Source organism: Pseudorasbora parva, chromosome 5 (assembly GCF_024679245.1).
Source record: "Pseudorasbora parva isolate DD20220531a chromosome 5, ASM2467924v1, whole genome shotgun sequence".
NCBI lineage: Eukaryota > Metazoa > Chordata > Actinopteri > Cypriniformes > Gobionidae > Pseudorasbora > Pseudorasbora parva.
In genome coordinates, this window is record NC_090176.1 from 679,355 (window position 1) to 751,443 (window position 72,089).

The 72,089-nt window shown below is 43.2% G+C and overlaps 2 protein-coding genes across 4 annotated transcripts; one reads left to right on the forward strand and one right to left on the reverse strand.

Moving 5' to 3' along the window:
• Nucleotides 1-1,194: 1,194 nt before the first annotated feature.
• On the forward strand, nucleotides 1,195-54,595 carry ranbp2 (RAN binding protein 2). Of its 3 annotated transcripts, XM_067442975.1 has the most exons (29): nucleotides 1,200-1,745; nucleotides 4,248-4,337; nucleotides 4,701-4,768; nucleotides 5,008-5,119; nucleotides 14,875-15,027; nucleotides 15,590-15,820; nucleotides 15,895-16,037; nucleotides 16,813-17,008; nucleotides 17,093-17,393; nucleotides 23,752-23,933; nucleotides 25,650-25,831; nucleotides 25,913-26,036; nucleotides 26,595-26,756; nucleotides 26,846-26,983; nucleotides 27,103-27,234; nucleotides 32,194-32,388; nucleotides 32,475-32,558; nucleotides 32,761-32,902; nucleotides 34,806-34,900; nucleotides 34,998-39,501; nucleotides 39,996-40,073; nucleotides 41,386-41,562; nucleotides 41,815-41,892; nucleotides 43,174-43,449; nucleotides 44,146-44,232; nucleotides 46,734-46,897; nucleotides 47,206-47,479; nucleotides 47,564-47,898; nucleotides 53,894-54,595. In XM_067442975.1, the coding sequence occupies exons 2-29, from the start codon at nucleotides 4,263-4,265 to the stop codon at nucleotides 54,197-54,199; spliced, it is 8,994 nt and encodes a 2,997-aa protein (XP_067299076.1). In that variant the 5' UTR covers nucleotides 1,200-1,745; nucleotides 4,248-4,262; the 3' UTR covers nucleotides 54,200-54,595. The 3 variants fall into 3 exon arrangements, with proteins under 3 accessions (XP_067299078.1, XP_067299076.1, XP_067299077.1); XM_067442977.1 differs by lacking the exon at nucleotides 44,146-44,232 and having other exon boundaries at nucleotides 1,195-1,745; XM_067442976.1 differs by lacking the exon at nucleotides 39,996-40,073 and having other exon boundaries at nucleotides 1,204-1,745.
• Nucleotides 54,596-65,624: 11,029 nt separating this feature from the next.
• Nucleotides 65,625-69,107, reverse strand: LOC137075892 (uncharacterized). Its single transcript, XM_067444843.1, has 2 exons — nucleotides 69,042-69,107; nucleotides 65,625-66,916 (listed from the first exon to the last, which is right to left on the reverse strand). The coding sequence occupies exon 2, from the start codon at nucleotides 66,903-66,905 to the stop codon at nucleotides 65,850-65,852; it is 1,056 nt and encodes a 351-aa protein (XP_067300944.1). The 5' UTR covers nucleotides 66,906-66,916; nucleotides 69,042-69,107; the 3' UTR covers nucleotides 65,625-65,849.
• Nucleotides 69,108-72,089: the final 2,982 nt, after the last annotated feature.

Sequence of the window (72,089 nt, forward strand, 5' to 3'; positions counted from 1 at the left end):
AAAATAAAACTTGATTGAATATAGGTACTTACAGTCTGATCAGTGTCCATCGTCCATCTTAAATTAGTGTTTTGGTGATTCAATTCAGTAGGTGGTGCTGTCACAAACCACTGGGGTCCTGAAACTGCAGCCTCCAGTTGTGCAGGAATACCCATCTCCCTACGGTGGCCGATTTAGTCATGGCTTCAGTTCGACCTCTTCGGTGAGTGTTGCGTCAACTCAAGTGATGAGGTAATTTTTGAAAACTATTATAATCTGCAGTTATTTAATTTGCCAAATGATCTATGATCAAATTAATCTATGTAAAATGAATAATAGTTTTACGTTTTCGTTATTTTTAGCCAGTTCATTGCTAACCTCAGCTATCAGGTTCCCAGACGAATGCGAGCTAATCTTAGTAAAGTAACTTTTATCAGTGCTATCGTTATTCTGTATATTGTACAACACCACTAGCGTAAGGCAAACAAATTATAATGCAATTAAAATATTAATCTCATGTTATCCATCTTAATTCTCTTTTCCGCTTCCTTGGCGACTCTGATACATATCCCGCAATGTTACTAGGTCCCCGACCCGTGTTCAGTTCGGCAATCAATCCCGGGACGTGGTTGCTTTCACACAGAAGGAGACCCGGCAATGCTCCGGGAATATTGCGGGTCCGACGTGCAGTGTGAAAGGGGCTTAAGAGTGATCCTCCATCGTCATATAGCAGCCTCAAGCAATCCCCCTCTTCACATTCGACACGGTGCCATCGAGAGTAAAAACGCGAAAAGCGAAGCTTGAATTTACGGGTATGTCCCTCTTTGGCAAATGTACTTGTAAGATGGAGGAGCAACATGGCGACCGCCATCCGAACCCTCACCCGTATGTGTTTTCAATGGTATATTATAAAATTACGAGAATGCATTATTACTTGAAAGAAGTAAATATACATTAATGAGCACATATATTTTTGAAAGAACTAAGTGATTTTAGCTAAGAATAAACTAAAAAAATTACACAGTGTAGCTTTAATAAAGTTTTGCTTCATATTCTCGAGAAAAGGAGTTTCCCCCATACGCAATACAGGAACCTCTCTCGAAAGGGAACCAGTATATCACAGTTATGGGGACTGAAATGTTGACGTGTCGGAGCGCTAGGTCTTCTGGATGCGCGGAGGACAGTTTATCAGCTTTTGCACAGTCCCTGAGCTCCGTTAGGGATGATTTGGGATACATTATGGTTTAGTACAGTATAACATACAGTAGGTAAACTACTTTAATTCATGAACACACATGAGGAGAGTAAGTTTATCTATCAGCATCAGATGAAACTTAGATCTTCTCAATTACTTTATCAATTAATCAATCAACTTTATTTATATCGCGCTTTTACAATGCCGATTGTTTCAAAGCAGCTTTACAGTGTTAAACAGGACAATATTGGAACAAAACTTGTTTATAGCCTACCTAAGAATCCATACTTCTATGGAACTGAATAATAAATCAGCTATTATATTAGAAATAAGCTTAATACTATTAGAGTCCCGTCTCTGTAATAACTGCTGTAATACTTCATTAATCAGTCGCAGAAGCTATAGTTGTAGTCGCCCCAGGCCTGCGGGTGGCGCAAGCGCAAGCGGAAGAAGACGGCGGAACAGGAAGTTGCGTCATATGTGATCGCCCGTTAGGCAGCCCGCGATCGCAGGCCCTGCGCCGTGTTTAAATGATACACACTTTACCCGCGCCGGAGTGTGTGTGAGAGTGTAGCTGTGTCCCAAAGTGAAGGGTGCGCACTTCCAAGGCCATGCACTTCGAAGGCCAGACCAGACCACGCCTTCAAAGTGCACGAAGTGCACGAAGGGCGAACCGAGGGACAGGGTTGCCAGGTCTGAATAATAAAACCCCTCCAATTGTTATTCAAAAGTATCGGAATCACAGCCAGAATGGGCCAAAATATCCCAAAATGCGGGGCGCGGGCAGTAGAAATATTGCTCAAGTAAAGACAACTTAACCTGTGGACTATAGGCTACAAACACCCCAAAGCAACAGTAGCCTAAATGCAACCCCATTCCAGACTTGGCAACAATGAACCAAGCGTCGTTAATGGACTAGCAGGTTCTGACAACTGACAGCGGACGTTCGTGAGGAGATTTTAAAAAGAGAAATGGAGCATATACTACTACTTATATATATATATATATATATATATATATATATAGATATATATATATATATATATATATATATATATATATATTACAGAGTGCAAGCATACGCAAGAAGCTATATATATATTTATATATATATACTTTTTTTGAGCTTTCTATTGGGTTTTGAGTTTTGACATGCTTCAAAGCCTGCGACGATGGGCTAGACCATAAGCATGTAAATCTGTAGCCGGTTAAATATTGTCAAATTGCAAATATTAGTTAATAGTTTATTTCTTATGTTAAATGTAACTGTTACAATATATTTTAAACATTTAGCCTATATACGTCCAAGTTTTCTTTTTTTTTTTAAGTAGGCCTACTTATTTTTATTCAACTCATCATTTTTTTATGGCATGCCATGCAGCCGTCGACCGATTCGGCCCCGCAGAGCTGCGGACAGTGGAAATATGCACTCATCCCAGAAGATGATGTCCCGCAGGAATTACCAGAGTCTCTATTGTGCATTATTTCCCATCCCGGTCCAGCTCCAGCTTCTCCCGCTCAGCGCAATGAAAGTGTTGAAAAGTGTTTTCTTCTGGTTTGGCTGATAATACAAATTTGTTGTTTCTAATGTTAAACTTAAGTTATTTTATTGGTCTATAAATAGGCTGTAGTTGTAAAAAGCCTACGTAGGCTAATAGACCAATTTATTTTCATTTACACATTTTAAATTACATGACAAGAAAATATATGTATAAATATAAATGTGTTTAATGTAGCTACAAATTATAACGTGCATTAATAAACAATAGCTAGGCTATAGAAAAAACACCTCTTTAATTTAGCCTACGTTTGAAGTTAACGAAAATGAACAATAGAAAGCAGTTCATTTAATTTACAAATAACTTGCATAACAAATAATAAGCTAGCCAGTTAAATTGTTCTGTGTCGGCCACGCATTCAGTCTTTGGAGGATCGATGTTTCGTTGACCGTCGTCAGTGAACATTCATTCATATATATATATATATATATATATATATATATATATATATATATATATATATATATATATATATATATATATATATATATATATATATACTTTATTTTAGTAGATAAGTCAGCAGTTTTCGTTTGTTTGTATTTTTTCTTATAATTCTGAGTGACAGATGTCACATTTGATTTAGCCTATTTTTCTGTGATATTTGTTTTAGTTACGGTGTTGACATAGGCTACAGCAGGCTGTAAGAAAAATAAATGATTGCACGGACAATTCCTATCCAGTGTCTCTCTTTCTGTAAGGGAAATTTAAGATAGACTCTGGAAACAAATCTAAATTTAGCTGGATCAGTCGGGTCGGTAATAGCGGGTGAGCACAGAGTGAATTTTGCGCGAGCGGAATGGTGCGGTGCGGAATAGCGGGAGCAGGACGAAAATACAGCGCCGCTCAGATTATATTTTGAAGGCTATTTAAAGAAAGTTTATGGGAAAAAAAGAAACAGCGAAAAGGGTGATAATGGACTGATTCCTCTTCTTGAGATAATGGTTGAGAAAAAAATAGCATTTAAAAATTGGGGAAATTAAAGTTCATCTTGCTCAGGGCAGGGAACTGGGAACTGTTGAACGTTTTATTTACTTCTAGCGCTTGCGCTGTTGTGTTCAATAGTACCCAGGCTACACTTGAGTTACCGACTGCTACCGTCTTTAACTGGAATCTGATCGAGTGCCGCGGGAATGCGGACCAGTCAAAACCTGTAGTCACCAGTGTGCTATGAATTCTGGGATAGGGAAGGCTGCGAAGTTATATGAAGGTCCCATCTGCTGTACCCTTCCTTTGCCTGAGAACCAAAGGGCGCATTTTGAAGTCGCTCATAAATTGCGGCAGCCTTCGTCGCACCGCTGTGACGCAATCGCACTTCAAATGCGGCCTTCAGAGGTGCAGCTCTCCCTTTGGGACAGCCTACGTAGTGCCGCTGTGACGTAATCGCACTTCAAATGCGGCCTTCAGAGGGTGCAGCCTTCACATTGGGACAGTCTTCGTAGTGCAGGTATGACGTAATCGCACTTCAAATGCGGCCTTCGAAGTGCGTGCACTTCACTTTGGGACACAGCTTCTGTGTGACAGCGGCCATGAGGCGCAGTAAAGCGGACGTGGAGCGGTACATCTCCTCGGTTTACAGCGGGTCGCCCAACCAGAAGGAGAAGGTAAGAACACACACTCACACACCGGGAGCGCGCGCTTCGCGGCTGTCACACACACACACACACACACACACACACACACACACACACACACACACACACACACACACACACACACACACACACACACACACACACACACAATCACACACACACACACACACACACACACACACACACACACACACACACTCTTTTACTGCTCTCTCTGATCTTTAATCATCCCCTGTTCTGACTCTATGTTCTCCAGCACACACACACACACACACACACACACACACACACACACACACACACACACACACACACGTTTAACGGTACTTGTTCACGGTAAGGATAATACCGGGTCTGTTTTGTGTCTTGCAGAAGGCAGTGAAAGGCTTCCTGATTGCCAAACTATACTATGAGGCTAAAGAATATGACCTTGCTATACGGTAGGCTAATTCCTTTGCTCTGTGTGGGTTGAGTAATGTCTGGTTTCTCTCTGAAGTGTGTTTCTCTCTGAAGTGTGTTTTTGTCGATTATAGGCATGTTTCTCTCTGAAGTGTGTTTCTGTCGATTATAGGCATGTTTCTCTCTGAAGTGTGTTTCTGTCGATTATAGGCATGTTTCTCTCTGAAGTGTGTTTCACTCTGAAGTGTGTTTCTCTGAAGTGTGTTTCTGTCGATTATAGGCATGTTTCGGAGTATCTGACCGTACACCCGAAGGATCCTAAAGCACACAAGTTCCTCGGCCAGCTGTTCGAATGTGACGGGGAAGCGGACAAAGCTGTGGGATGCTACAAGGTTCGCTTCCTTTACTCTGACGTGCTCTATAGTGTGTGTGATCACAGAGTCTAGGGCTGATAATGCTGGACACACACACACACACACACACACACACACACACACACACACATGCTCACACACGCACATGCTGTGTGTTTCAGAGTCAAGTGCGGCCCTGTGTTCATTCACACGCTCTATATGTAAGGGCTAATGTCCACCCAGCCGGTTGTTATCGCAGAATAAACCCCTTCAGAGCGATCAGGACCCCGAGGCGAAGCGGAGCGTCACTCTGAAGGGGTTTATTCTGAGATAACAACCGGCTGGGTGGACATTATCCCGCTTATTACACGCCTACTAGTCTCAAATAAATTAGACACTAAATATTGTCTTGAGATTAAATATTTTATTAGCTCTTACGCTTCCGCGAAGAAGAACAGTTCCAGACTGCTTTAAGCCTTTATCTATCGCTGCTAAATGTTGAGAATGATGCTGAAAGGGTTAGTTCAGCCAAAGATGAACCCAAGCCTCTGATTTACTCGCCCTCAGGTCATTATAGGTGTTTATGACATTCTTCTGTCAGACAAATACAATCAGAGTTAGGCGCCAGAGGTTTTTTCCTAAAACGTTCGATTTTGACATCTTATGGGTCAGACTGCACGATAGTGACGGCACTTTAAACCACAGACTGTATAACACCCAACCGCTAGATGGCAGTGTTATCTCAGAACGCATAACGGACGCGGAGCCGGAGAAGCGCACGGTGAAAGTGCTAGTGTTTACATTAGCAAACCCAGCTCTGAAGACGATAGCATTATTCCGCTCCTGCTGTACACAGAGCTGAAGTGTGGACTCATGTTGGCTTCAGCTATAAAGAAGCCACTAAGGAAATCGACAAGAATCATTCTGATTGCAAAATAGGCCAAGTTATAATCTAATACTCGGGAAACACATTGAAACAGAGAGCTCGCTTAACATCCTAACGTCACCCGCGCTGCTGAGAAGCGTTTCGATAGAATAGACTGCACGCTTTCCTCTCAGTAACAAAATAAACACACTCCAAAACTGACAGCGGTGGCAGGAGAACGAAAGATAACAGCGATGTGGATATGATGACCAGCTCTGCAGCTCAGTAGCGTTACCTGAAATAGCACTTTATACAATAGACTGCTTTATAGAAAACAGCTTTAGGCGCACTGCACTCCCTTTTTTGGTCAGCGTTTATTCATTCAAAAATCGAATCACCTGTACTGTCAGTCAAATCAATGTAACGGTCAACACAACGGAAGGCCCGCCTCTTCATTCATTCGATTGGACAACAGAACATAAGCGCGATGATGTTGTGCGCTTTTCCGCTCAGTTGACTTTTTTTCAACTTCACGCGCTCGCAGCGCTCCTTCAGAAACGCGAGGCGCCCAGGGCGCATAAGCAGCGCGCATAACGCTCTCTGCCAAACGAACCCCATTCAGAAAAGGCCTCTCGCTGCAAAACACGTTCTGTGTGATCGGGGCTACTGTGTTAAATATAAAACGGTCATTCAGTCATGAAATGGACTGCACTTCCTGTTGTTAAATAGCCACTGCTATACTGTGAACCTTTAAAACATATACACATAAAGAATCCTGCAGTCACTTTACATTTCCCTCAACTCAGATTGCACATTGCATATGATTAGTGATATAAATTATACTGTATTAATTAATTAAAATACTTTGTCTCGTGTTTTAGGCTTATGGTTGTGTTCTTTATTCTTTTAAATTATAAAAAACAAAAACAAAATATCGCAATATATTGCTTCTCTTACTATATTGCAATATATCGTATCGTAACCCCTGTGTAGTGTTATATGTATTGTATCGCCAGAGTCTTGGCAATACACAGCCCTACTCGTTTTGGTCATAGTTTGTCTGGAAAAACGGAGATATTTGACTCTCGTCGTAGGAGAAGTCACACTGCAGGATTGTGTGCCAAATCTTCTGACACTGCCAGAATTTCGTCTGAGGTAAAATTTGATGACAACGCTCATTAATCGGCTGCCGGTGAACATGTCAAACTAACGACCAAAGACATCAGATCTTAGCCCATGATCAGAGGAATCTTTTAGGATTTGCTAAATTTGTCTCAGACGGCCAAATCGTGGCCAAAATCGCACAGTGTGCACCCGGCTTTAGTTTCAAAAGGCTATATCTTAAAAGTGATAAAAGATAGAAACTTTCTGTAAATTAGAGAAATATTAAGGAGGACCCTAAGTTTATGTAGAGATTACATTTTCCCATCTAATTTGCATATTATGACATCATAACGTGGGGGTAATCTTGGATTATAAAATTTTCATGAAAAGCCACGTGTTTAAACGATAAAATGCAGCACTTCTTTCCCCCCCAAATGTCCCTCACCTTCTGTGTGCTATATTGCACAATACTGAATGTTCAGGTAAATAGTAAACAGTAAACAAACTGTGTAAATCATTACTAATAAATGGAAGAAACAAACCGAATCCATGTAGCAGTTTGCCTTTTGCTGTAGAGATTTTCCATTTACTACATACAGTAAGCACTCTGATTCCTTATATAGAGCACATATATATCATATTATATATTATGCATAATAGCCCCTCTGCCCCGTGTCACAGCGCGTCTGCTCGCGTCCAGATCTGCCTCGCGCAGCCGCCGAGTGTGCACGGTCACTGTTATTGTAATTTTGACTCCCCACCCTGCCTCCACGTTGCCCTCGAACTTGCTTATGAATACTTCGACCTCTTCTAACATACCCAGTGGCATTAGATAAAGTCTGCCCCACAATACTGTCGCGGAGATGCGCGCGGTGAGAAGACGCGCGCTTCACGGTGAGCACGGCAAAAATCTCCCGCGTCCGCCTCGTTCCCAACTCTAATGCTGCGTTCACACCGCACGCGAATGACGCGATTCGCGCGAGTGATTTACATGTTAAGTCAATGCAGAGACGCGAATAGGCATTCTGCGGCGCGATTCGCGCGAATGAGGCGGCGCGAATGGCGCGATTCGCGCGAATGAAGCGGCAATGATCACGCGAATTGAGCGTTTTGAGCGCGTGATTCGCGCGAACCGCGCAAAACACGCGAATCGCTCAAGTTGAAAAATCTGAACTTTGGCGGATATTCGCGCCGCGTTAACCAATGAGGAGCCTGCTTACTGCTGTCACGTGGTGAAGTGACGGATGGGAAACCCATAGGGGAAACCCGAGGCCAGAGTAATTTAAAAATACTACTGTATTGTGTCACAAAATGTACTTTTAATAGTTTTTCAGGCGAGAATGTAGTTGTTTAAAGCTCAAATATGTGATTTATTTATTAAAAGAGCTCCTATTTGAAAACTTGATCTGGTGTTTTCGGAGGTGTGAGACCCAGGTGATCACCGGAGCTCAGCGCTCATCAACCCCGGTGAGAGCAGCCTTAACTCGGATAGTCTTTCTGCCGACTGCCGCTGCCTGGCAGAACCCCCTACCATGACGCGAATTCGCGTCTGTTGTGTAGTGAATGTCACACGCGAATGAGCACTTTTTGTATATAAAAAAACACAGATTTGAGCATTAAACAACAATATTATCGCCTGAAAAAGTCTTCAAACTACGTTGTCACACATTAACAGTAGTATTTTTTACAGAAAAGAAGTCAAGTGACCCAGTCAAAATGACTAGCAGAAACCCCTCCCATGACGCGAATTCGCGTCTGTTGTGTAGGGAATGTCACACGCGAATGAAGCGAATTTGACGCGCGAATGAAGCGAATGGATTCAAAATGTTCACGCGTCCAACTTCGCACGAATAGCGCGATTTATTCGCGTCATTCGCGTGCGGTGTGAACGCAGCATAACACACCTGCTAACTTCGCGATGAACACTCGGACCCCGGGAAACATTATTCCCACCACTGACATTGGGCAAAGGACCATCTGCATTGGGCAAAGGACCATCTGCATTGGGCAAAGGACCATCTACATTGGGCAAAGGACCATCTGCATTGGGCAAAGGACCATCTACATTGGGCAAAGGACCATCTGCATTGGGCAAAGGACCATCTACATTGGGCAAAGGACCATCTGCATTGGGCAAAGGACCATCTACATTGGGCAAAGGACCATCTGCATTGGGCAAAGGACCATCTGCATTGGGCAAAGGACCATCTGCATTGGGCAAAGGACCATCTACATTGGGCAAAGGACCATCTGCATTGGGCAAAGGACCATCTATATTGGGCAAAGGACCATCTGCATTGGGCAAAGGACCATCTACATTGGGCAAAGGACCATCTGCATTGGGCAAAGGACCATCTGCATTGGGCAAAGGACCATCTGCATTGGCCAAAGGACCATCTACATTGGGCACAGGACCATCTACATTGCGCAAAGGACCATCTACATTGGGCAAAGGACCATCTACATTGGGCAAAGGACCATCTACATTGGGCAAAGGACCATCTGCATTGGGCAAAGGACCATCTGCATTGGGCAAAGGACCATCTACATTGGGCAAAGGACCATCTGCATTGGGCACAGGACCATCTACATTGCGCAAAGGACCATCTACATTGGGCAAAGGACCATCTACATTGGGCAAAGGACCATCTGCATTGGGCAAAGGACCATCTGCATTGGGCAAAGGACCATCTACATTGGGCAAAGGACCATCTGCATTGGGCAAAGGACCATCTGCATTGGGCAAAGGACCATCTGCATTGGGCAAAGGACCATCTGCATTGGGCAAAGGACCATCTGCATTGGGCAAAGGACCATCTGCATTGGGCAAAGGACCATCTGCATTGGGCAAAGGACCATCTGCATTGGGCAAAGGACCATCTACATTGGGCAAAGGACCATCTGCATTGGGCAAAGGACCATCTGCATTGGGCAAAGGACCATCTGCATTGGGCAAAGGACCATCTACATTGGGCAAAGGACCATCTGCATTGGGCAAAGGACCATCTGCATTGGGCAAAGGACCATCTGCATTGGGCAAAGGACCATCTACATTGGGCAAAGGACCATCTGCATTGGGCACAGGACCATCTACATTGGGCAAAGGACCATCTGCATTGGGCAAAGGACCATCTGCATTGGGCAAAGGACCATCTGCATTGGGCACAGGACCATCTACATTGCGCAAAGGACCATCTACATTGGGCAAAGGACCATCTACATTGGGCAAAGGACCATCTACATTGGGCAAAGGACCATCTGCATTGGGCAAAGGACCATCTGCATTGGGCAAAGGACCATCTGCATTGGGCAAAGGACCATCTGCATTGGGCAAAGGACCATCTGCATTGGGCAAAGGACCATCTGCATTGGGCAAAGGACCATCTGCATTGGGCAAAAGACCATCTGCATTGGGCAAAGGACCATCTGCATTGGGCAAAGGACCATCTGCATTGGGCAAAGGACCATCTGCATTGGGCAAAGGACCATCTGCATTGGGCAAAGGACCATCTGCATTGGGCAAAGGACCATCTACATTGGGCAAAGGACCATCTGCATTGGGCAAAGGACCATCTGCATTGGGCAAAGGACCATCTGCATTGGGCAAAGGACCATCTGCATTGGGCAAAGGACCATCTGCATTGGGCAAAGGACCATCTGCATTGGGCAAAGGACCATCTGCATTGGGCAAAGGACCATCTGCATTGGGCAAAGGACCATCTGCATTGGGCAAAGGACCATCTGCATTGGGCAAAGGACCATCTGCATTGGGCAAAGGACCATCTGCATTGGGCAAAGGACCATCTGCATTGGGCAAAGGACCATCTGCATTGGGCAAAGGACCATCTGCATTGGGCAAAGGACCATCTGCATTGGGCAAAGGACCATCTGCATTGGGCAAAGGACCATCTACATTGGGCAAAGGACCATCTGCATTGGGCAAAGGACCATCTGCATTGGGCAAAGGACCATCTACTTTGGGCAAAGGACCATCTACATTGGGCAAATGATCCACCGTTTGTGCTTAGTGTAACGTTAGGTTTAGTTTCACTTTCAGAATCACCGTCATCTCATATTTCCCTTCAGAATCAGGGTCCGCGAATAGAAGACCCAACACTTCATTGTGGGTAAGCTTTATTGATGCCATTAGAAAATAATAATAGTAATAATAATCGAATGCAAATACTCGCTAACGATGACAATGCTCTGATAAAACAGCTCACTCGCACGTCAGCTTCGCTTTTGTTTACACTGATTCAATGCGCTCTTGCTCGTATATTTTGTATAGAATCATGATGTTTGTATGAGTCAGGGATGAAGTACGACATGTCTACCATCTAGTGGAGGGGAGGTTGAATGAAATTTGACACCCTATTTGACAAAATCGGCCGTTTTATTCAGTGACGCATCTTATCGAGTAAACTCGACCGTGGCGCCAAGAGGGTTAATGACTCACCCTAAATTCGTTCCACAGATGGGTTTGCTATACGGTCTGACAAGGCCTTAGACTTTCTTTCACGTAACAGAACAGAGATAGAGAAAGAGGCAGGCACACTGGGTTCACACTTGTTTTGTAAACATTTGATAAAGTTACTGTTATCATAGCGGGGACCCAAAACACATCACTGAGCTGGAATCAGCTGTTTTTGGTTCACCTACAACAGGTGGAGGATGGTGTGGGCCCTGGGGTTGTGACCGAAGAAATCTCACAGGGCGAGGGCGAGCTGGGCCCACAGGCTTTGGTGGTTGTGACCAGTCATGACATGTAACTTCACCAGTCTGACCCCCGATAGTGCCCTCTCTTTCCTGCGCCTCCACAGTCCGGGGTAGGGATGTTAACCGATCACCGTTTGACTGATGGTTGACCTTATCAACGTTAACCGATCAAAACCGATCTCTAAATTAGGCTATTATAGACAGTGGACTAAACGCTACTACAGTTAGCCATCTCATTCCAAAAGCTTTTTGTGTGAAGTGAACAAATCCCTCACATTCAGTTTTTAATAACTCGCCTGTTTGTACTTAATAAACCAATAAAAACAAAAGTAAACACTGGAGGTTAGAGCCAGGGCAGACGACAGTATGAAGCGTGCATTCCCCATAAGTTGGGCTTACATTTGGAAATGTATTACATCTACATTTCAGTGGAAACACATAAGGTGTTGATCATCATCTTCCTCTATTATTGTTAGCACTACCTCGAACTAAAGCGGCGTCTCTTCGGAGCGGTCATTTTCTTAAATGAGCCGCGGTAATGCTTCAAATGAGCTTCTAACGCTCGACAAACACCTTTATTTTCAACGCGATCACCTTGCCCAAACCATCTCGAAACTAAGGAGCCATTGTCCTCAGATTACAAACAAGCCCCTCTGCGCCGTGTTTGCGGGATTCTTTCGCGCTGTAGGGGATTTTAAAAAAGTGACGTGAGTGGAAGGGAGGCGCCGGCGCCGGGACAGTGTGTGTGTTAGAGCGGGAGGCAGAGCGGCAGAGAGATCAGAGAGATTGGACAGAGTTGCGAAATTGCAGGCGCGGCTCGCGGCTGTTATTTCAAATAGAGCAATATATTTTAACTAATCGGTTAACCGGTTTCAACTGGCTAATGAAGCTCTGTAGTCGGTCAAGAAAATGTTGAGTTTTCGCCATCCCTAGTCCGGGCTGAGATAGTAAGTAAGTAAAATTTATTTGTATAGCACTTTTCATAGATAAAAATCACAGTTCTAGTCAAAATAAGTAACAGAAACAATAAGTATAAATGAAAATAAACAGAAATACACAAAAGACCAGCCAAACCACGTACGCAGCTGTAACAGGTCAGAGATGTAACAAGGCACATGTCCTTGTAGGGCTCTAAAAGTAAGAACCAAAATTTTAAAATGCATTCTACATTTCACTGGTAACCAATGAAGGGAAGCTAAGATCGGTGTGATGTGTACTCTTTTACTGGTGTGGGTTAAAAGCCTTGCAGCAGAATTCTGGAGAGTCTGGGGGTGACACAAATCTTTCTTATTTAGACTGTTACAATAGTCTAAACGGGATGAAATAAAAACATGAATGATCATCTCCAATTTGGCCTTTGACACCAAGGCTCTTATTTTCGAAATGTTCCTTAATTGAGAGAAACAGTTTTTAATAAGTAGATTCGAGTGTTTCTCCAAGGACATGGCCGAATCAAAAACAACACCTAGGCTCCTAAGACTCTGCTGGACAGACGAGCTTAGGGCACCGATATGTTGTTTAATCTGAGAGATGCTTTGCTCAGGGGCAATGATCAGTGTTTCAGTCTTAGCTGAATTCAGAAGTAAAGAGTTATCATTTAGCCACTGCTTGATACTGGTCAGACAGCTGAATAAAGAAGACTCAGTAGGATTAAAAGAGCAGTACAACTGAATGTCGTCGGCATACAGATGATAGGAAACATCAGTAAACTGGCCAATTATCTGTCCTAGCGGCAGTATGTACAGCAGGAAAAGAATCGGTCCCAGGACAGAACCCTGAGGTACACCACTCAATAAACCTGCAGTATCTGACATGATCTGATTAATAAAGACACTAAAACTTCTACCAGAAAGGTAAGAGGTAAACCATTTTATAGCTGATTCAGATATCCCTATTAGACCTGACGTCTATTAATCAAAATATTATGATCAATAGTGTCAAAGGCAGATGTAAGGTCCAGTAAAACTAATACTGTATGCTTCCCAGCTAACATCAAAATATCACTCGAGACTTAAATTAATGCAGTTTCCGTAGAATGGTTTCCATAAAAACCAGACTGATATTTATCAAAAATATCATTTATCTTTAAGAAAGTCGTAAGCTGCTCTGCTACCACTTTCTCTAGAATCTTAGCCATAAAGGGGAATTTGGAAATAGGCCTATAATTCATTTATGAATTATATTATTATTAGATGTTAATTATTAGATGTTATGGTTCAGTGCCTCGATCTGTGTCACTGAATCTTGGAGCAGTTCTAATCCTTCACAGTCTGTCTGTGGTGAGCTCTGTGGGCAGGGCTCAGCGGGGAGTGTGCCCGTGAGCAATGGTTGTTGTGGCTGCGTGGTCTTATCATTGTCCTTGGGGTATTTGTCGACCGCATGTCCATTCAGGTGCTGACATTAAGTCCTGTTGGTCATCCATACTCTGTACAGGTGTGTGTGTGTGTGTGTGCCATTCAGGTTGAGTAGGTTGGCACAGAGCTGAAGGATGAAATGGGGAAAAAATATTTTCCATTAGCACCAAGTTTGTTTGGGTTGAGGCCATTTGATATAAACAGTTGTGCCTGACTCCAGAAGAGATTAAAGTTGTCGATGAAGTTCACTCGTTTGGGGATTCCTCATCCACATTCATTGATACTTGTAATATGTTTTCAAGATATATAGGTGGTAGTAGGAAACAAGTGTTTGCAGTCCTTGTGTCGGGTAGAGCATGCAACTGCAGCAATATAAGCAAGAGCATCCAAACAGCAGCTAAGCAGGAAGTCAAAACCCTATATCTATATCCCTATACTATATCAAAAAATATAGTAAAACACATCAAAAAGAAATCTTCGTCCATTACAATGTTTTGTCAACGCATGTACCAATGTAGGAGAAATCACCCAACCCTAAGGCTGGTGATCCGGTGTTTCCAGCATCTCGGAGCGTCGCCACAGGGAATGAATGCAGTTAACTCCATCTGTACATGAGCGGCTCGTTATAATCACTGAATGTTTCGTCAGAAATGCTCATTAAACATCCGTTATGCTCCTCTTTGGTGACTGTCTCGAGTCAAACATCAGTTTAAGCATGAGTTCTGTAATAATGATGTTTGTTTCTGGACTCTCAGCGGTCAGTGGATCTGAATCCGGCTCAGTCAGACCTGGTTCTGAAGGTGGCAGAGCTGCTGTGCGGTAAACCGGAGCCTGACAACCGGGCCGAGTTCTGGGTGGAGAAAGCCTCCAGGCTCCTGCCAGGACATCCCACCATCTTCAATCTGAAGGTCAGTGCCCACATCCCATCAGCCTGCTCTGAAAACACCCTGTCATCCGAGTTAATCTCTCTCTCTCTCTCTCTCTCTCTCTCTCTCCCTCTCTCTCTCCCTCTCTCTCTCCCTCTCTCTCTCGGTTGAGTTTGCATATTATAAAATGGTTGGAGATCTTGATACTTTTGAACAAACTTGGGGTTTGAATGATGTTTTATGTAAATTAGAAGATGGAATTTTACAAATGTGTGTGTGAGTATTTTATTGTGATTATTATTATTATCATTTTTTTTTTTTGTTTTTTTTTTGTTTTTTTTTTTTTTTGTTGAATATGAGCATATGTGAATATCTCTGTGTTTTATATATTTATATATTTTGATTAATTGTTAAAATAAAGAAAGACTAAAAGTCAAAAAAAAGTCTCTCTCTCTCTCTCTCTCTCTCTCTCTCTCTCTCTCTCTCTCTCTCTCTCTCTCTCTCTCTCTCTCTCTCTCTCTCTCTCTCTCTCTCTCTCTCTCTCTCTCTCTCTCTCTCTCTCTCTCTCTCTCTCTCTCTCTCTCTCTCTCTCTCTCTCTCTCAGGAGAAGCTTCTGAGCACACAAGGACAGATCGGCTCCAATCAGCTGTACGATCTGCTTCAGTCGGAGCTCCAGCTGCGGCCCGGTGACATCTACATTAATGAGAGGCTGGTGCGTCTGTACAGTGCAGAGGGCCGGCATGAGGAGGCAGTGAAGCACTGTCTGCAGGTGGAGAAGACTGCCGCTCTGAGGGACCGTCTGGAGTGGTACGAGCTCCTGGTCAGCGTCCTTCAGGTCAGTAATCGTCCATCTCCTTTTATGTAAGCGATATAACTGTGTGTGAGTGTGATCAATCTGCTGTGTTTCAGGAGTATCTCCGCCAGCCGAGCGTGCTGTCGAACGAGCAGGCGTCCCGCAAGTTTCACAAAGAGCTTCTGCTGGCGCTTGGCAGCCGCGTCAGACTGAGCCTGAGGGTGAAGGGCTGCGAGGAGAGCACTGAAGCTCTCTGGAGGTACGTCAACACAAGCCTGTCCGGCCTCTGGAACACTGCACACATGAAGCACATCAGTCACGCTCCAGTGCTTCACCAACAGCCCCTTTAATGAGTGTTTGTGTGTCTCTAATGGGGCTGACAGATGATCATCTCTTCCTCTTTACTACTAGTTACAGCAGCAAATAAACATGAGTGAACATCAGAAGGAATCTGTCACGATCAATCAATCAGTGTTTCAATGATGTCAATAATACAGCTTGACAATGTCACATAACGTCACATTTACTTCAGAAAAGCCTGAAGGTGTGCTGTGGTATCTGACACCAAGATGTTTGCAGCAGATCCTTCAAGTCCTGTAAGTTGCGAGGTGGATTGGTCTTGTTTGATTGGTCACATCCCACAGATGCTCGATTGGATTGAGATCTGGGGAACTTGAAGGCCGAGTCAATGCCTCAAACTGGTTGTTGTGCTCCTCAATGAGCCTTGGCCGCCCATGACCCTGTGGCCGGTTCTCCACTGGTCCTTCCTTGGAGCACTTTTGATAGATACTGACCACTGCAGACCGGGAACAGCCCACAAGAGCTGCAGTTTTGGAGATGCTCTGACCCAGTCGTCTGGCCCTTGCCAAACTGGCTCAAATCCTTACGCTTGCCCATTTCTCCTGCTTCACACACATCAACTCTGAGGACTAAATGTTCACTTGCTGCCTAATATATCCCACCCACTAACAGGAGCCGTGATGGAGAGATCATTAGTGTTATTCACCGGTCATAATGTCATGTTTTTTCTGCAGTTTGGACCGTGCGATGCAGTCTCTGAAGAATACGGCCACGAACACACTGGACGGGCTGTCGGAGGTTTTCACGGAGATGAGGGCTCAGCTGTACCTGTACGCTGGGACTCTGCTGCTGAAGATGGCTCAGGATGGGGCGCAGCAGTGGAGGGCCGTGCTGGATTTTGCTGCTCTCTGTTATCTCCTGGCCTATCAGGTATGATGTGTGATTGCTCTTCCTTTTGAGGCTGCAGCTCGTGTGATTGGCCACTGTACAGTGTCACATCCGTGTCTCCCTCAGGCTCCGAGACCCAAAGCCAAGAGTTTGAAAAGTGAGCATGCATTCCATGAGCCTTTGGAGCTGCTGGCCTCGGACCGCCAGAGTCAGGCGGGTCACATGCTGCTGAATCTGAGTCAGGATGTGGAGCAGCTGCTGAAGGACGTGGTGGAGGCGTTCGGGAACCGGATCGGGCCGAGCCATCTGTTCGACGCTCTCTTCGGCACACAGAAGCACGAGCAGCACTCCTTCATCTGCAACGACGAGATGCACATAGTCAACACACACCCGCCCAGAGCCGCAGATCTGGAAAAGTGGGACAGCGGTGAGTGTCAGACTCTAGATCCGGTTCAGATCACACAACTCACTGTTCACTTTATGGTTTGAGTCGCAGATTGGATCATTTTTCAGATCCGTAAAAAAGGGTGGAGATAACCTAACTTACTGTTTATTATGTAAAGAACACATTAATTGCTTTTGACAGCACAGCAAAAACTTATTAAACCAAATGAACAGTCAGTAATAAAGTAAACCAATCAGAGCAACATGTTATTTACATGCTGGTATTTTTGACAGATTAACATTAATTTGTGTTTTTTTAAATAAAAAACAAAACAAAAAAAAACAATTGAAGACACTCAAATAAGGCCAAAAACACACAGTAGATGTGTACACAAGACTTTGGACTAATGTTGCCTACTAATGCAGATAAATATTGATTTAAGTTTTGTAAAACACTTTTTGTTTACGAAGCCTGTGTGCGAAGATGCTTGAACGATCATGAATAATGCTGAGATTCACACCTGAGAGAACAAAAGAACCACATAATGAGTCGCATAATGAATGAGCCCCAGGTGTGTGGCAGAGAGGGAGCTAAGAAACGGGACAAAATACATATATATTTTGTAGATAATTTAGAATATAGTCAACATTATAAAGTGAGAGCCAAAGGCAGAAGGTGAGCTAGTATCAGGTCATATTGATTCTCAAATCTCAAATGTATTCTCACCTCATAAAGGATCTGTGCGGACACTGATAACAGGATTATCTGCTTTATTAAGTTTGCTATAATGTTCACTCGTAGCAGAAAACATGATTTCTAATATTACACAGCAAGTGAACAAAATTTTGTATAGGCCTATTATATTGAAATTATATACAGTAACGGTCATAAGATGGACACGTTACTATTTTAAAGTTTTTGAAAAACCTGATGTTCATCAAGCCTGCATTTATTTGATCAAAAATACAGTAAAAAAATTATATTGTGAAATATTACAATTTAAAATAATAGTTTTCTATATTAAAGCAGCACTCGGTAACTTTTCAACCTTCATAATATATTTTTCAAGACTCTTGTGATGATAAATCGACTTACAATAGGTTGAACGACACGTCTGCCATAGCCTGACGGGGTCTGTATCGTTTTTAATCGTTCTTTTAAACTTCGGGTTTCGGGTAGTAACCCGAGAACAAAAAGAACTACAAAACTCGACTGCTTTACGGCATATACGTCACTTCCACCAACACACACACTTCCTTAAGTTTCGGACGTGCGAGCCCAACTTTGTTCGTCGGATAATATAGTCATGTCCGAAGCAGCACAGACAAATAAGAAAGAAAAGGTTTTGTTGGAGGAAAGCAATAAGAGGAAACGAGAGAGTGCTGTGATTAAAGGCAGGACGAGGATCAACATGTGACCAGCGTTTGCTCGTCGGCGTGAGCTGAAGGAGGCGTGCCCGACCGATGCTGTCCTGCTTGTTACGGTGATTACCGACCACTCAAACACTGAACTGAAGTATCATATAGATTCTGTCAAACGCTAACCAATAGACTACTATAATGACGTTGGCTTGTAAACGTGAGCATCGCGATTATTTGGCGTTTGAAAAAAATAAAACCCATGAAATGAAATTCATATGACATGCTGAAACATATGCCACTGAAGAACACTGCCAGAAGAACACCTGCATGTGAACTCCTCCTGCAGTGTTCAGGGGAACTGTTAGTGCTGCACCGACCCGCGGCGCCACTTTTATGAAGTTATTTGGCCCGCACCGCACCACTGGATATATTTTTACAACCCGCCCCGCACCCGCGACCATTAAATAGACATACGGGGTCCGCGGGTTATGAGACGACCCGCGCATCACTAGTTCAGGGCTATCAGGGCTGTCATGTCAACAAATGCCCCCCGCGATGGCATCCCCTGTTGTAGGATGACAGATCTTACGACAGTAGCTGAGGACATTATTTTTTCCCAACTGTAGGGGGACCCCGAGAGCAAAAGTTACCCAGTGCTGCTTTAAATATTGGCATACTTTTAATATACTTTATTTCGGTGATGTAAAAGATTTCAGCATCATTACTTCAGTCTCACAGTCCTTCAAGAATCATTCTTATATGTTGATGTATTATCAATGTTGGAAACTGCTGTGCTTAATTTAAAAAAAAAAAATGTAATCTGTGATACTTTATTCACCTAAAGAATCCTGTAAAAAAGTAATGGCTGACGAAAATTCAGCTTTGCAACACCGAAATAAATATTTTATAGTATTTGTTATATTATAGAGATTATGCATTTTTATCTGCAGTTAAATACGTCAAACGGACGCAAGCGGGACACAAGTCTTTTTTGCGGTTTAACACAGACACTTACAGAATAAACTTACCTCACAATCATCAGTTACTCTTAGAAATAAACAGCTTTTCTTCTGAGGTAAATTCTCACAGATACCATTTATTTCTCAAAGGAGCATGGTTGTGAAGACACTGCCTTTTCTAGTATTTTTGTAGGATCAAGTTGCGTATTTTTGAAAATCGAATGTTAAGTTTTATCTCTAAAAACAGATTAGCTTATAACGCGAGTGTATGGGGCATATAACAAGTAAAGTTACAGACAGCAGCCATCTTGGAAAACAGCCTCGACCAGTCGAGCCACGAGCGCTGTGCTAAGTGAGCTGATTGATAGGCATTAAGTTTGTGAAATCTAATTACATGGAAATGCATGAATTATATCTGTTTATTAAAATATATGGTTGACTAACTCCAAGGGAAGAAGGCGTCCCATATGAGATTCACAGTCACAGTTCATCTCTTAGCACAGCGCTCGTGGCTCGACTGGTCGAGACTGTTGTCCAAGATGGCTGCCATCTGTAAACACGTAATGTACTGTCTTTATAAAGTATCTTCTTATTAAACTGTTTGTACTCTTATAAAGTTCTCAATGCTTGGGTTTGCATGTAGGGACCCTCATTATGCTGCCGTGTTAGTGTGAGGCTATGTTGAGCCGTGTTAGTGGGATTAACTAGCGGTTTAATTTCACTTACTCTGTGACCCATAGACAAGCGTTATAAGCTAATCTGTGTTTAGAGATGAAACTCCTTACATTTGATTTTCATGAAAACCCATTCCAGAGAACGATCTACTCTGTAAACTTGTGTTAGGACGTTTTCACACCTGAAAGTCCGCACCAAGGTCCGAACCAAAGTTTGTGTTTGGACATTTGGTTCTTTTTGGTTTGCTTTCACATTGCAGTTATGTTACCGCACCAAAGAACTTTACATGAGGCACTGGCGTCCTGTCGTCATCATCTATGTGGGCTGCATCTTAACATTGATTGGTTTGTTAGCGGACGTGCGTCTGACGTCAGTGTGTTGTCAATTCAGCGGCTAACTTTGACAAGAATGAATGAACAGACCCATCGTTGCCAATACTGTTAATATTATGGCATTACTATCTGCAGCACCAACTATACTCGAGGCAAATTCATCAAATGAACGTCCTCGTTGTGCAAACATTTTATCGGCACCGACAGGAAAGGAGGAGCTCCTAGAAGATAGGCTTTTTAGCCAAACAATGTATTTTATTTTATAGTTATGTTTAAATATTATACTGTTATTTTTACATTTCATCTAGGCTATATTGATTATGAAACGTGCACAGATGTGCAAAGACATCGAGTCAGAAATAATTTTGACCACTTCATTAAGATTTGTTTTGTAGAAAGCTTTATTTTGTATCTTAATTTTAATAAATGTTTCATCGTTTGCCTGAATTTAATAAATAAGCTTAAATAAATAATATAACATCCCGTGATGGAGTGATCATTTGCGTTGCACATGATCTGGAGCGGCCTCATAAATAAACCGAAACTCATATAGTCAAGCAGAGCGCGCTGTTCACGTGAGCTGACATGACTACACAAGCGGTTCTGGATAAAATGCTGCGCGCTCCATCACTGCATGTGCTGTGAGTTTAATCTGTGTTTTTTCACTAATCCTACACCAGAACTTCCTGTAAATGGTCTGAAAGTCCGAACTATACAGAAAATGCTTTCACACAAGAAACGAACCAAACCTTTGTTCTGTTTGGTCCGGACCGAGACTACCTCTTTTCGTCGGACCAAATTTCGTCTTTTTGGTCCGGACCATGGTCCGAGGGAGGTTTCACACCTGTAATTTTGGTTCGTACCAAACTGAAAAGTCCGAAAATCCGGACCAAACAAGGTAGGTGTGAAAGCACCCTTAATTACCCCTAGGGGCATTTCTCACCAAAGTTGTCCTTTAAGGGCCCGAGTGTGCTCGTTGTACCACAGCGTTGGATTATTTGCTTTAATCTTCTTTAAGCGCCGGGGAGCAACTATGTCTAAAGTGCTAGTAAAGAGAGAGTCAATAGTTTCTGTTGCAGCATCAAGTTCCTCTTGGCTATCTGTAATGCTGAAGAGATGGAACTGATGAGGAAGATTATGGACAAAGCAATCTTTAGTCGCAGCGGTTATCGTCCTGCCATATTTGAAGCGAGGGGATGGTTTTGCAGATCATTACCTAGTATCATGTACACTTAATTTAGCTGAGATATCATCGCTCTGCTGCAGAATTTAAACAGTATCAACATTTAGTCCATGTGACAGTATTAGATCTAAAGTATTATCTAAAGCTCACGCGAGCACAGCAGCAGGACAAACAGGAAGCAGACCGGAGCAATCGATCAGGAGCAGTCCTGTCATATCCAATGTAATGATACACATCTGATTCCTTTCTCTACTGTTGACATTCATTCAAAACCTACTGTTCAAGGATACTCACCAATGTGGATATTCTGAGAGAATAGGGCTGGGCGATATGGAGCAAAAAATATATCTCTATCTTTACAGGAAAAATAACCCCCTAAAAACTACAGCAAAAACAAATATGCCAAATACCACAAATTCTTTTCTTTGTTTATTGAAGTGCAAAGAGGCAGTCAGTTCATGTAGGAACAAAGTGCTTTTGCGACATTTAAAAAAAAAAAACTCCCTGATTACATAAATAATAATAATTTAACTGTAAAAGAAAATAAATAATATTGCCTTTTCATTTATTTCATGCTTTCAAAAGATGAATCAAAGACTCCCTTTTTTACAGTTAAAGTAAACAGTAAGCATTTTGCAGAAAGATGGGGGCATGACTGAGATATTCATAAACTGATTTTGTCATAACACCATTTCCTGTTAAATTTTATCAAAATTCAAACAGTGATGTTTGTCATGAGTTTGACCAAATTCAAGCTCATCATGCAGATCATGTAGGCTACACATGAGCTGAATTTAACTTCTTTTCCAGTTACAGAACGAAATATGAACATCAGAAGGTAGGCTATATGATAATATGATACAGTACAACTGACAGAAGAGCACCGTGTGTCTCAGGACACCCGGGATGTCGTGTTTTTCCCTCTTGGTCAAAACATGAATAGACCAATTCATCATAATCCCGTGATAAAGCTGACAAAATAATCATAGTAATGATATTGCAATACTTTTAAAATGTTTTCAAATGATATGCGATCATTTTGACATTTTAACCGAAAACCATGCGATCAGTTAGACACAAATCATAAACTGGCATGATTGCGACTGAGAGTGCGTCTCGCACCAATCGTGTCAATCACCGGACTGTGGGTGAAACGTGCGCTTTGAACTATGATGAACATTAATATTTCTTTATAAATTTTAGCAAGCAGTTGTGTTAGAAGGAAAACATGGTCTCTTAACTGAGTCCTGAACAATGTGCGCGCTTGTCAACATGATAACTAATCCTCACCTGGTTGCGGACGCCGCCGTGTGCACTGAGACGACACGCGAGGGGAGGGGGAACAAAAGCAGGAGGCGGGAGGCGCGCTAGGCTCCGCGAGCACAACACAGGGAAGGCAAACAAGCAAAGTGGCGGAATCAGAATTAAATATAAACAATATATCGATATATACGATATGTCCAAATCCATATCGAGCTGAAAAAATATCTCGATATATTTTAAATATCGAGATATCGCCCACCCCTATGAGAGAATACGAGTGTCTTCAAGTGCAAGGGGATGCCGAAGCTAACTGAATTCAGTGTTTGCAAATAGAGAGGCACATATCAGACTGCGAGTAATTCAGTGTTTGGGCACAAAGCGAGTGTTGAATTGAGTTCTTTCGCCTCTCCTTGCGCTTGAATGCTTAAATTGGCAAGACTTACAAGCACATGCAAATGACAAATATTCTAGTTAGACTTTGCAATAATCCATGGGTCATGTGTGCTGAACTGTGTGGCGGGTCCGTACGGATCAGGGATTCGCTGCGGTTCATTATAGCGTGTGTGTGTGTGTGTGTGTGTGTGTGTGTGTGTGTGTGTGTGTGTGTGTGTGTGTGTGTTCACACAGGTGCGGTGCTGCTGCATGCGGGTGATCTTCAGCATCTGGCGTGGCTCGGCCTGCAGTGGGCGCTAATGGAGCAGAGCGTCAGCCTTCAGCTCTGGCTTAAGCAGCTCTTCCCTCGCCTCACGCTCGAGACCTCCAAACTGGACACCAACGCAGCCGAGTCCATCTGCCTGCTCGACCTGGAGGTGCGTCCTCCCCTCTTCTCATCCTCAATGAGAAATACTCACCTGCGTTTGGCTTTCATGAAACATGCATTGAGATATAATATACAGGTGCTGGTCATATCATTAGAATATCATTGAAAAGTTGATTTATTTCACTAATTCCGTTCAAAGAGTGAAACTTGTATATTGTATTCATTCATTACACACAGACTGATATATTTCAAATGTTTATTTCTTTTAAGATGATTATACTTGAAAAGCTAAATTCAGTATCTCAAAAGTTGAATATTACTTAAGACCAGTACAAAAAAAGGATTTTTAGAAATCTTGGCAAACTTGAAAGTATGAACATGAAGAGTAAGAGCATGTCCAGCACTCAACACTTAGTTGTGTCTCCTTTATCCTGAATTACTGCAGCGATGCGGCGTGGAGTCGATCAGTCTGTGGCTCGGCTCAGGTGTTATGAGAGCCCAGGTTGCTCTGATAGGCCTTCAGCTCTTCTGCATTGTTGGGTCTGGCATATCGCATCTTCCTCTTCACAATACCCCATAGATTTTCTATCGGGTTAAGTTCAGGCGAGTTTGCTGGCCAATTAAGAACAGAGATACCATGGTCCTTTGGCACTGTATGCAGCTGCCAAGTCCTGTTGGAAAATGAAATCTGCATCTCCATAAAGTTGGACAACAGCAGGAAGGATGAAGTGCTCTAAAACTTCCTGGTATACGGCTGCATTGACCTTTGACTTCAGAAAACACAGTGGACCAACACCAGCAGATGCCATGGCACCCCAAACCTTCACTGACTGTGGTACCTTTACACTGGACCTCAAGCAGAGTGCATTGTGTGAAGAGATTAGTCTCTTCCTCTAGAATCTGGGACCCTGATTTCCAAAGGAAATGCAAAATTTACTTTAATCAGAGAACATAACGTTTGACCACTCAGCAGCAGTCCAGCCCTTTTGGTCTTTAGCCCAGGCGAGACGCTTCTGACGCTGTCTGTTGATCAAGAGTGGCTTGACTCAAGGAATGTGAAGCTCAAACCCATGTCCTGCAGACGTCTGTGCGCAGCGGTTCTTAAAGCACTGACTCCAGCTGCAGTCCTCTATTTGTGAATCTCCCCCACATTTTTGAATGGGTTTTGTTTCACACTCCAGGGTGCGGTTACCCTTATTGCTTGTACACTTTTTTTTCTACCACATCTTTTCCTTCCCTTCGCCTCTCTATTAATGTGCTTGGACACAGAGCTCTGTGAACAGCCAGCCTCTTTTGCAATGACCTTTTGTCTTGCTCTCCTTGTGCAAGGTGTCAATGGTCATCTTTTGGAGAACTGTCGTTGTCCAAGACCATTTAAAACTCTTTGCATGTGGTTTGAGTTAATTAGCGGATTAGAGTGTGGCACCAGGTGTCTTCAATATTGAACGAATGAAAAGAAATAAACATTTGAAATATATCAGTTTGTGTGAAATGAATGAATATAATATACAAGTTTCACTTTTTAAACGGAATTACTGAAATAAATCAACTTTTTGATAGTATTCTAATTATATGACCAGTAAGTAATAAGTGATAAGTAATCTAAAGAATGTAAGTCAGTAGTTCATAAGCATTGGGTTAGGAGCTGAAGTCCTGGCTGGCATACTGTCGTAAGGACTGTGTAAGTGGCCCAGTCCCAGGATCTCAGCGGCCCTGAAGAAGCGCCTCAGCTGTAACTCTGTGTGTGTGTGTGTGTGTGTTGCAGGTGTTCTTGTGTGGCGTGGTGTTCAGCAGTCAGACCCAGCTGCAGGAGACTGCTCGGATGGCCTCTGGCTCCTCGCCGCCTCAGCCCCGGTGTTTGCCTCTGCACATCATGAAGCTCCTGTCCTCCGCCAAGCAGAGCGAATGGTGGCACGCCGTCTACAGCCTGATCCACAAGAGAGCGCTGTGAGTGATTTATTCTGCTGTGAGTGTGAGCCTGATGCATGGCTCCGAGTCTCACTGCAGTGTTTTCTCTGTGTGTCTCAGGCCGGGGACGTCGGCTAAACTGCGGCTGCTGGTTCAGCACGGTCTCGGCACACTGCGGGCCGGAGAGAAACATGGCCTTCAGCCGGCGCTGCTCATCCACTGGGCTCAGCATCTCACGGACACGGTACGTCTGCTCACAGCCGTCCTCATGATGCTCGTTCTGAGCTGGGAATTAACAATAAATGCCCAATTTCTAAAGTAATTTTGTTGCAAGAGTCTTCAGTTATGAAACAAAGTCGATTCAGCTATAAGTAGCTCTGCAGAAGACAATAGTGTCATCATCATGCATCAGTGAATTAAAGTGACTCTCTCAGTAATAAAGTGCTCTAGTTTCTCAGATATTACGGCTATAAACTTCAGGGAGCAGCTCACGCAGTCAGTTGAGGGATTGAGCAGAGCTGGATAAATTAGATTGTTTATATCAGGAGTGTCCAACCCTGGTCCTGGAGGGCTACCACACTGCAGATTTTAGCTCTAACTCGAATCAAACACACCTGAAACAGCTAATCATGGTGTTCAGGGCTGCTTGATAATTACAGACAGGTGTGTTGGAGCAGGCTTGGAACTGAAATCTGCAGGATGCTAGCTTTCCAGGAGCAGGGTTGGACACCCCTGGTTTATATGAGAGTACTAGTACAGACTGAGCAGGTTTGTCCTGACTCTTGACTCTTGTGTTTGACAGGGTGAACAGGTCAACTCTTACTATGACCAGAAGGAGTATGTAGGCCGCAGTGTGCACTACTGGAAAGTTGTTCTTCCTTTGCTTGAGAAAATCCGAAGAAAACGCAGCATTCCTGAGCCTCTGGAGCCGATGTTCATGCACTTTCACAGTAAAGACATACAAGTATGCACTCTCTTCCTTTTGGGTGATTTGTGACTTCCTGCTTCTGTTTCATATTGCTGTACTGTCTCTAATGGTCTCTTTGTCTTAAGCCTTCTCAAGTGCGAGGATATGAGGAAGAGGCTGCCATAAGCTTTGCCACACTGCTTGACATCGAGGGAAACACAGATGACGCCATTGCAAACCTGGAAAAGCTCAACAGCATCTCGTCTAACTGGCATCTTGCTAAGGTAACAGGGCTTTGACTGGACGACAGTCACACTGGTTCAGCTTCAGAAGTGAAGTGATTAATATCGGTATGAATGACCTTCTCAACTGATGATTTTGTGGATGGTGTGTTGATGGTCAGATCTATCAGAGGCTGTCGGAGGAAGCAGGAAACGGGCTGGAGGAGACGCAGGACAAGTGCACCAACTTTCTCCTGCAGTTCAGGAAATACCTGACAAAGATTTATCAGGCCAGTCCAGAAGACATGGACAAGGTATGTTAAACACCTCTGATTATCCATGTGGTGCTTCCATTACAGCAGGGTTCCTCAAATCTGACACCGGAGAGCCACTGTCCTGCAGAGTTTAGCTCTGACAGCAAATAAACTCACCTGAACAAGTTAATCAAGCTCTTCAAGATTACTAGAAAGCTACAGGCTGGGTTTGAGCTAATCTCTGTAGGGCAGTGGCTATCCAGGGTCAGATTTGAGGGCCTAACCTAACCCTAACCCGCTTTAAAACCAATTTCACATGCATTTACACAAGTGGCCATTGTAGGAAATGCAGTGCATCCAGAAAGTATTCACAGCGCTTCACTTTTCCCACATTTTATGTTACAGCCTTGAAAGGTATATTCCAAAATAGATTACATTTATTATTTTCCTCAGTTCTACTGACAATTACCCCATAATGACAACGTGAAATAAGTTTGTTTGAAATCCACATGTACATTAGTCAAATCAAACCACCTTTATTTATATAGGGCTTTTTACAAGTCCAGTTGTTTCAAAGCAGCTTTACAGTGTTAACAGGAAAATAATGCAACAGAATTTGATTTGGCTGTACAGTTGTTCTGGAGAAAACGGTGATGTTATCAGCTCATTTCAATTATCATGTAGTGTCAATGCGGGCAGATAATATAGTTGAAATTTAGGTGACCCAAACTGAGCAAGCCAAAAGCCAAAGGCAACGGTGGCAAGGAACCAAAACTCCTTCAGGGCCAGAATGGAGAAAAAAAAACTTGGGAGAAACCATGCTCAGTCGGGGTGCCAGTTCTCTTTTGGCTGACAAACAAATAGTTTGAAAAAAAGTTTGGACAGGTAGCAATAAGAGGCCGGAAAAGTTAAATGTACATATAAGGAACATCTGTAAGGACCAATTTGCAGCTTATTAGATCAATTGGCAACATGATTGGGTATAAAAAGAGCCTCTCAGAGTGGCAGTGTCTCTCAGAAGGCAAGATGGGCAGAGGATCACCAATTCCCCCAATGCTGCGGCGGACAATAGTGGAGCAATATCAGAAAGGAGTTTCTCAGAGAAACATCGCAAAGAGTTTGATGTAATCATCGTCTACACTGCATATCATCATCCACAGATTCAGAGAATCTGGAACTATCTCTGTGTGTAAGGGTCAAGGCCGGAAAACCATACTGGATGCCCGTGATCTTCAGGCCTTAGACGGCACTGCATCACATACAGGAATGATACTGTAATGGACATCACAACATGGGCTCAGGAATACTTCCAGAAAACATTGGTGACCACAATCCACCGTGTCATTCGCCGTCGCCGGCTGAAACTATAGGTCAAAAAAGCCATATCTAAACATGATCCAGAAGCTCAGGTGTTTTCTCTGGCCCAAGGCTCATTTAAAATGGACTGTGGCAAAGTGGAAAACTGTTTTGTGGTCAGACGAATCAACATTTGAAGTTCTTTTTGGAAAACTGGACTAAAGAGAACAACAACAACCAAGTTGTTCTCAGCGCTCAGTTCAGAAGCTGCATCTCTGATGGTATGGGGTTCATGAGTGTGTGTGTCATGGGCAGCTTGCACATCTGGAAAGGCCATCAATGCTGAAAGGTCTATCCAAGTTCTAGAACAACATTTGCTCCATCCAGGCGTCGTCTCTTTCAGGGAAGACCTTGCATTCTCCAACATGACAATGCCAGACCACACACTGCATCAATTACATCATGGCTGTGCAGAAGAAAGATCCAGCACTGAAATGGCCAGCCTGCAGTCCAGATCTTTCACCAGTAGAAAACATTTGCCGCATCATAAAGAGGAAGATGCGATAAAGAAGACCTAAGACAGTTGAGCAACTAGAAGCCTGTATTAGACAAGAATGTAACAACATTCCTATTCCTAAACTTGAGCAACTTGTCTCCTCAGTCCCCAGACGTTTGCAGACTGATATAAAAAGAAGAGGGGATGACACACAGGGGGGAACATGGCCACGGCACAACTTGTTTGAGATGTGTTGATGCCATGAAATTCAACTTTTTTCCTTTTAAATGATAACTTCTTTTTCCTTTTAAATGATACATTCTCAGTTTAAACATTTGATATGTCATCTATCTTATATTCTGAATAAAATATTGAATTTCAAAACTTCCACATTCTGTTTTTGTTCAAAATGTGTACATTGTCCCAAATTTTTTGGAATCGGGTTTGTGGGTAAATGGCTATTCGTACGATTATTTGAGAGTTTGGAGTCTTCATGTCGGAGACTGGTTTATGGAGGATGTTTTGTCGATGTGGCATTGACGGGGGGAGTTTATTTGATTAAGTATTGATTAAGTATAAGTATTCAAAGGACCTCTCAAGCTCCATCAGGTTGGAAGGGGAGCGTCAATGCACAGCCATTTTCAGATCTCTCCAGAGATGTTCAATCGGATTCAAGTCTGGGCTCTGGCTGGGTTACTAATGTACATTTCTAGAGTCGTCCCGTAGCTACTCCTTTGTTATCTTGGCTGTGGGCTTAGGGTCGTTGACCTGTTGGATGATGATCCTTCGCCCCAGTCTGAGGTCCAGAGCGTTCTGCAGCAGGTTTTCATCAAGTATATCTCTGTACATCGCTGCATTCATCTTTCCATTTATCTGGATTAATCTCCCAGTTCCTGCCACTGAAAAAAAAACCCAAAGCATGGTGCTGCCACCACCATGCTTTACTGTAGGGATGGGATTGACCAGGGGTAGAGCGGCCCCTGGTTTTCTACAGATATGATGCTTGCCATTCAGGACAAAGAGTTCAGTCTTTCGTCAGAGCAGAGAAGTTTGTTTCTCATGGTCTGAGAGTCCTTCAGGAGCCTTTTGGCAAGCTCCAGGTGGGCTGTCATGTGCCTTTTCCGGAGGAGTGGCTTCCGTCTCTCCCACACAGGCCTGATTGGAGTTGCAGAAACACAGCTACAGAGATGGCTGTCCTTCTGGAAGATTCTCCTCTCTCCACAGAGAAATGCTGGAGCTCTGTCAGAGTGACCATCTGGTTTTTGGTCTCCTCCCTGATTAAGGCCCTTTTCCCCTGATCGCTCAGTTTGGCCGGGTGGCAGCTCTAGGAAGAGTCCTGGTGACTCCAAACTTCTTCCATGTCCAGATAATGGAGGCCACTGTGCTCTTTGGGACCTGTAGCTGCAGAAATGTTTCTGTACCCTTCCACAGGTCTGTGCTTCCTTAAAATCTACAGAGGTCTACAGACAATCCCTTGTACTTCATGGCTTTGTTTGTTCTCTGATGTGCACTGTTAACTGTGGAGCCTTATAAAGACAGGTGTATGCCTTTCCAAATCATGTTCAGCAATCTGTAGAAACCTCTCAAGGATGATCAGTGGAAACAGGAGCACCTGAGCTCAGTGTTGAGTGTCATGGCAAAGTCTGTGAATACTTACTTGTTTGCTGAGCGAAGGCTTCTAGTAGGGGTGTAGACTCTTAGGAGTGATTTGAAGTATGTGGGTGCCGAGCTTGTGGAAGATCCATAAGCAAGAGTCAGAGCTTTGAATTTGATGCGGGCAGCGAGTGGTAGCCAATGTAGAGAGATCAAGAGGGGTGTGACATGAGCCCTTTTGGGTTCATTGAAGATTAGACGAGCCACAGAATTCTGGATCATTTGCAGCGGTTTGATTGCACATGATGGAAGTCCAGTTAGAAGCGCATTGCAATAGTCAAGTCTAGAAATTACCAGGGCTTGGACAAGAAGCTGTGTTGCATGCTTCGTAAGTAACGGTCTGATTTTCCTGATGTTGTGCAATGCAAACCTGCATGAGATGAACCTCAAACGTCTTTGAGATGTGATCTTTGAAGGACAGCTGGTCATCAAAGATTACTTCAAGATTTCTGACCGTCCCTGAAGGGGTAATCAAAGATGAACCTTGCTGGATGGTGAAGACGTGTTGTATGGTCGGATTAGCAGGGAAGACGAGCAGCTCAGTCTTTGCTAAGTTGAGCTGCAGGTTCAGGTTTTTTCATCCATGCCGAGATGTCCGCCAGACAGCTTGATATTCGTGCATGTACTGTGAAATCATCTGGTTGAATTAAGAGGTGGAGCTGTGTGTCATCAAGAAGAGAGGTCCAAGCACTGAGCCCTGAGGAACCCCCGTGGTCAGTTGATGTGCTTTGGATACCTCTCCTCTCCAGGCAACCTTAAAAGACCTACCTGTGAGATAGGACTCAAACCAGTGGAGCGGAGTCCCTGTGATGCCCAGTGATGAGAGGGTGGACAGAAGAATCTGATGATTCACAGTGTCAAAGGCAGCAGACAGATCAAGGAGGATGAGGACTGATGATTTGGAAGCAGCTTTAGCCAGCCGCAGGGCTTCAGTAACTGACAATAATGCCGTCTCAGTTGAGTGGCCCTTTTTGAAACCTGACTGATTTATTTCCAGTTGATTAGCCTGTTAGAGGAAATATGAGACTTGGTTAAAAACGACTCAAGTGTTTTCGCTATGAATGGTAGGAGAGAAACAGGTCTGTAGTTTTCTACAAGTAATGTGTCTAATGTGGGTTTTTTAAGCAGTGGGGTAACCTGAGCCTTCCCTACCACATTCAAGCAGATGCCGGTGCAGAGATGTGTTGATGATGTGGGACGTGATTGTTTTTTATTTTTAATACATTTGCAAAGATTCCAAACAAACTTTTTACTTTGACATCATGGGGTAGTGTTTGTAGAATTTAGGAACATTATTTAATTTAATCCATTTTGTAATTAGTCTGTAACATAACAAAATGTGGAAAAAGTGAAGCGTTGTGAATACTTTCAATATACGCTGTAGTCTGTGTATTGTGCTATTTATTGTAATTAACTATAGTTTTAAGAATATTTTGAGTTCTACTTATCTAGCAAAGTGTCCAAAGTGTGTTCATTTGTGTAGGCCAGAGAAGTGCACATGGGTTTGGACTGATGTGAGGGTGATTAAATGGGAGTTTTGAACGAACTAGTAAATTCTGTCTCTGTGTTTTAAGTTACCTGTATCAATGGAGGACGTGATGGATTTGCTGAACGAGGTCAACCAGCAGCTTCCAGATGATGGTGAGCCGAATGAACATCAGGTGGACTATCCGCTAACGTCCAGCCCCAGTCAGCCCACAGAGATGCATGTGAAATTCTCCACTCCGTCCCCATCCAAAAGTGTCACGTCTCCATCCAAACGATCTGTGGTATGTCATAGCACTGGTGTTTCTCCAGATGCTTTGCTTGATGTTTACAGAGTGTTATGGTTCCTGACTGTTGTTTCCTCCTCCAGTTCTCTCCCAAAACTCCTCCTCACTGGGCCGAGGACCATAAGTCCCTCCTGCAAATGTTGTGCCAGCAGGTCGAGTCCTTGAAGGTCAGCTCTTGTGTTAAAAGCCTAATTATACCAGCTCTAAGCAAGTGTTGTTTTAGAAGTTTATTTTTGAGCAAGCAGTATAATTTATCTTGTGGGTTTAAATTCAACCATGTAAAACTGGTCATCTCTTGGTGAAATTAGATCAGAAACGTTTCAGATTTTATGGTATGTAATATCCTGTTTTGTTTTCTATCTCTTAAAGAATGAGGTTCATGACCTGCGGCATAATAATTCCTCTGATGGTACAGCATCCTCATATAGGATGTATCGAGATAATTATCCTGCAGAAGGTCTTCAGGAAGGATTTCCTGGAGCACAGGCATTCCATGGTGTTCCTCTTACTGGTCAGTTCAATAAATTGCTTTATCCCCCATATCTGGAGTCTTTGAAACTGGTAGTGTATACCAGTGGTTCTCAAAGTGTGCCCCCCAATGCATCTCAAATCTTGTTCACTTTTAACATTTAAACAATACTTTTTAATTACCCACAGAAATCAATACTAGCATGTCGCCCAAAATAAACTGGCAAACAAGTTAGACAACTGTAGCTGACACACAGCTAGTGAGAAAAGGTCCCACTCCTAACTAAAAGATAAGCACAGACAGATAGACAGTTTCCAGTCTAAGGCTGTGAAGTGTTCCTCACCATAGGATCTTCTGAGTGAATGGTTATTAACCCGAGAGAGTGGGGGACAGAAACAAAAGCATAACACAGACCAGATTACAGACCAGGGTTCGAATGCGTTTCTCTATCACCATCCCAACATGCACTTCAGCTAAGCGAGTTTTGTGTTGGATCTTGAGATTTAATATCTTGCAGCTTGAGATCCCACCACAGCAAATGCTGGTTAGAGCAAGACATGTTGGACAGAAAAGTTAGAGGATTATGTTCTTTATACACATTTACAGGTAGAGCACTACTCCCAAAGTATGCTCAAAATGTTGTAGAGCCCATAATAGAGCCAAAGCTTCCTTTTCATATGCGTTATAGGACAGCACTTTGAAAACTTGCGGGAGAAATAAGACTCAATGCACGTTCAATGCCTTGAGCATCTTCTTGAAGGACAGCTCCCGCACAAGTGACTTGCATCCACCTGCAGTTTGAATGGCAGTTTGAAGTTGCGTGCAGCTAACACAGGGGTACTACTCAGCAGGTCTTTAACAGCCTCAAATGCTTGATCAGTCACTGCTCCACCTAAACACTCTGCTTGTGCTTAATAGGTCTGTGAGAGAAACAAATACAGGAAAAGCTTTTCTAAAAACCTCTGTAGTAACCCGCCTTTACCTGAAATCGCAGAAGCTCGCGCTGTTGGGTTTAGGGAACTTAAGAATGGCTTCTACTTTATCCTCAACAGGTTTTACTCAACCATGGCCTACCTATTTCCCCTGTTAGGTTACTGTAGCCTTCCCTATCTCACACTTGGACAGGTTTAGGGTTAGCAAGGCACGTTTGAACCCATTTCCAATGAAGGTATGCATCACAATTTAGTGCGTCACCTAACGCAATATGCCTCAGCCTTTGAAAGGTGGCTGGAACATTTCTAGTCCCAAATGCAAGGATAAGGAGTACTTCAGGAGAGGACATGTTCATGAGCTATTTTAGTTCAGGCCCTCTATACTGTTGAGCTAGAACAGTTTGATGAACATTATTGAGGGAAGAACAGGCAATGGGTCTACATCTCCGCATTATAACTTCCCCTTCCCAAAAGAACTTCACCTTATCGTGAAGTTTTTGTTTGAGGTTTTCAACAAACTCAATACAGCTTGCTAAAAAAGGGTCTGTGCTCTGAGCGGTAGCCAATTGTTTGCTACCTACTCCTAAACAGGCTTTGTTTCTGGTACAGAATCTACCTTGCAGGGTTCCGTAACATTTCCGTAACATTTTCCTCAAATTATATTTGAACACACTGGGACATAACACAGAAAGGGCAATTATGTAGGCCTAGTTACAGAAAGTTCACTCCGTTAACTTCATCAGAATAGCAGAAAAATATAAGGCTGAAAGAAAATGCACAATTGCATCTTGCAGCATTTTTTCAACAAAAACATACTTTTGGCTTCTGTTTTTGGTTAATTTGTGTCAAATTTAAATGTAAACATTATTTCATTGTTAATTTATGAGGGTACCACAAGTGGGTTTTTTTTCTACTTCTAAAGGAGGGCATCACCAAAAAAATGAGAACCACTTGTATAACCACCTATTGTGCATGCAATAGTTAAGATGTGCTTATCCTTTGATTTGTCTCAGTTGCAACTACAGGTCCCTCTGCATACTACAACCAGTCTCCAGCATATAATTCACAGTATCTTCTACGTACTGCTGCAAACGTTACGCCAACAAAGGTAGTGGAGTGATTTTCATATTAATATATTGGATGCAATATATTCTACCTTTTATAGTAACCAAGAATCAATATCAATGTTTTCTTTACCTCTGCAGGGCCCAGTATACGGGATGAATCGTCTTCCTCCACAGCAGCATATGTATGCCTACCAACAATCAACACACACGCCACCTCTTCAGTCAACTCCTGCATGCATATATCCTCAAGAGCAGGTCTTTGGTGGTCCCATTCGGTTTGAGTCCCCAGCTACATCCTTACTCTCCCCATACAGTGAAGAGTATTACGGTCACAATTTTCCTCAACCTACAGTCAATCCTACATTGCCAGAGCCGGGCTATTTCACCAAGCCCAGTGTTATTACATCCACACAGCCATCAAGGAGCAGTGAAAGCAAGGCTGTTGACCCCAAGATGAGTTCCACAGGTGAACCTCCTAAGGTTCCAAACTTTGGGGGCGTTGCCTTTGCCCCATCAACATCGGCAACAACTGCATTCAAATTCAACTCCAATTTCAAGTCCAATGATGGTGATTTCACCTTTTCTTCAGCTCAGATGAAAAATAGTGAAAGCCTGTTGGGACTTCTGACGTCAGATATTCCTCTCAAAGCGGAAGGACCATCAGACCCAAAACATCAGACCCAAGACCAGCCGCCTAGCCAGAGTGGAGTCTTTACTTTTGGGGGTAAAAGTGCTACAGGATTTTCGTTCACTGATGGTTCTCAGAGCAAACTGAATATTTTTGGCAACACTGACCAAAGATTTGGCAACTTTGCAAGTGGAAGCAAACCAGGGTCAGAAAATCCAGAGGCTCGGGAAGAGAAAAGCGGGGAAAGTGATAATGATAGCACACATGTGGAAGAGGAAGAGGATGGACCTCATTTTGAGCCCATTGTGCCACTTCCTGATAAGGTTGATGTGAAAACTGGTGAGGAGGAGGAAGAGGAGATGTTCTGCAGGAGAGCAAAGCTCTTCCGGTTTGACGCTGAGACTAAAGAATGGAAAGAGAGGGGCATTGGCAGTATCAAAATTCTGAAACACAGAACATCTGGTAAAGTTCGTCTGTTGATGAGGAGGGAACAGGTTCTCAAAATCTGTGCTAATCACTATATAACTGCAGATATGGTTCTTAAACCAAATGCTGGATCAGACAAGTCATGGGTGTGGTATGCTATGGACTATGCAGATGAAATGCCGAAGACTGAGCAGTTGGCCATTCGTTTTAAAACCGCTGACGAGGCTGCACTGTTTAAAGTCAAATTTGAGGAGGCTCAAAAATTCATTCTAGAGTCCCCACAAGGCCAAACGTTGGAAAAGAAATGTGAAGCTCCAAAGCCTCCAGCTTCAGATAAAGACATGGATCTTAAAACAATGTTTTCCAAGAAGAAGGGTGAATGGGACTGTGATGTGTGCTGTGTCAGAAACTCTTCCGCATCTGCAGTATGTGTCGCCTGCAACAGTGCAGCTCCTTCTACAGCAAAAGACAAACCTGTAAAGTCCCCACAAGGCCAACAGTTGGAAAAGAAATGTGAAACTCCAAAGCCTCAGGTTTCATCTAAAGACATGGATCTTAAAACGATGTTTTCCAAGAAGGAGGGTGAATGGGACTGTGATGTGTGCTGTGTCAGAAACTCTTCCACATCTGCAGTATGTGTCGCCTGCAACAGTGCAGCTCCTTCTACAGCAAAGATCAAACCTGTACAGGAACTCAAAGGCTCTGTGAATGTGGCTCCTCCTGCCAAATTGTTTTCTTTTGGACTTCCTGGAGATTCTGAAAAGACTGCACTCAGCACCGATGTCAGCTCAAAGGGATTAGCATTTGGATCTCAAAAACCAGTTTCTTTTCAATTTGGATCAAATGATGCTCCAGCAACATCTGTTGGCCTTGGTGGTCAGGCTGATAAGAAAACTATTCAGGCTGATGCACCACAACATGCCAAAGTGTCAGCAGCTCCAGCATTACCCTTTGGCTCTGGATTCGGCTCTAAATTTGTCAAGAAAGAGGGTCAATGGGACTGTGACTCATGCTTAGTTAGGAATCATGCTTCAGCAACTCAATGTGTTTCTTGCAAAGCCCCCTGCACCACTGGGTTAGCTGCCATGTTTGGTAAAAAAGAGGGACAGTGGGATTGTGACGCTTGCCTGGTAAGAAATGAAGGTACAGCTAGCCAGTGTGTCTCATGTCAGGCTGCAAACCCAAATATGAAAGGCAAGAAATCTACTGCACCGTCAAGTTCCTCTTTTACCTTCAGTTTTGGTAGTTCTAGCAAGCAACCTGCTGCCACAGGATTTAAAGCCAATTTCAATCCAGGTTCTGGTTTTCAGTTTGGGACAAGTAAGGATGAAGCGTCCTCAGAGGGTTTTAAGTTTGAGTCCTCTACCCCCCAGGCTGATAAGTCATCAAGCAGCAATTTTTCATTCTCCATGCCAATGCCTGCTGGTGGTTTCAAGTTTGGCATTGCAGAATCGGAGACGAGAGCATCAGACGGACAGTCACAAAAAGGATCTGCATCTGACCTCCTCAAAAATATTGCGGAACTTCACAGAGAGAAGGAAAAAGAGGCAATCCCAAATTTCTCAGATAAAGCATCAGATGGACAGTCACAAAAAGGATCTGCATCTGACCTCCTCAATGTTGCTGAGCTTCACAGAGAGAAGGAAAAAGAGGCAAACCCAAATTCCTCAGATGAACCTGTTGACTCTGGTAGTCACGATAACAATCCCCTCATTACTGGTAAGCCTGACTCTTTTAGTTTTGCAGACTTGGCAAAGTCTTCAGAAGGTAGTTTTAAGTTCGGCCAGGAGGATCCCACTTTCAAAGGCTTTGCAGGGGCTGGCAAGCAGCTGTTTACAGGAATTAATTCCAGCTCTAAAGCAGACACCTCTGCCAATCAAGATGATGATATGTACAAAACAGAAGACAATGATGATATTCAGTTTGAGCCAGTTGTACAGATGCCTGAGAAGGTTGACCTTGTTACAGGGGAAGAGGATGAGAGAACCTTGTATTCGCAGCGTGTCAAACTCTTCAGATTTGATCCGGAAACAAGCCAATGGAAAGAAAGAGGAGTTGGCAACCTTAAACTGCTCAAAAATAGTAAGAATGGAAGACTTCGAGTTCTTATGAGGAGAGAGCAGGTGTTGAAGGTATGTGCTAATCATTGGATCACAACCACAATGAACTTGAAGCCCCTCTCTGGATCAGACCGAGCCTGGATGTGGATGGCCAATGACTTTTCAGATGGAGATGCCAGATTAGAACAGCTTGCCGCAAAATTCAAAACACCAGAGCTTGCAGAAGAGTTCAAGCTAAAATTTGAGGAGTTTCAGCAGCTGCTATTGGATATTCCCTTACAGACCCCTCACAAGCTTGTGAATACTGGCAGAACAGCCCAACTTATACAGAAAGCTGAAGAAATGAAATCTGGTCTTAAAGACCTCAAATCATTCTTGACTTACCAAAGCAAGGATGATGAAAATAGCATTGCAGGTAACAGTACCTCTTCAGTCATAGTCAAGCTCGACTCTGAAAGCACCGCAACTGGTTTAGAATGGGATAATTACGATTTGCAAGAGGAAGCGCTCAAGAACTATGATAATTCTTCTAGGTGCAATGCGCCTTTGCAGCCTGATCCAGTAGCAAAAAGTTTGTTCCGTTTTGGGGAATCGTCCACAGGATTTAGTTTCAGTTTTCAGCCTATTCCAAGTCCCTCTAAGTCTCCATCTAAGCTAAACCAGAGCCAGGCTTCTGTTGGCACCGATGATGAACAAGAAACATCCCAAGAGGAAGAGCGAGATGGTCAGTACTTTGAGCCAGTTGTGCCATTGCCTGATCTTGTCGAGATCTCAACAGGCGAGGAGAATGAGCAAGTACTTTTCAGTCACAGGGCCAAATTATACCGCTATGACAAAGAACTTAGTCAGTGGAAAGAACGAGGTATAGGAGACCTCAAAATACTACAAAACCATGAAACAAAACGAGTCAGACTTGTGATGAGGCGGGACCAGGTCCTCAAACTGTGTGCAAACCATTGGATTGCTTCAAATATGAAACTTGAGCCCATGAAAGGAGCCGAGAAAGCATGGATCTGGAGTGCCTTTGATTTTGCTGAAGGGCAGGGCAAGGTTGAACAGTTGGCTGTACGATTTAAACTGCAGGAAACAGCAAGTACTTTCAAAGAAGTCTTTGAAGAGGCAAAGACTGCCCAGGAAAAAGACATTCTTCTCACCCCGCTTTCTGCAAGAGTACCTACATTCACCCAAGAGGTGCTTTGTGGTAAGGCTGCAGTTGCTGTACTTGAGGAAACCACAAAAGAACGTACTGGTCTTCCTGAGGTTGAGAGTAGTCCTAAACTAGATGGGACGCCTGAGGAAGAGCTTGGCACTCAAATCACCAAGACTGTGGTCTCTCCTCCAAAGTTTGTCTTTGGGTCAGACGCTTTGCAGAAGATCTTTGGGAGCCCTTTGTCATCAAAAGAGAAATCTCCTGTTCTGATTCCCAGTTCAAAAGATGAGGAAACGAGTGCCTCAAGACTGAAAACCTCTGAACAGGCAGTGACCAGTCAGCCATCTGTTGGGAATCCTTTCAGCATCCCAACAACAAGTAAGCTATATTCTGTGGTCCATGGTTTATTAATAACTCTGTTTAGACCTCTTAGTTTACATCAGGGTAATCTTAGTTATCATTACCCTGTTCTCCAAGGGTTGCTGTCTTGCAGTTTTAGATCCAGCCCTGCTTCAAACACACCTGCTAACAATTTGTCAAGCATTTCTAAAGATAATGATTAGCCGGTTTTGGTGTGTTTAATCAAGGTTGGAGTTGATGCATCCACGGTTTAGATTCTAGTTGTTCGGTTTCATGGTTTATTTACACATTCATGGTCTTGTTGTGCACTGTTCATTGGTGTGTTTTCTGACAGAAGAAAAAATGTCCTTGCTATATGTTGCCTCTGAAATGTCTCTTTTTATAGCTCATGTCATTAAGCCCATGTTTCTGTCGTATAGAGGCTGACTTTCACCATCCACCCAATCACTGAGATAAATTCAAGTCCTTCACAAGAATAACACAAACCTTTAACACGTAACTATTTTTTTTAGGTTTGGATTTTAGGCTTTTCAAAAATAATCCAATGGCATTTTGGAGCTGCTCATCAGCCACCCAGTTTGAAGCCCAAGGTATTTCGGGTCACTGTTTACTGTGGCATATAGAGTTCTCACTGACTGGCATGAGCCAGGAGACCTGACCTTGGCTGAATGATGTGATAACTTGAACATTATTTGCCTCAATTAAAACATATGCATGATCTGGAATAATAACCTTTAGCTTTTTGTTTGAAACATTAGTAGAATTTACAATTAAAGTGTACCATTGGCTTTAAAGTCTCTGTTGTTTGTGTAGAACATTTAATTATTTTTTCAAAATAGTTAAATAAAAATAAGAAATAACATTTTGCTGTGGCACGAGAACCGTAACATTTTTATGGTGTTGGTACCGACTACTGTAATTTTGGTATCGTGACATCTCTTATTTTGACAGTGTAGAGTAACTTTGGGTTTCAATGTATTGAAGCTGAGCAGAACAGGCCAGAAGGCCTGTCCCGTACAGTTATTCTGGGGTGTGCTTCAGTTTAAGCTTGCTCTTTGTGCACTGTTGAGGGCTCTAGCCTTTCTGAATACACTCCACTGTCCAGGAGTCTTCTTTTATACTCTTTCAAAATTAAGTTCAGTACAAACGCTGCTTCCTGACTTGTACATTGTGAACCCACTAGTTTGCACACTCAATTCCAAGCACTTGCGCAGATGGGCGAATATATACAGCCCAAATTATCTAGCGTTGAACGTGAGACGTAAGGCAAGTAGACAACTGAAGCATACTTTCAGCTTAAGTTTACTAGTTGGTTGTTGTGAGTCTTTTAACCTGCTAACAAATCGACGTGTGTATCTGCATGCTATGCAGAGTGAGATTTTGATTAAAATAAATGTATCTTCCAGTGAAGCGTCAGTCTTTGCTATGGGGATGAATGCAGGTCTTCTCTAATCATTTAGTGCTCTTAAGCCCTGCCATCCAAGCAAAGAAATGGAACCAACCACTGCCCTACAATTTTTTTCTTCTTCTTCTGATGATCTGTTCAAATTACATGCACATCACAATATGGAAGATCTGATTCTACTTCTGTTACTTTGTGACTTTAAATGGAAGCAGTGGGTTGTTGAGACCTTGATTCGGTTTAGAGCAGTTAAGAATTAAATCACTGTTTTGATCAGGAGCATGAGTGTTTGCATGTGTGTGTCATTATTAATTTAATGTTCGGTGTGAAATGTCGTCACCGCAGATGCTTTATAAGACGCTGTTGGTTTTGTTTTAAATTTGTACAAGACTTTGTTTGCTTCTGTCAAGCTTCAGTCATGTTGTTCCAAAATTTGTGTTGAACTATTCATTTAACATCTGTTGCATTAGTTAAAATTAAGACTGTTTGTTTTGTCTCAGTCTTGCCTCAGTCAGAACAGAAGAGCACTCCGGATGTGTGCGATGAAGACCTTGAGATCATATTTGAGCGCAAGCCAACAAGAGAGCAAGCAGAACTGGCCGTCCGACTGATGCTTCCTCCTACATTCTTCTGCTACAAAAATAACCCAGGATACGTCAGCGATGATGACAATGATGGTACGATATAAACTGTATTTGCGTCTGATTTCTGTCACCTGTAACAGTAAAGCAAATGTCTGAACTCCATTAATAAAGCAGGAGATGCTCTGAGTACAGATCTGTCCAGAGCTACGAGGTTTGTTTATCAGAGCTGCTTCTATCTCCGAGACGGGCTGTAAGGAATGATTGTGGTCAGATCAGTATACAGGTGGCTGAGCCTCCACCGCTGGTTAAATCATGCTTCACCTGTGTTTGTACTCTGTTGTACAGATGAAGATTTTGAAACCGCACTGAGAAATCTGAAAGGAAAGCTGTATCTGGATGGAGTTGATGGGCCGACGGCTCATGGTAGGTGACGTGCATTATTGAGACCAGTATAATAGTGAATGTAATAGTACACTATATTGCCAAAAGTATTGGGCCACCCCTCCAAATCTGAGTTCAGGTGTTCAGTCTCTTCATGGCCACAGGTGTATAACTCCAGCTCTCGGCCTGCAGACGCTTCTACACACATTAGTGAAAGAATGGGTCGCTCTCAGGAGCTCAGTGAACTCAAGCGTGGGGCCGTGATAGGCTGACACCTGTGCAATAAGGCCATTCCTGACATTTCCTCACTACTAAATATTCCACGCTCAACTGTTAGTGGGATTAGAACAAAGCGGAAGCCATTGGGAACAACAGTAACTCAGCCACAAAGTGTTAAATCCCAGAGCGGGGTCAGCGCATGCTGAGGGTCACAGTGCGCAGAAGTCTCCAACTTTCTTCTGAGTCAACAGCTCCAGATCTCCAGACTTTGGCCCCATAGTTTCAGTGAAAGGAATTTTCTCTTAATGCTTCAGCAATACATTTTGGACAATTTCATGCTCCTGTCTTTGTGGGGTCAGTTTGTGGATTGCCCCTTCCTGTCCCAGCATGACTGCGCTCCAGTGCACAGCGTCGCTCCATAAAGACATGGATGAGGAGTTTGGTGTGGAGGAACTTGACTGGCCTGCACAGAGTCCTGAGCTCAACCCGATAGAACAGCTTTGGGATGAATTAGAGCGGAGACTGAGAGCCAGGCCTTCTCGTCCAACATCAGTGCCTGACCTCACAAATGAGCTTCTAGAAGAATGGGCAAAAATCCCCATAAACACACTCCTAAACCTTGAGGAAAGCCTTCCCAGAAGAGCTGGAGCTGTTAGAGAGGGTGGGCGACTCCAGATTAAACCCCACGGGTTAACAATGGGATGGCATTAAAGCTTGTGTGTGTAAAGGCAGGAGTCACAACACTTTTGGCAGTACAGTGCTTCAGACACACAGATGTATTCAGATGTATAAGCCTGCTGAATGTCTCTTGTTCGCGTAGACTCATCACTGGCTTTTGTATAGGCATAAACAAGCCTTTATCTGATGCTGGGCTGTAAATGCATTTTATTGGATCTATTTATAAAACCAAAGTCAAGCATTCCTATTTAAGTTGAACTATTCAAGGCTGCAACAAATTGTTGGTTGTTCTTGATCATGAAAATCAATAAATGCACCTGACAAAGATCCTTAAAACGAACTACTGTCTAACTCCAAAGTGTTGTTGGGGAGCTTGTAAGTAGCTAGTGTGTGTATTATGAGCACTGAGAGATTGTGTGTGTGCAGACTCTGAGTGCACTCTGGTGTGGGAGAAGAAGCCGACTGCAGCTGAGGAGCAGCTAGCCCGACGCCTGCAGCTTCCTCACACCTTCCTCTGCGGGGTCAGCAGCGACTCCGAGGCCGAGGCCGACCGGACGGATGACTTCAGCTCTGAGCTCCAGAAGCTGCAGCTCGAACAGGTCAAGTCGGAGCCTTCCCATGATGCAGAAGAGCCTAAAGCGGACGCAAGCCGCCCCATTGACCTCTCCACGAAGAGGAGCAGTGAGGCCGACTCCACTGCAGGTACAGGCCTGTCCTCCGATGCTCTCACGAAAACTTCACTATCTTATCTATTGCGGAGATTATCTAATTATGGAACATGTTGATTACAGAATAATATTTAGATCTTATCCTGTCAATATATTGCCAATCACAGTTGTGTCGCTGAACTCGACTTATGCACTCACAAATACTGAGAATAGACATGAAAATGCACAATCCAAACTTAAATGACTGAAATTCAAGAATGCATTGGAATATAAACATTTTAAATATAAACTATTGTTTTAAAGAAAACACTCTGCAGATTATTGCTAAAGTGAAAGCAATTCAAAATATGAAAGTATGAAAAAGTTATGGAAGTTTAAATTAACTGTAAATGAAATACTTTACTAAATATTTTTTTAATATAAAATATATATTTTACAAAAAAAGTTTTGCTGTAAAATCAAAGCCATATGTCAAACGAAGTTGAAAAAATGGACGTTTCCATGATATTTTTGCTTTAATTTCACTATCTGTTCAATTTTGACAGCATTTTGACGCCTGGTTGACTGGCATAAGGGATGATCAAACAGAACATTATAGTCATTATCAGAGCTTTTCTGGCGTGGGAATAAAATCAGCCCGGGGTCAGAGAGTTATTTTAAACCGGCTCGAGCTCCATGTCCTCTGAGTGTTTGTTTGCTATTGTCTGACGGCTTTGCTCTTCTCCAACAGGTCTTCCTTTTGCATTTGCATCTGCGAGTGTGTCTTCATTTGCAGACTTGGCAAAGGGTTCAGGAGAATTTGCTTTTGGCAAAAAAGGTGAGTGCTCTGTTTATACCTTAAGTGTTTAGCCAGTGTGTCAGTCTTTCTGTTTAGTGACAATGAGGGGAAAAATGCTGGGGTAGGACAATACCATAGCCAGAATGCCAAATCTAGCATGAAGGTTTACTGACAGCCAGTGCACAGGAGAGAGGCACGTGTACTCTTTGAGGTTTATGGGTGTTTTCTGGGAATGCTGCTCTCATGAACACACTGGAGAGCGAGGGCAGAGGCCAATGTTTGTAGGAGACTTACTTGGAGGTTACTTTCACTGTTCATTCTATTGCTCTATCATGTTTTATCTTTCATTTAATAGCACAGCACATGGCCAATGTTTTCTTTAAGGATGTTTTCTGCTGACCTGTTTGAGTCAGTGTTCAAATGTTTATATATTAGTGACATCACAATTATTTTCCAATGTTGATACTACAGCAAAAACTACTAGCCTAATTCATGTACAGTGCATCCGGAAAGTAAAAATAAAAACTGAAAAACGTCATGATCATTAGTATTCACAACCTTTGCTCAACACTTCGTTGAAGCACCTTTGGCACTCATATTACAGCCTCAAGCCTTTTTGCGTTTGATGCTTACGCTTGGCACGCCTGTTTCTGGGCAGTTTCTCCCATTCTTCTTTGCAGGACCTCTCAAGCTCCATCAGGTTGGATGGGGAGCGTCAATGCTCAGCCATTTTCATTTTTAGATTGAACATCTCTCCAGAGATGTTCTCTCCAGAGCCTGTAGCCGCTCCTTTGTTATCTTGGCTGTGGGCTTAGGGTCGTTGACCTGTTGGAAGATGAACCTTTGCCCCAGTCTGAGGTCCAGAGCGCTCTGGAGCAGGTTTACATCAAGGATATCTCTGTACATTGCTGCATTCATCTTTCCCTTGATCAGGACTAATCTCCCTGCTGCTGAAAAACACCCCCACAGCATTATGCTGCCACCACCATGCTTCACTGTAGGGATGGGATTGGCCAGGTGGTGAGTGGTGCCTGGTTTCCACCATCCAGGCTAAAGAGTTCAATCTTTGTTTCATCAGACCAGAGAGTTTTGTTTCTCATGGTCTGAGAGTCATTTAGGAGCCTTTTGGCAAACTTCAGGTGGGCTGTCATGGGCCTTTTCCAGAGGAGGGGCTTCCGTCTCTCCCACACAGACCTGATTGGTGTAGAGCTGCAGAGATGGCTGTTCTTCAGGAAGGTTCTCCTCTCTCCACAGAGAAATGCTGGAGCTCTTTTAGAGTGACCGTCTGGTTCTTGGTCTCCTCACCTTACTAAGGCCCTTCTCCTGATCGCTTGGTTTTGAGTCCTGGGCTGTGTTCCAGTTGCTTATGACCTTGACTCGCATTGCTTGCTTTGCATGAGTGTCCACTACGGCTCATCCCACAGATGCTCGATTGGATTGAGATCTGGGGAATCTGGAGGCCGAGTCGACGCCTCAAACTGGTTGTTGTGCTCCTCAAACCATTCCTGAAGCATTTGTGCTTTGTGTCAGGAGCATTATCCTGCTGGAAGAGACACAGCCACCAGAATACCGTTTCCATCAAAGGCTGAACATGGTCTCAGCAATGCTTAGGTAGGTGGAGCGTGTCAAAGTAACATCCACATGGATGGAGGACCCAAGGTTTCCCAGCAGAACATTGGCCAAAGCATCACACTGCCTCCGCCGGCTCGCCTTCTTCCCATAGTGCATCCTGGGGCCGTGTGTTCCTCAGGTAAGCCACACACACACACACACACACACCCGGCCATCCACGGGATGTAGAAGAACACGTGATTCCTCAGACCAGGCCACCTTCTTCCATTGCTCCATACGCCTCAAACTGAGCTGCTCTGTGTATTCTGACAGCTTTCTATCAGAACCAGCATTAACTTCTGGAGCAGTTTGAGCTCCAGTAGCTCGTCTGTTTGATCGGACCCCACGGGCCAGCCTTCGCTCCCCACGGTCATCAATGAGCCTTGGCCGCCCATGACCCTGTGGCCGGTTCTCCACTGGTCCTTCCTTGGAGCACTTTTGATAGATACTGACCACTGCAGACCGGGAACAGCCCACAAGAGCTGCAGTTTTGGAGATGCTCTGACCCAGTCGTCTAGCCGTCACAATCTGGCCAAACTCGCTCAAATCCTTACGCTTGTCAACTTTGAGGACAAAATGTTCACTTGCTGCCTAATATATCCCACCCACCAACAGCTGATGAAGAGATCATCAGTGTTATTCACTCACACCGATGAGGCATAACATGAGCACTGAGAGGTGATGTATAAGCACAAGGTATAGGTAAAATTACATCTTGTTCATTTATGTTCCAGACCGTGCAGTTAGTTCTGGTTGTCATCCTAGCCCTAGTGTGTGATTGTGTTGGGCACTAAAGGCTTGTGCCCGAGCTCAAACCTTTCCTCATAGCGCCGCAGCAGGAAATACTGCTGTGAACATTATAATCCATTCATGTTTTGTACATATTGCTGCTGTTGGAAGATGTTTTTATATGCACTTTCTTTCTGTAGACGCTAATTTTTCATGGTCAAACGCCGGAGCCACAGTCTTTGGAAGTGCACCGATGCGAAATGAAGGAGGGGAGAAACCCAATGAAGGCGAAGAGGAGGGCAGCGATGACGAAACGCCCCGTAATGATGAGATACACTTTGAGCCGATCGTGTCCCTGCCAGAGGTGGGTGGTGTTAGTACTGTTCACTTGTGCAATAATAATCATCAGCTATGTTTGTTTTGACTGCACTGACACTATTGGGTAAAACTTGAATTGAATTTATCAGAATAATGGCACTGTAGTCTTGTTAAAGCTGCTTTACAGCTGTCTTGATGGTTGGATTGGTGTTTTGCAGTGTGTTATGGTGAAGCTGCTTTACAGCTGTCTTGATGGTTGGATTGGTGTTTTGCAGTGTGTTATTGTGAAGCTGCTTTGAAGCGGTCTGTGTTGTATAAGGCGCTGTAGAAATAAAGCTGCCCTGACTCCTGCAGGTGGAGGTGAAGTCTGGTGAGGAAGATGAGGAGATCCTGTTTAAAGAGAGGACCAAACTCTTCCGCTGGGACCGCGAGCTCAACCAATGGAAGGAGCGCGGTGTGGGAGACATTAAGATCCTCTTCCACCCCGTGAAGAAGTGCTATCGTGTGCTAATGAGACGCGAGCAGGTGCTGAAGGTCTGTGCCAACCACACCATCAGCCAGAGCATTGAGCTCAAGCCCATGAACACCTCGGCTAATGCGCTGGTGTGGACCGCCACCGACTACGCAGGTACTGACCTCGCTCTGCATCCGCATCCCTGCTGAAGCTGTGCTTGGCAGTGTTATTCACATGTGTGCGTTTTCCCACAAACAGAGGGCGAGGGGAAGGTGGAGCAGCTCGCAGCCAAGTTCAAGACTCCAGAGCTGGCGGAGTCCTTCAGGCGAGCGTTCGTGGACTGCCAGAGCCTCATGTCTCGGGCCGACTGCACTCAGCTCTCCATGGCCGAGGCGCTCTCAAGAGACTCCAACCCTGTGGTGTTCTTCAGCATGGCTGTGGATGGCGAGCCAGCCGGGAGGATCGTCATGGAGCTGTTCGCGCACATCGTGCCCAAAACGGCGGAGAACTTCCGGGCTCTGTGCACGGGCGAGAAGGGCTTCGGTTACAAGAGCTCCGTCTTCCACAGGATCATCCCTGACTTCATGTGTCAGGTGAGGCCACACCCGCTAACACACTGATATATGACAACACACACTGATTTATGACAACACACTGATGATATATGACAACACACTGATTTATGACAACACACTGATGATAGATGCTAACACACGGATTTATGAAAACACACTGATATATGCCAACACACACTGATATATGACAACACACACTGATTTATGCCAACACACACTGATATATGACAACACACACAGCAATAATACTGCTCTTCTTATTTACTATTTAGAGTTTCCAGTCCAAATATCTACATTATTAAATCAATGCTAGATAAGCAATATGACATAATATATTTTTTTGCTTGTTTTCTGGTGAAAAATATCAAGCAGAAGTGAGTTTTTGCTTAAACAAGCAAAATTATCTTCCAATGGGGTGAGAAAAATAATACCTTATTTCAGTCTGGGCCCGAACAAGAAACAAGATCTCAGTCAGGAACAAGATTTTTGCTCACTCCAATGGCAGATAAACAAGGGAAAATATCTGGTGTCGTTTTACTGATCTAGTAAATGCATCAGGATTTAGGAATATTTAGATATCTGGACTAGAAACAAGGCAAAATTACTGAGTAAGAAGAGCATTAGTTTGAATGGATTTCTTAATTAGGGCCCGAGCGCTGACGGTGTGAGGACCGTATTGTGATTGCTCAGCCTATTATTCTTCTTCTCCCTAATTAATCTCATTTTGGGGCCTAAACGCGTTCAAAACTCACTAAACTTTGCACGTGTCAAAAGTGGTGAAAGCTTACGCCTGATATGGGTTTTGGTGTGTTAAAATGGCTCTATAGTGTCACATACATAATTTCAATGAAGCTATTGGTTCTCATACGAGTATGAAATCCGGTAGACATGTAGCAGACCAATACCTACAAAAAGACCCTGGGTGCAGAATCTACAAACACAACAGGAAGTGATATTTAGAATTTTTTTCTGCAAAATTGTTGCAGGGTTTGCCATTTCCAGATGTCGTACTTTAACTAACTCCTCCTAGAGATCTAATCAGATGATCATCATATTTACACAGTCTAATCTAAAGGCCTTGGTGAGGTTGCATTGTGAAGCTCTTGAGTTTTCGCTGGAGGGCGAGTCCAAGGCGGCCTCATGAAGTCTGATGTTCGCCATTACCACGAAGCTGTGTAACTCGGGCATACAATCTCTGATCTAGCCAGATCAGATGAAAAAACAGAAAAGATGAAAAACAGGAATCACAATTTGATTATTAAACTTCAAAAGGCTGATTTGATTAAATAAATGTGAGTGCAAATAAGAGCTGTCCCTGTAATCCGTGGCTCGGGCTGGGTGTCGATACAGGTGTCCTGATTTAATTCTGATTCACAAGACCAATGCGATTCAATGATTCTCCCTGGGCACCCTCACAGAAAAAGGAATGAATAAAATAGTTAGTATTTTTGATCCATGTATCCTTGTATTGTAATAAATATTCTTGTAAAACTTAATTTTAGATACCAATGGAATTTAGCAATTCTTGATTCCAGTTTGGGTAGCACAGCTAAGCCTACTAATATAGATTCCTAAGATGATTAAAGACAAGCAAACGTTCACAATAAGTATAAAAAATGGCAAATATTCCAACTAAAAGCAATAGCACAAATCAAGACAATAAAACAAAGGTACAGATGAAATAATCAGGGCTTTCAGGAAGGTCTCAGTAGTTTTCCGGTGCAGTCACGTTTGGCTGGCGTTCTGAGAAGTCTGTGTGAATTTGTCTGTTTTAATGCAGAGAGACATTAAAACTGTTTTATTTTTTGCACGCTCTTTTGCGCGTAAATGCTTAAATGACAATTGCAATTGACAAACTGTCTTGACCGTTTCACACTGAACACATTTTTGTGTATGCCAGTCAGTTTAATGACCAACAAAAGCACGGTCTTTGTTGTTGTTGTTTTGTTTTCTGTCTTTTTTTAGCACACAATGATTGAACTGAAGAATTAGCACTTATCCAACTGCCGACTTCAGTGTAGCTTTAAGCCTGGTTTATACTCGACCCGTCCGCACAATCACGAGGGTGTGCACGGCAAAAAAAGACGTCAACGTGAAGTGCGCATCAAATTTAGTAAAGCTACTGGCCGTTGCTCAGGCCATTCATGTGGATGTGATGAAACATGAATCGCTTGATGTCGTGCGTGTGGAAGCATTTTAGCCCTTCCCAGAGGAGTAGCGGACGGGCACGCAAGCCATATTCAATTATTATTAGGCTACTTTTATTATTAAATTAATATTGCATTTCATATGCCTCACAATATTTCACAGCACATCAAAGCATTACCGGCGCGCTGCGATGATATAAAGATTAGATTAGCTTACTACTCGTTATAAAAAAACTCACCCAAAGTGTGCTCATTGTGATATGATATCCACTGGCACACCCTCATGGCTTAAGCTCATTATTTTCAATATTGCGATGTGCATTTGTCTTTATGGTCACGCTAAATCTACAAACTATGATTTGAATTTCAAGAGCATCGTTTCCCGTGATAAAGTTAAACAGGATAAATTATTAAATAAAATGATTACTAAATTCATTTAAATAAAAAAGGTAAGTAACAAGCAAAATTAAACTAGTTTGCTTAATTTCTGTGACTACTTTGCTTACACTGGTAGGCCTACAAAATAAAATAACACTCCGCCCTCAACTCGAGACTCAAATGTCACCATGGTTTAGTGTCAGGCATGATTTGATTGTAAAGGTGACCTATCATAGCCTGACAAGCCGGACCCACATCCAGATGTTTGGTCTGGAAACTCTCCACTGGCGGCTCAATCAGAGGGGCGGATAAACGGCTGTCTGTCAAACTCCCTCTGCACGCGATAGGATAGCGCTACACCAACCAGAGCAACGAAGGGGAAGCAGAGCTGATTCGAAAGACCGCCGCCGTTCGCCAGTTTCTGTGTTTACTAGAAGTACGCAAACGCAACTCGGCCGTCGTCATTATGGCCCCGCCCGCCGACTCTTTACACGATGTGATTGGCCCGTTCAGATTGTGAGGAACACAGCTCAGAAGGGTATTGAGAGTTCCTACACGACACTTGCGGGCAGATTAGATTTGCTGCCGCTAGGGTGTGTCTAGATTTCTAGGCTAGACCTATTATGCTCCTTTTTACAAGATGTAATTTGAGTCTAGGGTGTCATTTATTATAGCTGGTCCAATTTGCCCTTAGTTGGGTGTGAGCAAAAACAGTTTTGTGTGTCCCTTTAAATGCAAATGAGTTGGTGCTCCCCGCCCCTTTTCCAGAAGAGGGCGGAGCCTTTAAAGCTCATGCTTCAGACGCTCCTTTTTCTGCCGCCGTCACAATGACTTCACGCCGTTAGCTGGAGGAAAAGCAAACTGGAGGCGGCCGATACAAACAGCTCAGAGTCAGAGCTCAGTGTGTGCTTTGGGCACCAGCATTGATGAGTACAGGCTCCAAAGTGAACTTGTACAGCGTACCTGCTGCTCCTGCTGGACAACAAAACACGACAGCTGTGGATAAACGCAATAAAACGAGCTGAGTGAGCGTGCAGAACTTCACATCGTACCACACAACACTCATCTGTTAAATCTGTGTGTGTTAAGTCTTCTCCGTGTACATTAGCACATCTAACGCTCTAAACTAGGGGTTTTCAAACGGGGGTCCTCCAGAATGTTCTTAGGGGTCTTTAGAAAAGTTCAGGGAATAAAACGAAAAGCAAAGATGGTTAAAGTCTACCCAACACTAACTGAATGTAAGCATTGTATGTTTGCTGGAGAGTTTTTCTCACTATAGTCCCCTTTATCTTACTCTCTGGGGTGGGAAGGCAGTGTCGTAACGCAGTACGTAGGCGGCAAGCTTACAGACATTTGAGAAAGTTACACAAATAATTGTTATTCTTATTCAGGTTTATACATCCAACTTTAAGTATAGCCAATTCAAGTTTGGAAACAATATGTTGTATTTATAATTCCACACTTACTATTTATCTAACAGTCTAAATGTTTTTTCATGCATAAAAACGTGACCCTGGGCCACAAAACCAGTCATGAGGTATATCTGGGGCGATAGCCAAAAATACAGTGCATGGGTCACAATTATAAAGTTTCTTTATGCCAAAAATCATAAGGATATTAAGTAAAGATTGTTCTATAAAGTTATACTTATAAATCTTTATTTTAGAAAATTGAGTTTTTGTGGTCCAGGGTCACACATTGATGGATTTTAGGAAGGGGTCCCTCATATAAGTTTTTCATATGTGGGGTCCGTGGCATCATAACGTTTGCAAACCCCTGATCTAAACTACACATTCACGTGCTGGTGTGGGAACTGTAGAAGGGCATTAGATCAACAAAATGCACACACACAAGACTTTACTTAATTTGTGTCTTTAATGAAAATCATCCACGATGTCCTCAGTGGCTCAGACTATGGAGATGCTTGTGTTCATCTCATAACAGAACCTTTCTGATGTTCATCTGGTGCAGACATTACTCGAACTCAGATTAGATTTAAAGCGATAGTTCACTTTAAAATGAATATTCTGTCATCCTTTACTCGCCCTCAGACCTGTATGAGTTTCTTTCTTCAGCTGAACACAAGGGAAGATATTTTGAAGAATGTCAGTAACCAATCAGTTAACTGGAGCCATTGACTGCCATAGTATTTTTTTCCTACTATGGGAGTTAATGGCTCCAGTCCTGTTAGGTTACTGACAATCTTCAAAATATCTAATATATAAAGGATGACAGAATTTTCATTTTAAAGGGAACTATCCCTTTGGTGGTGGCTGAGGAGATTCCCTCTTCTATATGTAAAGCGCTTTGGGTGTCTAGAAGAGCGCTATATAAATGTAATGAATTATTAATTAATTACGAATAGAATGGCAAAAAACTGATGTGACTAACCCTCGGTGTCCGGTTCGGTTCTGATGGCCAAAGACCGCGGTGTGTATTGGATGTATGTGTGTAAGGTTGCATCCCTATTGTTTACACACATCAGGTTTTACCCCGCAGATACTGTGGACTAACCTGGAGAGTATTGAACATTATATGTGACCCGATCTGGCGAAATGAGTCTGAAGTCACAACGCTCTATTTTAAGATACCGGCCGATAATGTGAAAAAAAAAGCTTTTTCTTTTTTTAGATAACTCCAAAGAACAGACATTCAAAAATAATCTCCTGAAGTTTTGTGGTCCAGATAATTGAGTAAAGGTATTTAAATGACTATTAAAGTTGACAACGTTGACCAAACTCGCTGGAAATGAACATTCTCGACGCCTCTCGTCACTTCTGAGCGTTTCTCTGTATTCCAGGAATCCTCTTAAACAGCGATATCTGCTCTCCAAATATGCTGTTAAACGTTAACTGACCAACAGAGAGACATGAACGCTGACTGCGATTCTTCCTGTCCTCCTCCTTCAGACAGCAGCGCTCTGTAAGCCAGCTGAGCTCCTCAGAGAGAGTTCAGTACGGTGGAGCAGTGGACTGTGTGTAGATCTGCGGATTCATTTCAGAAATCTCACTGTCAGAGGAAAGCAAAGTGACTGCGTGTACATGTGTGTGTACAACAGTCAAGAATGCTCAAGACCACACACACACACACACACCTTTATATACATACACAAATGACTTTGGTCAAATTAAGCTGTAAAATAAATAGTTTAATCCTTTTAAATGCAAAGATGTCAACAAAACCCGGGTAAAACCTTTAAAAGCAATGTTCTCTGGTTTATAATTGGGAAAATAGGACGGAGGACCATCATTCAAATGTGTAGACCTTTTAAACCATTCAAGGTGTGACTTTGATCCTTTATGGTATCATTTTAAAGCTTATGTCCTCCTCTTTCCAGTGATACCAAAGTCTCCATTTGTGAATTTGGGTCACTCATTTATCTGGATCAGGGCATGTATAATAATACTAGACCTCACGCAGCAGCAGTTCTGTGGTGTCTGTCCAGCTGTGGCTTTAGTTTACCCCTGGCTCTCGCTCTCTGTCCCCAGGGCGGAGACATCACCAAAGGGGACGGCAGCGGAGGACGCTCCATCTACGGAGACAAGTTTGAGGACGAGAACTTCGACATCAGGCACACCGGGCCGGGCCTGCTGTCCATGGCCAACCGCGGCAGAGACACCAACAGCTCGCAGTTCTTCATCACGCTGAAGAAAGCGGAGCACCTGGACTTCAAGCACGTGGCCTTCGGCTTCATCAGAGAGGGCATGGATGTGCTGAAGAGGATCGCGGAGCTCGGCACTAAAGACGGAAAGCCCACCAGAACCATAACCGTCTGCGACTGCGGACAGCTGTGATCCTCTCTACCTTTGGCACACACCTGCTCATCATGTTTGAGATGATTCCCTGAACTCCTGTAAATGTGTCAGAGATCTTGTATATGCCATGGTTTTATTTTTGTCCTGTTGTGTTTAATAAAGTGGGCACTAGTTGATAATAAAATGTATGCTTTGCAGAAAAGAAGTTAGTTTTATTATGAAGCGTTTACCCCAGAGTTACCTCGATGTGGATTGCGTTTACAGGGGCTGTGTGGAGGTCGGCTCTCTTTGTTATACGTCTGTATTTTGGCAGGTTTCGCTCCAGCAGTTTTGATAGTATTGCCTCTATCCAACATGAGCTCCCACAGAAACGCCACCGATGATTTATATCTTCAACCCCCGGAACATTAAATAAATCTGGCAACTTGCATTTCACTCTTTGTTTATTCAGAGTCATTATTGTAATTCTGCTGGATAAAGGAAGCCAAGCTGCTAGTTTTCTCCAGTAGTACTGTTCAAATGTTTCTAGAAAGCAGGAACGCAGTCTTCCTCCGCCTGACCGGCCCTCATCAGGAGTCATTATTTGTGCAGTAAACACTCTCTCTCTCGCTCTCTCTCTCTCTCGCTCTCTCGCTCTCTCTCCCTCTCTCTCCCTCTCCCTCTCTCTCCCTCTCCCTCTCCCTCTCCCTCTCCCTCTCCCTCTCCCTCTCCCTCTCCCTCCCCCTCCCCCTCTCCCTCTCCCTCTCCCTCTCCCTCTCCCTCTCCCTCTCCCTCCCCCTCCCCCTCCCCCTCCCCCTCTCCCTCTCCCTCTCCCTCCCCCTCCCCCTCCCCCTCTCTCTCGCTCTCTCTCCCTCTACTCGTAGGTGCGGTGCGTCCAGAAAGGGCTCTTTTCCTCCATTCAGAATCTCTAGATCCTTCAGATCCCAGCTCTTTAATTCAGCTCACCACTCATCTCTGGAGGGTTCAGGACTGGGATGGCCATGGCAGAAGAAATCAAATGTAAAGAGCACGAAGCATTGAGAACTTTGTAAGAGTACAAACAGTTTAATAAGAAGATACTTTATAAAGACAGTCCATTACGTGTTACGGACGGCAGCCATCTTGGACAACAGTCTCGATGACTCTAGCCACGAGGGCTGTGCTAAGTGAGCTGCTCAATAGGAATTAAGTTTGTGAAATCTAATTACATTTTATTTATTTATTTCTCTGTTGCGTTCAGTGCTTGCTTTCCGGAAACAACGGCCCATATGAGATTCAGTCACGGTTCATCAGTTAGCACAGCGCTCGTGGCTCGACTGGTCTTAATGTACTGTCTTTATAAAGTATCTTCTTACTAAACTGTTTGTACTCTTACAAAGTTCTCAATGCTTCGGTCTGCATGCAGGGACCCTCATTATGCTGCCGTGTTAGTGTGAGGCTATGTTGAGCCTTGTTAGTGGTATTAACTAGTGGTTTAATTTCACTTATTCCATGCCCCATAGACAAGCGCTATAAGCTAATCTGTTTTTAGAGATGAAACTCTTTACATTCGATTTCTTCTGCCATGGCCATCCCAGTCCTGACCTGAACCCTATAGCGAATGAGTGATGAGCTGACTTAAAGAGATGTGCAGCATTTCAAACATTAAGATGATGTTCTGCATCTAGGGCGGGTAGTGAAGACTCGTGACAGAAATGTTGACCTCATCAAATATCTCAGACGCAGTGTTGCCACAGTTACTTTGAAAAAGTAATCTGATTACTCCTTTAAAAAGTAACTGTTACTTTACAGATTGCTTTATTTATTTTATTTATTTTTTATTATGCAAACAGACAAGTACAATATTTACAAAAGATAAATTAGATGCAAAATACAAATACAAAGGCCAACAAAACATAACATGCCAGTAGTGTGTGTGTGTGTGTGTATGTGTGTGTAACTGGTGTAGGAGTGTTAATGTATGAATAAAGGATCATGTAGGGAAGTACAACAGACATAACCAAAAAAATATATGTCTAAATAAGGAAAATAAAATGGGGTATGAAGGTGACAACAGCAATAGTAATAGCAATATTAATAATAATAACAAAAATAATGATAAATCCAATTAATTAGAAATGACAAATAGTAATAATAGTGTTTTCAGTAGTAGAAGTAATGACAAACATATTAACAAATATACTCATTTCATCCGGAATGAGGGGAAGGTTAAAGGGTCAGGAAGAGGACAAATAAAAGCAATAGTAGTAATAATATTAATAATGGTAAATATTGATAAAGCCATTAATAGTGATAATAGTAGTAGTAACAATGATGTTAATAATAATAATGGTAATATTGATCAGCTATTAGTAACAAGGTATTATAAAGCTTTGATACCCCTCATGGCCATGGCATAGGATAGACCTCCGCCTGAATCATAATGCAATGGGCCATCAAGGTGAGGTGCTATCAAGGTGAGGCGCTGCCAAGGTGAGGTGCTATCAAGGTGAGGTGCTATCAAGGTGAGGCGCTGCCAAGGTGAGGTGCTATCAAGGTGAGGTGCTGCCAAGGTGAGGTGCTATCAAGGTGAGGTGTTACCAGGGTGAGGTGGTGCTATCAAGGTGAGGCGCTGCCAAGGTGAGGTGCTATCAAGGTGAGGCGCTGCCAAGGTGAGGTGCTATCAAGGTGAGGTGTTACCAGGGTGAGGTGGTGCTATCAAGGTGAGGTGCTGCCAGGGTGAGGTGCTATCAAGGTGAGGTGCTGCCAGGGTGAGGTGCTATCAAGCTGAGGTGCTATCAAGGTGAGGTGCTATCAAGATGAGGAGCTGCCAATGTGAGGTGCTATCAAGGTGAGGTGTTGCCAAGGTGAGGTGCTGCCAAGGTGAGGTGCTGCCAATGTGAGGTGCTATCAAGGTGAGGCGCTGCCAAGGTGAGGTGCTGCCAGGGTGAGGTGCTATCAAGGTGAGGTGCTATCAAGGTGAGGTGCTGCCAAGGTGAGGTGCTATCAAGGTGAGGTGCTGCCAAGGTGAGGTGCTGCCAAGGTGAGGAGCTGCCAATGTGAGGTGCTATCAAGGTGAGGTGCTGCCAAGGTGAGGTGCTGCCAAGGTGAGGTGCTGCCAAGGTGAGGTGCTATCAAGGTGAGGTGCTGCCAAGGTGAGGAGCTGCCAAGGTGAGGTGCTATCAAGGTGAGGTGCTGCCAAGGTGAGGTGCTGCCAAGGTGAGGTGCTATCAAGGTGAGGTGCTGCCAAGGTGAGGTGCTATCAAGGTGAGGTGCTGCCAAGGTGAGGTGCTATCAAGGTGAGGCACTGCCAAGGTGAGGTGCTGCCAAGGTGAGGTGCTATCAAGGTGAGGCGCTGCCAAGGTGAGGTGCTGCCAAGGTGAGGCGCTGACAAGATGAGGCGCTGCCAAGGTGAGGTGCTGCCAAGGTGAGGTGCTATCAAGGTGAGGCACTGCCAAGGTGAGGTGCTATCAAGGTGAGGCGCTGCCAAGGTGAGGTGCTGCCAAGGTGAGGTGCTGCCAAGGTGAGGTGCTATCAAGGTGAGGCGCTGCCAAGGTGAGGTGCTGCCAAGGTGAGGTGCTATCAAGGTGAGGCGCTGCCAAGGTGAGGTGCTGCCAAGGTGAGGTGCTATCAAGGTGAGGTGCTATCAAGGTGAGGCGCTGCCAAGGTGAGGTGCTATCAAGGTGAGGCACTGCCAAGGTGAGGTGCTATCAAGGTGAGGCGCTGCCAAGGTGAGGTGCTATCAAGGTGAGGCACTGCCAAGGTGAGGTGCTGCCAAGGTGAGGTGCTGCCAAGGTGAGGTGCTATCAAGGTGAGGTGCTATCAAGGTGAGGCGCTGCCAAGGTGAGGTGCTATCAAGGTGAGGCACTGCCAAGGTGAGGTGCTATCAAGGTGAGGCGCTGCCAAGGTGAGGTGCTATCAAGGTGAGGCACTGCCAAGGTGAGGTGCTATCAAGGTGAGGCGCTGCCAAGGTGAGGTGCTGCCAAGGTGAGGTGCTGCCAAGGTGAGGTGCTATCAAGGTGAGGCGCTGCCAAGGTGAGGTGCTGCCAAGGTGAGGTGCTGCCAAGGTGAGGTGCTATCAAGGTGAGGCGCTGCCAAGGTGAGGTGCTGCCAAGGTGAGGTGCTATCAAGGTGAGGCACTGCCAAGGTGAGGTGCTATCAAGGTGAGGTGCTGCCAAGGTGAGGTGCTATCAAGGTGAGGTGCTGACAAGATGAGGCGCTGCCAGGGTGAGGCGCTGCCAAGGTGAGGTGCTGCCAAGGTGAGGTGTTATCAAGGTGAGCTGCTGCCAGGGTGAGGTGCTATCAAGGTGAGGCACTGCCAAGGTGAGGTGCTGCCAAGGTGAGGTGCTATCAAGGTGAGGCACTGCCAAGGTGAGGTGCTATCAAGGTGAGGCGCTGCCAGGGTCCTGAAATCCATGCCCATCCCCAGCCGTTCCATAGATGCCACGCTTACCCTATCTTTGTGGGTTTTTTTGTTGTTGTTGTTGTTGTTTTTCTCTTTTTTTTTTCTTTATAAAAATGTCTGCTTTCATTGTTGTACTCCTGATATGTTTGTCAACTAGTGTATAATGCATCAAAACAAACATGGCGTGTAGCATGGAACCTGCCCAGTGCAAAGCCCATGCAGGCCGCCATGTCCACGCCACATTTACCCTATATATGTGTTTTTTTTCTTTTTTTTTTCCTGATTTAAAGTAGTTTTATGCTCCAAATGAATGTGTGTGCACCTCACCTAATATGTAAAGCATTAAAACAGCGAAACAAGTACTAGCTGGAGGGCGAAAGACCAAGGCCCCCAGCCCCACCTCACACCCACCCACGACTAATCAGAACCGCACATGACGGGGAATAGTATGCCACAACCAACCAGGGTCGAGAGAGAGAGAGAGAGAGAGAGATTTAGATATAATCTTATAAGCATTTTATTTATTTAATAATAGTCTGTGTTGCTACCTCTTCCTGAACCCCCCCCCCCCCCCCCCCCCCCCCCTGGCTTCAGACAAAGAAGGTGAGGGGATTCATGACTGTTGGAAGTTAAACAGAGCTGACCAAGAAGGGTGTAATTCTGATGTATCATTTTGAGTAGAGGTAGACAAGTTTTCCATGGACATGTACTCTGTTTGTAAATTTATCCAAGTTGTAATGTGTATGGTGTTTCTTGATTTCCAGTTCATGAGGATAGTTTTCTTGGCGATAGAGCCACTAGGAGTAACTGACTGTTTGTACTGTCTAAACTGATTATGGATATGTCACCTAATATACAGAGAGAGGGAGATAGTGGGATGTGACAACCCATAAGGTTGGATAGTGAGTCAGTAACGTTCTCCCAAAATGTTTTAACTGAGGTGCAATGCCAAATAGCGTGTAAATAGGTGTCTGGGGTGTTTTGTGTGCAATGAGAGCATGTTTCTGAAGAAAAACCCATTTTAAATCATTTCTGTCCAGTTAGGTCCAGTAAATTTGTATTTTTACAAATTTGTGACCAGAAAGCGGCATTGGGAGTAATGGATAAGTCTGATTCCCATTTAGCATTGGGTAGGCTTAATGTGTTGCCTGATTTGGATATTATTTTATATATTTTGGAGAGTAGTTTTTTGGGGGATGTTATATTAATTAGCTCTAAGATTGGAGGAGGAAGATCTAGGTTAATTGTCTGAGTGTCGATTTTTGATTGAATAGATGACTTGATTTGTAAATATTCCAAAAAACAATTACTCCCAATGCCGTACTTCAGAACTAAGTGGGAAAATGGTGCCCAGTGATTATTAAGGAGGATGTGTTGAAGTTGTGTGATGCCCTTATCTACCCATGTGCGTAAGTTGAGTGGCTTCTTGTTAACTATAAAATCGGGGTTATTCCAGATCGGGGTGTATTTAGACGGGGCAAGAGGAGTGTTTGTAATTTGATGAAATTTCCACCAGGCTGTCAAAGCTGCGGCTATTGTTGGTGTTTTAAAACAGTGATGCTTTTTGATTGTCTGAGTATGGAAAGGTAGTTCTGAAATGTTAATGTCTTTGCAAATTGACTGTTCAACATCTAGCCATGTGCTTTCTGATGGGTTAGGATGAATCCATTTGTATATATTTTGGAGTTGATTGGCCAAAAAATAGTGGTAGAAATGTGGTGCTTCCAGTCCTCCTTGAGTTTTTGGTTTCTGTAGAGTAATCAATTTAATTCGTGGGGTCTTATTTTTCCAATAGAATTTAGTGACGATTGAGTCTAGTGATTTAAACCAAGTGAGGGTGGGTAGTGCAGGAGTCATTGTAAATAAATAGTTTAATTTAGGGAGTATAGTCATTTTGATTACTGATATTCTGCCCATAATGGATAGTGGTAGATTCATCCAGCGGTACAGGTCATCATTTATTGTTTTCAGTAATGGTGTAAAGTTGAGTCCAAACAGCTCTGACAGCCTAGGGGAGATATTAATGCCTAAGTATGTGATATAGTTGGTGCACAAAGGAATAGGTGGTGTCTGGGATGTCACATCCAAGCTGTTGGAATGTAATGAGAGTATAGCAGATTTACTCCAGTTAATCGAGTATTCAGAGATATTTGAGAATGAATCAATGAGTTTAATCGTTTCTTGTAGTGATGATGGAGGGTCTTGTAAATATAGTAATATATCATCAGCGTAAAGACTAATTTTGTGGTGCATGTTTATTGTTTGAATTCCTTTAATGTAGCTGTTTTGACGGATAGCTGCTGCTAATGGCTCAATGAAAATGGTAAATAATGAAGGTGAGAGTGGGCATCCTTGTCTAGTCCCCCGTTGTAGTGTGAAGGTGCGTGATGTTAATCCATTAGTGATGACAGTGGCTGAAGGTGATGTATATAGAATTTTGATCCAATTAATGAATGACTCCCCAAAACCAAACCTCTCTAAGGTGGAAAACAGACCCTATCAAAAGCTTGTTCTGCATCGAGACTAACTATGATGGTTTTGGTTTTTTGAGTTGATGAATAATGCATTAAGTTAAATAGTCTACGTGTGTTACTGGATGAGAGTCTACCTTTGATGAAACCGGTTTGATCTGGATGGATTATAGATGGTGTGACTTTTTCTATTCTATGCGCTAGTGCTTTAGTGATGATTTTAATGTCTACATTGATTAGGGAAATCGGACGATAACTTGAAGGTAATGTTGGATCTTTATTTGGTTTAAGAAGGAGTGAAATTGTGGCTGTGTTTATACTATCTGGGAGTTTTGATTTTTGTTTTGATTCAGTTATCATACGGATGAAGAGTGGCGATAAAGTTGACCAAAAGTGTTTGTAGAACTCAGCAGGGAATCCATCAGGTCCTGGTGCTTTATTGTTTGGCATGAGTTTAAGGGCATTCAAAAGTTCATATTCTGATAAGGGTGCTTCAAGAGTATTTATATGATCTTTACTGAGTTGAAGCAAGTGGATATTGTTGAGAAATGAGTTGATTTCTTTCTGATCTGGGTCTTTATCGGAGGAATATAATTTACTGTAAAAATTGTGAAAGATTTGATTTATTTCTTCTGGTGAGTTGGTGGAATTCCCTGCTGTGTCTCTAATCAATGGTATTGTAGCTTTTTCTTTATTTTGTTTGATTTGATTTGCCAGATATTTACCAGATTTGTTATTATGATGGAAGCTTTCTTGGCTTAGCCTATGAATTAGGAATTGTGTATGTTTATTGATTAATTCGTTCAATTTGAGTTTATATTTTCTTAATGAATCCTGTGTTTCTTCTGTTGGGTTATTGATGTTAATGTCTTCTAGTTGTTTAATTTTTTGTTCCAATTCTACCTGTTTGTCCTTTTCCTTCCTTTTTTTGTAAACAGAGAATGAAATTCTTTTCCCTCTTAGTACGGCTTTTCCCGTTTCCCACAGAAGAGATGGGGATACTTCCGGGGAGTCATTCATCTCTAGAAAGCATGCCCACTCTCGTTTGAAATAACTGTCAAACTCATGATCTTTCAGGAGAGATGTGTTAAATCGCCATCTGGTAGTAGGTTTATTTCGACTAGTTGTGTTCCACTTTAATGTTACCGGGGCATGATCACTAATTACTATTGGATGGATCTTTGATTCAGAAATGTTTGATATGATAGAATTACTGGTAAGAAAGAAGTCAATGCGGGAATATGAGTGGTGTACTGGTGAGTAGAATGAGTATTCTTTACTGTTAGGATGCTGTAGACGCCAACTATCGCCAAGACCAAAATCACTCATGAACTGGTTTATGGTTTCTGCAGATTTCCAAATGCATTTATTGCCTAAACTATTACATTTATCTATTGTTGAATCTAGAACTGTATTGAAATCACCTGCAATTATGACTGGACAATTAGAAAAATTAGAAAATGAAGAAGAAAAGGTCTGGAAAAAAGCTGGGTCATCTGTGTTTGGGCCATATAAGTTACCAATTGTGACAGGGCTATTATTAATGGAGATGTTTATGATAACGAAACGTCCTTCAGAGTCTGTAATGGTGGAATTATGAACAAAAGTGATGTTTTTATTTATTAGAATGCATACTCCTCTTTGTTTTGTGTTGTAGTGAGCCGAGAATAAATGACTAATTTGATGATTTAATATTTTTATAATCTGATTCTGATAGGTGTGTTTCTTGCAGGAGACATATGTCAGCTTGTAGTTTATTTAAATGATTAAAAACTTTGACCTTCTTTGTCTGAGTACCGAATCCACGAACATTCCAGGTTACAAAAGTGATAGATGACATGTTTTAGTGAAAAATAGACAGAGATGTATATTACCGGTAATGTATGGGCCTGTTAGTACTATATATGTATACATGTGAGTGTATATATTCGGGTGGGTGTAGTAGTGTATATGTGTGTGTGCAATGTTGTTAGCAGAATAACATAAATACAGAAACAACTGACAGAATATACACAGCAGAACAGCAACAACAAAACAGAAACCATTAAATACCAACATATGGTGGAACATGGGAAGGGGGACACAAGACCTAGGTGCAAAAGTATAACAACATCTAAAGTTTAAAGAAAAAGAGAGAAAGAAGTGAGTGTGTTAATTTCAGTTTATGATTTATTGACTTAGGAATGTAAGTGAATTGTCAGAAAAGCCAGGGAGTAATGTCCTTATCGCGATATAATTGTCCATCTATGTATAATTTGTCCACTGTAATGACTGCCTTTTTTCCTTCATTCATTTTCTGTTTTCGGATTGGGAAGAGTTGTTTCCGGCGTTCGAGAATGTCCTTTGGGTATTGTTCATTGAGTCCATAGTTTGTGCCTTTGAGTTGTCTGCCTTGCTTCTGAACCAGTTCTTTGTGTTTCTAGTGTTCGAATTTTGCGATGATCGCTCGGGGTCTGTTGTTGATGTTTTTGGATCTGATACGGTGGACACGGTGAAAGGTGATGCTCTGGACTGTTTCCGCTGGTAATTTGAGTTGTTTTATTAGGAAGTCCTTGACTGATTTTTCGGGGTCGTCTGGAGTTTGTTCCGGGATGCCTGTAAAAACTAAGTTGTCCCTCATGCTGCGCGATTGCAAGTCCAAAATGTTTTCTTTGATGGTTTTATTTTCGGCGACAACGGAAGTGAGTTGAATGGTAAGTGCTTGAACGGAGTCCTTTAAGAAGTTATTTTCTTTAGTGAGTGTCTATCTGTTCTTGGCTGAATTCTAAGCTGTGTCACAATTCCTGGAGTTCCTTGTGTATGACTTCTATAAGTGCAATCCTGGTATCAAGTCCGGTGAGTTTATTTTCGATTGAGAGCAAAATGTTGCTTCCCTCAGTGCAGCACGGCGGTTTGGGTGATGTGGATGGTGTTGCACTTGGGCTGAAAGGTGATTCGGGACGAGGTCTCTTGGAGTTTGGAGTGAGATTACCTTTACTTTTCTTGTTGTGATCCGGTTTGTCCTTGTTCCTGGTGCAGCAGAATGTGAATTCTTCGAGATGATCCAGGTTGTATAATATTATAATCCGGAAACGGGAAGGAGAAAAAAAAGACGAAATGAAAGAAGTATGGAAGGGGAGGAAACCGAGAGAAAATAAAATAAAACAAAATGTAGGTATTTCAGCTGGAATTGTTTACAATCTAGCAGACGGGAGCCGCCATCTTAGATCTCGCACCAGGACTCGTGAGGTCTCGTGTTACTGCTGAACTCTCATGCTCCCTCCTCCTCTTTGCTTTATTTTAAAAATTAACAAAGTAAGATTACAAGTTACTTTTAGTTACATTCAGCAGTTTCCGACAACACCGCTGCCGCCTCAACACAGAAATGAAGGCCGGTTTTGCCAACACTCACTTTATTGGAAGTGCATTTTTAACAGTAACGTTAACAATGAATCTCCTGACATTTTAAGTTGAAATTAAAATATATTTTCTAAAAAATACTCTCCCTGACACGGAAGAAGAAAGCAAAAATATATATTTAAAATTTTTTACTAAGGAAAATGACTAAAACAGTAACTCGCAGTGACTTGGATAAATTACTTTAATCTGATTGTTGGTTTGGAAATAGTAACGCGTTAGATTACTCGTAACTGGAAAAAAGTATTCAGATTACAGATTTCACACAAAAATTGCTTAAAATGCACACAAGAAGCACGTGTAGTGTGTTTTAACAATAACTGGAATATGCCAGAAAAGAAAACTAAGAATAAAAAATAAAATGTAGAAGATTTACCAATTTCAACTTAATTTATTATTCAGCTTGGGTGAAAGTATGGTTATGATTACAAAAAATAAAGTAAACGAGCCAGAAAATATGATACACTTCCTTTTAGTTTAGTATGTAACACGCAGACAGTTATATATAGGCTCTAGCATCTGCAGTCACGGTGGAAAGTGAAAGCACACTTTTGATGGACAAAATAAATATAATATCACACAAAAAGTGCTCAAAATGCTCACAAGAAGCACGTGTAGTGTGTTTTAACAATAACAACTGGATTATGTCATTAACGAAAACAAAGAATAAAAAATATCTGTAGAAGATTTACCTTTAAACTTGTTTTAATTATTCAGTTTGGGTGAAAGTATGGTTATGATTAAAAAAAGTACAGTAAACTAGCCAGAAAATATGATACACTTTATTTTAGTTTAGTATGTAACACTCAGACAGGTATAGGCTCTAGCATTGTGGGAGCCGCTGCTGTGACGCTGGTCAAACGCTTCCAGTGTGAATGCTATCCCACGTCTGCAGCTGCAGTGCCGGTGTAGTTACGCAGCTCATGCACTGCTCACGCTTGCGCTGTGAAACGGGTGATGGTGGTCCGACAGTGAGCCTGAAGGGGTGGTCTGATATCTGGAATCTGATCTTACTCTCTGGGCTTTTGCTTACAGTTTGTTCCCCTCACTTTGAAACTGTCTCCTGTGTCCCTGTGCACACACGTTGTCCCAGTTAAAGCACTGAGACTATATATAGATAACATAGACTGAGCACCCATTGTTTTCTTGTAAAACTCTCCCAAAGACTGATTTAGCCGCCATATCGAAAGGTTTGTGTTGTGTGAGATTTTAAGAAGAATAATGAGGGTTAAAGTAGGATTCTGTAAGTTTATTTTAATCACAGACACCAAGTTTCAAAAATGCCATAATGAATAATGCTCTAATTTGTAGTTACATCAGCTCTAACTGAAAAATCTCTGTTATATTAAACAATTCCAAAGTAATTTTAAGCAATGCATGCAGATCTCTGAATAATAGTTTGAGAAGGTATAATTAAGGTATTTAACTGAAGCTGGAGTTAAATCATCCTGATATGTTTTCATGGTTGAGCGGGTGGCAGCGGGACTTCAGTCGGAGGGTTTGGATCACTAGTAATCTTTAAATCACGGCAGAACAACACTGGATCTTCACCGAAACCCAGTTTGTACTGCCACAGATATAAAGACTCTTTCGGCTTCAGCTCAAATGAGAGTTGTTCTTCCTCTTCAGTCACTTCGTTCCAGCTTTCATTTTCAGCATTGACATGTGAACCTCTGTATTCTGTTGAAATGGAAAACTGAGATTTTGTAATTAACTTGCAAAGTGCTCCATGTTCAACAGAGGATGAAGTGGCTATCTTCCAGTTGTGTGTGATCTCGGTCATCTTCTCCTTATTGTATCCAACCTTTTTATTGATTCTCTTTGTCCATGTCACTGTCGTATTGCTGTCATTAGATATAGTTTTAATATTCTCCCATCTGCCAAAGGATTGGCCTTTAGTTACTGCCAGCCCACCAGGAAGGAAGTTAACAACATCGGGATGAACAGAATAGACACCATTAAGCATTTTTTGAAATAATACAATTAAATAATCTCTGCTTAATCCGCCACCTTTGTAGTACTCGACTCCCCACTCTGAGGCTGGCTTGAGGAAGTAGCAGAACTCTGACATGCCCCAATAATAGAGACCATTTCTCCAGTCAGGAGGCAGGTCATATTCTACAGCACTCAGGTTTTCATTCATGTCTTTTGTTATTCGATAAGTTCCCTTTTCTTGGAAGATGATGTAAAAATCGGTAGCGGTTGCGAAGTAGTGGTCTCCACCCCGGCAGTCGGGATGAAGGCTGAAAACTTCAGCATTGCTGTCTGTCATCAGGTCCCTGACTCTGCGGTAGGAATCGCCCTTAATGATGAAGAAGCAGCCAATGCTTTTACCAAGGTAATGGTCTCCATTTCGGCAGGAAGGGTGCAGACTGAAAATAGAGATCTCTGAACCTTTATGTAAATCACGTGTCCTCATATAGCAGCCGAGATCAGAGCGGATTATGTAGTTGTATCCATTAGTTGAGCAGATGTCAGTGCCTTTAGCTTTGCTCCTGGGAATAATGCCTGTCATCGTGTCTGAACCTGCAAAAGAGAAAAAGACAATCATTCAATCTCCACACCAAATGAATGCTGTTATTCTAGTCCTTCTATAGCTTGAGCTCAAGATTAGGAAAAAAGATTTATATATGAGGGAGGAAACATGAACGCCAACTGATGATATAATCCTGAACTTTTATTTCAATGCATTTAACCCCTAGGCACCAAGAAACACATTTCTCACCAAGAAAACCGTGCGTTTTGCTGGATTTTCCCTCATGACCATGTAAAACAACTTAAAATACTCATTTTTGCCCTGACAGACATAAACGATATGTCTTTACAAAGCTTCCACAAAAATTATGAACAGAACCGGTGACAAAGGGCAGCCCTGATGTAGTCCAACATGCATGGAAACAGGTCTGACTTACTGTGGTCGTACAGAGATGAACAGGGACGAACTAAGCAGGGGGCCCCGGACCCCATACTCCCAGAGCGCCCTCCACAGGGTGCCACGAGGTGCATGGTCAAATGCCTTCTCCAAATCCACAAAACACATGTGGACCGGTTGAGCAAACTCCCATGAACCCTCCAGCACCCTGGAAAGGATATAGAGCTGGTCCAGTGTTCCACGACCGGGACGAAAACCACACTGTTCCTTCTGTATTCGAGTTTCCACTATCGGCCAAATTCTCCTCTCCAGTACCCTGGCATAGACTTTCCCAGGGAGGCTGAGAAGTGTGATACCCCTGCAGTTGGAACACTTCTTGAAAAGAGGGACCACCACCCCGGTCTACCAGTCCAGAGGCACGGTCCCCGACCGCCACACGATGTTGCAGAGGTGTGTCAGTCAAGACAGCCCCAATTGAGTGACATCCATTCAAACCGTCTTCTCACACGGGCTACAAATATCCACCAGGACCCCTTACACCATGGAAACTACTTTTTCACTCCCCTCCCCTCAGGTAGATTAAGAAATCCACGAACACATACCAACAGGCTACAGAACAGTTTCTTCCCCAGAGCTGTGGACAGGCTGCAGAAGTCATAGTAACTTTCACCGACAACACTAACATTCAGCTACCCAAAGAACATGTAGACACATTTATATATACATGCATACAACATTCACATACATACATATGCAGATAAAGCTGTCTATGTATATATTAAATAGCCTCATTATTAAATCAAATATCATACATTTTGAAAATAAGAAATATACACGAGGCAAAATCCATTTAAGCATGCGTGTTTATTTTAGTAGTTCCTTCAGTGAAACAATACTACAGCCTGTAAAACATTTAAATAGATCAGTAAATAATGGTAATATACATAATATAAGTTCTTTGTTAGTTTAAAAAAATATTGGTTTTATATTTTCCCACAGAGGTGGTCATATGGGTCTTTGCGCTGGAAGGGAGAGCCTGAATCCATTTCCGTCAAACTTCCCCATCAACAGGGAAGGAAACTACAGGAACGGCTGCTTTTGGGAATAACAAGAACAGCCCGGTAAGCTTGAATTGTTGCTTGCGCCATTTGTTTTCCTGTTGCCCTGAGCGGTGAGGAAGAAGATTACCACGACCATTGTGTATTTCCAGTCAAATGCAGAAGTTGTGAGAAAGGTCTATTCCCCCTTTCCCCCCTCGGCCACATTCCAAGCTAAGAGCTTAATGTCCACATCCTGCTGTTTATTAGAAGTGCTTCCTGTGTCTTGGGCATAGAGAATGAGAGATGTTTTGTCCTTATATGGCACAGATCTAAAATTTTGTTAACATAACAGGAAAGAGAAGGACAGCCTCGACCAGCGCCTTTTCTCTCCCACCACACTGGGCGCTGAGATAAGACTGTCCTTCTCTACGTGTCTTGATGTGAATCACCTTCTTGCAAACAGTATAAATTAATACTAATCACATTCACAAACTCTCTTAAAAATAAACTAGAACTTATGACAAATAAAATAAATGTCAGATGTGTATATAATATAAAGAAAAGATATACTCAAGGAATTTACAAAACACTAAAAGTATAAAAAATATGAAACCATCCATCAAAGATAATCACACATATACATAAATAAACATCTTAACAACAATATATTTCTTTAACCAGCATGGATGGCCAATATAATTAAAGAAATAAAACAGAGAACAGCAATAATCCTCCTTACCTTCCCACAAGCAAACAGTTCTTCTACTTCTTCTTCTTCTCCTTCTTCTTCTTCGTCTTCTTTGTCTTCGTCTTCATCTACTGGATCTGTATTTATAGTGCTGCATGATGACCCATGAATGCCCTCCCTCCCTCTGCTGGCGCTGCGTGTTCAGCTTCCTCTCCGACTCCTTAACCCTTAGGACCCTAAGGCTTTTGTGGCCCTGAAGAAGTTTTGACATGCTCTGACATATGAGGTTTTCTTTCAGTTGTTTTAATACATATTATTGGCTAAAGTCCTTACATTGTATTCAGCACAGACAGGGCTACAGTAATATGTGAGCAACATGTACATAAAAGATTGAGTTTTGAGAAAATAATGTGCATGCATTTTTTTTGTTGAAAAAACTAAATTGTTAAGTACATATACAGTGTGTAATGATACACAGACAGTGGATTGTGGAACGCAGGGACCTCGGTGGACAGCATGGTGAAGGTGCTCCGATCCCGTGAGTGATCCAAGTGAAGTGCTCTTATCCCGGTGCTGAGTGGAACAACCAGACGACAGCAGACGACAAAGAACGGGCAACTCCAGGGACCATGAACAGCGGGGAACAGCAGGAACACACACAGACAGGAACCACAACGATCTGACAACATGAGACACCAGTTACTGAACATATAAAGACACACACTGATGATAAGATCAGAGTTGATCAGCGTTGATCAGTGACCATGCCCACAGACAGTTCACAAGACGAGAGAGAGACAGCGGATTCATGAACCGTGACATTACCCCCTCCTCTAGGAAGGCCTCCTGGCATTCCCAGATGGACTTACCTGTCGATTGTAATTCATCAATCAAAGAGTGATCCAGAATGTCTCTAGCAGGAACCCAACTTCTCTCCTCCGGTCCGTAACCTTCCCAGTCCACCAAGTATTGAAATCCGCGTCCCCTACTTCTCGAACCGGGACATGCGGATTAATCTGTGCATGCAACAGGCTTTATTTTAGACACATGAAAGGCGGGGTGAATTCTCCTGTACGCAGGAGGGAGTTTGAGTCGGACTGTCACCGGACTAATGATCTTGGTGACAGGAAACGGGCCAATAAATTTAGGAGCAAGTTTATTCGATACGGATCGGAGAGGAATGTTCTTGGTAGAAAGCCACACTTTTTGACCAACGACGTATATCGGAGGTGTAGACCGGTGGCGATCAGCCTTAGCCTTGGTGCGCGTCCCCGCCTGGAGAAGAGTCTCACGAGCTCTGCTCCAGGTGTGACGGCACCTCTGGATGAAGGTGTGAGCGGAGGGGACCAAGACTTCGGATTCCAAACTGGGAAAAACTGGTGGCTGGTAACCTACACTACATTCGAGACAGAGACAGGCCCATGGATGACACTGGTAACGTGTTATACGTGCGTACTCAACCATAGACAGTTTTTGACTCCAGGAGGAAGGATTCCTGGAGACCAAACATCGCAACACTCTCTCCAAATCTTGGTTGGCTCTCTCGGTTTGACCATTGCTCTGCGGGTGAAACCCCGAAGATAAACTAGCAGTCGTTCCCAGAAGTTTACAAAACTCTCGCCAAAATTTGGACACAAACTGGGGACCCCTGTCAGACACCACGTCTGTCGGGAGGCCATGTAACCGAAAGACGTGATCAATGACAGTAACCGCTGTCTCCTTAGCTGAGGGTAATTTAGGTAAGGGAATGAAATGGGCCGCCTTCGAGAACCGGTCCACGACGGTCAAAACGACCGTCTTGCCCTGGGAGGGCGGGAGGGCAGTAATAAAATCTAGTGCGAAGTGGGACAAGGGTCTCGAAGGGACTGACAGTGGTTGTAATAACCCATCCGGTGGGCGATTGGAAGTTTTAACAGTGGCACAAACAGAGCAAGCCAAGACAAAATTGCAGATGTCGCGAGCCATACGTGGCCACCAGAATCGTTGCCCGACCAAAAAACTGGTATGGTGAACTCCTGGATGACAGGCTATGCTGGAACAATGACCCCACTGAATAACGTCGGACCGATTTCCTTCTGGCACAAATAACCGGTTCGGTGGGCAGTCGGGCAGAGGCGTTACCCCTTCTAAAGCAGACAAAACCTTCGATTCGACCTCCCACCTGAGAGTGGAGATGAAAAGAGTCTTGGGTTAAATACACTCGGGAGTAGACGGGCATACGGATGGATCAAAAAGACGAGATAAGGAATCGGGTTTGATGTTTTTAGAACCTGGGCGGTACGAGAGAGAAAAATCAAAACGTCCGAAAAAAAGTGCCCACCGAGCCTGCCTAGAGTTGAGTCTTTTGGCAATTCTGATATATTCTAAGTTCTTGTGATCGGTCCAGACAATGAAAGGTACCCCTGACCCTTCCAACCAATGATGCCACTCTTCCAGCGCTAATTTGACGGCCAACAACTCTCTGTTACCAATGTAATAATTACATTCGGCAGGAGATAAACGATGGGGAAAAAATGCACAAGGGTGCATCTTGTCGTCTGTGGAAGTGTGCTGGGAGAGAACTGCGCCTACCCCCACCTCTGAGGTGTCGACCTCTACCACGAACTGACGTGATGGGTCAGGGGCCACGAGGATGGGAGCCGAAACAAAGCGGCTTTTCAAGTTGGCGAATACAGCCTCGGCTGTATCGGACCACCTGAACGTAGTTCGGGGAAAGGTCAAGGCGGTCAGAGGTGCGGCTAGTTGGCTGTAATTGCGAATGAAACGCCAATAGAAATTGCCGAATCCCAGAAACCGCTGTAGGGCCTTAAGGGAATCTGGGCTTGGCCAATCTATCACAGCCTTAACCTTGTCAGAATCCATGCACACTCCCTCGATGAATTGATGTACCATAGGAAAGGAACAGACTGTGCATGAAAAACACATTTCTCCGCCTTGACAAAAAGCCCATTCGCTAACAAACTCTGAAGCACTCATCTGACATGCTGAACATGATCCTGGAGAGAAGAAGAAAAAATCAATATGTTGTCCAGGTAGACATATATGAATTGGTCGACCATATCTCAAAGCATGTCACTGACGAGTGCTTGGAAGACCGCT

Coding starts and splice junctions, on each gene's coding strand:
- LOC137075892 (XM_067444843.1), bottom strand. CDS start 66,905: ATGACAGGCATTATTCCCAGGAGCAAAGCTAAAGGCACTGACATCTGC.
- ranbp2 (XM_067442975.1), top strand. CDS start 4,263: ATGAGGCGCAGTAAAGCGGACGTGGAGCGGTACATCTCCTCGGTTTAC. Junction 4,769..5,007: donor GAATATGACCTTGCTATACG/GTAGGCTAATTC, acceptor TGTCGATTATAG/GCATGTTTCGGAGTATCTGA. Junction 26,037..26,594: donor CTCAGCATCTCACGGACACG/GTACGTCTGCTC, acceptor TGTGTTTGACAG/GGTGAACAGGTCAACTCTTA.